The 72,089-nt window shown below is 45.0% G+C and overlaps 1 protein-coding gene across 3 annotated transcripts; it reads right to left on the bottom strand.

The window, feature by feature from the left end:
• Nucleotides 1-32,359: 32,359 nt before the first annotated feature.
• On the bottom strand, nt 32,360-70,555 carry LOC106750285 (attractin). Of its 3 annotated transcripts, none has more exons than XM_014630518.1 (12): nt 69,954-70,555; nt 45,229-45,576; nt 42,173-42,354; nt 40,471-40,865; nt 39,391-39,989; nt 38,579-39,071; nt 38,100-38,514; nt 37,803-37,946; nt 37,264-37,413; nt 36,775-37,162; nt 36,305-36,545; nt 32,360-36,081 (listed from the first exon to the last, which is right to left on the bottom strand). In XM_014630518.1, exons 1-12 carry the CDS (start codon nt 70,313-70,315, stop codon nt 35,836-35,838), a joined length of 3,963 nt encoding a protein of 1,320 aa, XP_014486004.1. In that variant the 5' UTR covers nt 70,316-70,555; the 3' UTR covers nt 32,360-35,835. The 3 variants fall into 3 exon arrangements, with proteins under 3 accessions (XP_014486004.1, XP_014486005.1, XP_014486006.1); XM_014630519.1 differs by having other exon boundaries at nt 36,305-36,524; XM_014630520.1 differs by lacking the exon at nt 37,803-37,946.
• Between the last annotated feature and the right edge of the window lie 1,534 nt (nt 70,556-72,089).

Genomic DNA, 72,089 nt, shown 5'->3' with positions numbered 1-72,089 from the left:
GTTCGACCGTGGTTGAATGCCTGCGGGAATTAAGGAAACGTTAGAGAGAGAGAGAGAGAGAGGACGAGAGAGGGAGAGAATGAGCGTTTGTCGTTCTTAACGATCTCCGCGCGAATCAAATTTAACGATAGCGCCGAATGCATATCGTTGCAGGCTGCGTAAATTCGAGCGAGACATCCGCAAGATTCGCACAACGGAATATCATGAAATTTCAAACACGTTGTCCCCAAGTTAAATTGCGTCCTATGACAAATACGAGCTGAATTATTCATGAATCTGATACACACACACACACACACACACACACACACACACACACAGAATGTCTCTTTGATATTGGCTTTATAATTCGGTGAGGACTATCGACTTGCCACTGATTTATAAAACCCACTCTCGAAAGGAATTAGATTCGACGCGTGGCGCGTTTCGATCGATTGAATTTAACCGTGAAAGATTGAGGCGGAAAAGAGAAACAACACAGAGATTAATCAACATCTAGATAATTAGTAGCGGTCTAGTAATCACCCGATATCGGTGAGTAAAATTAATGAGCAGAGTTCATTACTTTCAATTGATTGTCCCGATACCGCGATATTTTTCTCTTTTTGGTAGTAATTAATAAAACAAGTTATAAAAAGATACCTGTATACGTTTTAAAGAAGGGGTATGAAGTTTGTATCTAACAATTTAAGTTTCATTTTCTGGCGATTTTTTTTCTTTACGTCTGCATTGTTGTTCATATCAGTCATGAAATCGGGGTGAAACGTTGACGAAAATTAAACGAAGACTCATGGACACGTTCGATGGTCAGAAAAAATATATCGAGATAGGAATTCGGGCGTATGTTGTTTTTTCCGGCCATGCTCTCTTACGATTGCCTAATCTAATTTTTAAAAATTAGAAATAACGACTAGATCGCAAGAGCGATTCTAAGTTCTAGTGAACAATCGGTAATGAGCTAGAAAATTTCATCTAGCCCGTGCTAGCCAGCTACTAGCTTCCAACTCAGGCCGACCAGATGCATTTCTACTCGGGAAGTAAAGCTGGTCACCGGAGGAAACATTCTGTTTCGCGGTATGTCGCGGTATATTCGACGGTAATGAAAAGACGAGGCGGTGCAACGTATCGCCTTTATTCAGACTCGCCCCCTTCAGTTATTTCGATACGAAACTCGTCGGGAATCGCGCCATCCTCGGGCCGCTTCGGGGCGGATTCTTTTCGCGGGATGTCGCCGCCTGAAAATGACTGGCACGTGTACATACACGAGGCCAAAAGCGATTCTATTGTTGGATCGAACGTTGGCGTGCTCTGCTCGAGGCAGATGCTTAAATCGAGATTAAATCCAATTAAGTTCGTCATCGGTGTGTCCGCGCAGCGCACACCAGAGCGGATTCCCGATCTCTCTCGTCCCCCCGAGCGCTGAAAGAAAATCGATTACTCGCGCGGAGCGTCCGCGCGAATAATCCGTAGACGCGCGCCGCATAAATAAACAAAATACCGTAACCAGACCAGACGTACGATCTTCACACGTTAGTTTCTTATTAAATTTTCACTTCCGAGCGATCTCGTGCGATGTTCTATTTCATTGCATTCGCATGCTTAAATGAACACGAAACCTGAATATCGATCCTTCACATCCCTGAATATCGATCCTTCACATCCTGCTCCTCCTTCCCCCCCAAAAAAAATCATTATCTAATTGAACGAGCGACTTCGATTTGGGAATTTCAAACGGATTTAAAGTGTTTAGAGAGAAAGAGATGGAAAAAAAAAGAGAAAAAAATTTCTCCTTCAGAATAAAGCGCGGAGATCGATCCTCTCGAAAAAGCGTTCCGAATTTATTATACAATTTTAGAGCGGAAACCTGCCGTGACACATTGAACTCGGGATCGCATTTTTATCGTTGCGTTGAATTGAACGTTCGGCTGGTAGAGTTTACGTTTTCGGCGCAAAATTTGGAAGTTGAAATCCGACGAATCCCGTCCTCTCGCGGGAATCCTCATTCGGGACATTCGGGAAGCACTGGCCGGGAATGAGTTTCACCACGTATTATCCCGTGTAAATTCACAGGAACGAGGCAAATTAGAGGCCGGCACGCGCGCGCGGCGATCGCTCGAGGGATTAGCGCGCTATGCGTGTTTCTTAGTGTTTACGCGTCAGTGCTAAATGGATGTGTGTAACCCGTGGCGCGTTTATTTGGATGCTATGCGGAATTGGCGAAAGCGAGAGACAGAGAAAGAGAGAGAGAGAGAGAGGGAAATGGAGAAAAGAAAAAAGAATGAAAGTCAAAAAAGGAGAGAAGAATAAGCTCAGGCTGACTTTTGCGCGTGATTCACGTGTTCGTGCAACACATCCGAGAGGAAGACGATAGCGTACACGCGAGGCGAAGTCTGCGAAGAACCGAGAAAGACTTTGAACGATGCCTGGCCGGACGTGACCTCGGAATTGATAGCTATTTCGACCAAGTGACCGTTGCGTTCGTTTGTTATCATCAGCTAGGCCGCACCTTCGTTTGCTACGAGCTAATTCAGTAACTAGACCGAATGAATCGTCCCACATAAGGGTTGACAATCCCTGCGGAGATCTCGTACAAAATTACGATACGGCGGATGTCAGGGTTTAATTAAAAAGGCTCACTTTGCGATCGCAGAGTCGCCGGAAGAGAACGATGACGACGACGAGGCGGCGTTTTATCGGCGGCAAATAACTAAATAACGCGCTTCTAATCTAAATAACGCGCGTGCATTCGCGTGTCAATTAATTGGACTGCGCAACAACGGAGTCAAGAGACGAATTCCCTCTGTTGTTAATTACGGCGGAATAAAAGTTAGTGAACGCCGATATACCTTTTGTCACGACGCTCTCTCATTATCGGAAGTTGCGAGAACGACGGCTGGAAATTGCCGGCGGGAATTTCATATTATCTATGGCAGCGCAAAATTCCCAAATTCCCCTCGCATATTGAATAGATGATAGACATGTATTCTTCACCCTCGGCGTGTAATTACTAGTTATTCAAATAAATCCCCCGTTCAAAGCATCTACTCAACACATGTCGAGCACTTCGTACCGTTAATGTCCATCCGCGCGCGGTCTAACGTGCGCCCCGACGTAAGAAAATTAATATACCGGCTTAATTAACTCTCCACGCGGCGACTGTAACTTTGCGAGTCACTCACATGTGTGTCGCGCGACGTGGCTAGCGAATTTTGGCTTTCGAACGAACCGGCCAAAGCGCGGCGTGCGTCGTCCTCAAAAGCTTCTTTCCGCATCGATAATTAATATGCGAATGGCGCGCTACCCTCGAATTTAATTAATTCGGCACTCTCGCGGGATATTTATATGCTTATTTTCCACTGCGCACGCACGGAACGATTAATTTTGCGCAATTTCCTTAGCAGAAGGCAAGAGAGAGAGAGAGAGAGAGAAAGGACGCTCAATTATGCGGTGTCGATATTTGCATATCGTTACTTCAATGCAGAAAAGACAACTCCGCAGTGCACGCGCGTGCTTAATTCAAGAGCAATTTTCCGAAGTAGCGATGCATTTCAGCGCTGCTTTCGCATCGACAATTCGACGACCACCCCGCGTTTGTTTTTGTAGCAAGCGTGCACGCATTTACGCATTTATGATGGATGATTCCAACAATCTCGCGTATAAACGTTACGCGCGGTAGTTAATTCGCACAAGTGAAGAAAGAAAAAAAAAATTGGAGAAAAATCTTAAGAAGCGGAACACGAACGTTCACGGCTTATCGTTCACCTGTGAAAAGTCAAACCCCCTTGAAAGTGTAGCGTGCAATTTTTTGCATGTAATCGACTTCCGTTCAACCTCACCGCACTCGTCGGAATTTTTAATTCCGCAATTAATTACACGCGAGTGCAATTTTGTCGAATGTACAAAATAGGGCATTTAAAGTGTTGCAGATTGTTACAAAGTTGTTACAAAGTAACAAAATTGTTGCAAAGTGTCATCTCTGGAAGTACGCACGGCAAGAAATTTTTTAGACAAAAGTTACTTGATTGAAAACGGGGTAAAAGATGGGGAAATTAGTTTGACTTGGAATGGACGTCACAGGATCATATCGAGGTTATCATGAATCTTTTAGACGGAATTATATGGTTTCTTTAACGTAAATCGATTCCTCTTCGAGTGTTTGACGAGATACTTCATATCATTTAGTACAAATCATCAAGATAAATTGTAGAATATCTCCCGGAAAATATTCATTTTTTATTGATTTTACTCTAACACTTTTACATACATTTTTATACACAAGATGACGGGGAGATCGATATATGTTACAAGAAACCATATGACCCAATTGAAAAAAAACTCATGATATGGCTCTGCTGATCCATCCAAGATCAAGTATATCAAGTATATCAAGTATATCCCTGTATTTTCCCCCTTGCAATCGAATAACTTTTATCTGGAAAAAATATTTTCTGCCGTGGCGCGTACATTCTGAGAAAACAGTTCGTAACCTATTTTTACAACGCGCCGTCTATTTAAGAATTGTATAGTGAGCCGGCTTATCTCTCTTAGCACGATTGACCAGGTAAATCAATACTCTTGGTTTCTGCCGAAAAAAAAAAAAAACGAGAGAGAAAAGGACAAACACACAGCCACACGCACACGGACGCGGTGGCTGCCACCGCCGCTGCCGTCACTGTATATCAGCGTTCCACTCGGATGGACCACGCTAGTTATCTGGTGAATTGGCTGACGTGTCCATTGAGATCGGTCAAATTATAGCGCCTTTCGCTTACGTAACGTTTACGTTTCCGATCGATACCGCCGGGCAGTACCACCGCCGGGTCCGGAAAATTTCTCGCGCGAGGAAACACACGTCGACACGGATATCGCGGAGCTCCACGGAGGGAATCGCATTAAGAGATGAAATTATTCTCTAACGATATCCCGCGTCGTTTTTTTTTCCGTTCCCCGTGTAAATTTGGATCCGTTGCTCCTGGAGGAGAGACAGAGAGCGAGAAAGTGAGGGAGAAAGAGAGGGAGAGAGAAAGAGGGATGCTGCGCGGCTGTTTCGCGAAATCGCTTCCTCTCGGCTCGAATTTGAAAGACTCGGCCGAAGGAACGGTAAATGGGAACCGGCTTAGAGGGAGCCGAGTGTAATTCGGCCGGCTGCTACGTTGCACAGTAATTACGCTCGCGTTCATTTTCCCGGGGAGAGCCAACGAGACTGCATCAGATGATTAAAAGTCACGAGACTTTGTGCAGCTCGCGGGCGCAGTGCGGGGCTGTCTCGTAACAAATTCCATTTTATCTTTTTACGTGGCGTACTACAACACGCGTAGCCGCCGGTAATATCGGCGCCTTGCAACGTACGTCGTCGAAATACCGACACCTCGAGAGACGTACCGTTGCGGCGCGCTTTGTGCGAAGAGCGAAATGCGGCGAATATATTCTCCGGTGTCGCGCAGTTGGTTCGCGCACTTAATAAAACTCCCGACACGCGCGCGCGCGAAACTGCGGTGCTGTAGTTTTAAGAGCGATTGAATCTCCTCGACGGCATCCCTCCGTCAGGCCACTGGGAACGCCTCGATAAATAATTCGCGATTTGAGAGATCCCGTCGAAATGGCGCGCATCCGCTTGAGAAATTATATGAGCGGTGAGAAAGAGAGAGAGAGAGAGAGACTCTTGAATCTCTCATCGGCCATTGACCTTCGATTTCATCGCAAATCTCGGGAGCTTCGTTTTATTCCGGAGAATAAGATTTTGTTTGTCGATGAAGCACGAGCTGAATTGCTGTTCGTTATACGCGAGCGTATAAAATTATACGCAAAACAGAGAGAAATTAATAATATGAAAAAATGGGGCGAAGGAGAGAAAAAAGTAAAAAAAAAGAGGGAGGAAAAAGAGATGAGGGAGACAGGTTGTGAGGACTCACTTAATAATAGCACATCTAAAAGTGAGCAATAGCGTGTAAAATATGCCAACGAAATTATTAAAAGTAACTCCAGCCTTAAATAATCGATTGAATCATTCAAATTTCTCGTATCGAGTTATATGTGTCTCTCCACTCGTAAAAAAGCACACACGTTTTGGGAGACTTCTACGGAATTAATTGCAAACATAATTAAATTCAAGATGTCGGGACAAATAATTATATCCTCCTCAGAATCCTAAATACGAACGGGAGATCTCGAGTGAAAGACGCGATCGATGTCGAAGGTTGGGAACGCAAATAGCGACGTTACACTGTTTGTTTCCGCCGTAATTGCATCTCTTTGCGCAACGCGAATTGCGGAATGCGTTTCATGCGAATTATCGGTGTGTCGCACGTGCCGCGATAAAAATCATTAACGCGTCACATCCGTCATTCGTGACGGCCGCGCGCACTCTTGGATATTCGCACGCAATAAACCGTCCTCCGGGCGCTCTCACGCCTCCGGTAACCTGATTTATTTAGCAAAGCCGCGCGCGCGTGCTTCTTTTCGCGAAACACCATGCCGCAGTGTGTATTGCCCGCGAATAACATGAATAATCCAAGCACGTTTCTGCGCTTAACTCGACTTTATCTTCATACGTAAATCCATAGCCTGTTACCCCCGAGAGAAAAAACGCTATCCGAGACCCTATCTCGTGAGATATCCTCCCCTCGCCCCTCCAGCTCTCCTTTTCACTCCCATTTCCGATTTGAAAAGATACCGCCGCGTAAACAAGAAAGAGCCTTTGAATAAAATCGAACTGGATTCAGCCCGTTCTTGATTCCGCGCTCCTTGTCGCATAATTACGATTCTGCGATCACGGAGATTCATTGAATTAACGTGATGACGAATTTAACTTGCGAACCGTATTTGGTAATGAAAACCGGAAATTGTTCTCGCCGACTAAAGAGCGATTCTTTGGCTCGTTTATGTTACGTTGATTTAACCAATCTTTTTTGTCCGTATATCGCCGATAACATATAGTTTTCAAATGAAGATTATCTTGGATCTTAAAAGGATATAATGTATTATTGGCAAAAATAATATATCGTAATATGATCTTCCTGCTTCTCTCTCTTTCTCTCTCTCTCAATAGGCTAATAGCGGTTGGCAGATTGTGCAAATCGCATTTCGAATACCGGCCAAGTCAACATTGTTGCTTATCGAGCGAATCACACCCTTGACAGCGACGAGCAATTTATTACCGGTTAACGGTCCACGTAAATCGTAAGCAACGGTGACGCAAATGATTGTAAATCTTCAAGAGTGCGCTTTAAAAGCTCGCTCAAAATAGTCGGACGATCATCATCGTCGGCGGTCGATCGTTGAAAACGCGCTGAATTCTTCATTTGAGACGCAACGCGCGAACGATCACCGCCAGGTGGTTCAAAAATGTTGTTTTACCCGTTAAACACCTAATTGACGTTCGATTCTAGTCCGACGATCCGCGGCACCGCCTGCAATTCAAGAATCTCAGTGTCTGTCAACGACTCGCGCTAAACCAGCTGTATTGACAAGGAGTTATTCCTGTTTATGAGTCAACGAGGAAGTCTCTTCTCGCTCGTTTCCGATCGTTCCATCGTCTTCGAATGCATCTCCGAACCGCTGTGATCAATTATTGACGCGAGCGAGCGAGAGACGTCGCGTAGTTTATTCGCGTGCGTTGTCTGCGAGAACGAAATTAATCTCACGGATGGACGCTCGTTCACAAGTCGAGTCGAGAAAATGGGCGAATCCGCAAGTGCCGGAAGTGGCAGCGTTAATTAGCGCCTCGCATTAACGCCATCTCACGTGTCACAGCGACTTCCCGAAATATCTTTCTGGGTCGATACGTAGATATGAAGATATACATGGATCGTCGAATTCCTCGGGTCTCCTCCAGGTCAGAGAGGCGCGGAATTGCACCTCGTGCTGAGTCCCCAGTTTCCGCCTTTTTCGCTGAAACGGAAAGAGCCCCCGCCGTCTCGGGCTATTTAGTATAAAGGCGCGACGGCAGTGGAAACGGGAGAACCAATGAGAGGACATTATTCAGCGATCGATTTAACGATGTCACCGAGCTTTGTGAGGTCTACTACGCCGCGAACCGAGAATACAGCCGGTCTTTTTGTTAACGCTTTCGCCTCTCGCGACGATCCTCCTCCTCCTCCTCCTTCTCCTCCTCCCAGCCGCTCTTCCTAATGTCGACTTAACAGCTTGCGATTTCGCTTACGTATCGGAGACCGTATCCCTCCCCTCCCTCTCGCGAGTGCATCCACAGATTACAAAGTGTTGAATGGTGAGCGAATGATGAAGATTCGGCGATAAATAAGTCACGAGGTGTCTCGAAATACTTTACATGTAGAAAAGTGTTCTGCAGTCTTTTGCACATGAAAATAATAAAGTATTAGAGAATAAGAAAATATTAAAATATTAGAGATCATAAAATAAAATATCAGAGGTATCGATTAAGGATACTAGTTATTCAACATTGGTGCATCGATGCATTCGTAAAATGCAACGAATTTTCTGTAATATTTCTTTATGTTCTCTTATGTTTTTCTTCCGTAAAAAAAGAAAAAGATAAAATATCTCGACAGCAAAATTACGAATTTCTATCAAATTAGGCGATAATTTCGATCATTATCTATGGTAATATTTAATATACGCAACATATATTATTTGCGATAAGGCCATTATCACAGATAATATCTGTCACGGCGCTAACCGATCCTCTTTGAATCCAATACGGGACTTTCCGTGAAATCCGACGATTTCCTAACGCGTCACGTGCGCGCGCATACTTTGGTATGTTTTTTACTCCACAATATCCGAGATCGAAAAGCGATCGCACCGTCGATTTCTGAATTGCACGCGCTTATTTTAGCGACGCTAAAATAATCTTCACAGGCATCCCCGGCGGGCGGCTGCTCTCACGCGCGCGCGGCTTGTCCCGTTCATTAAATCTCGCGCCGTCGCGAGCGAGTGCGCCCGAAAAGGATGGTTTCCAACCGAGCAATCTCTTAGATATACCGGGCAAGGAGAGTGTACCATGTATCGAGCAAAATACTGTGTGAGCCTGTGTACGTACGCGTAAGAGGGAACGAAAGAGAGCGCTGCTCGCGTTTCGCGAATATCGTCCATTGTTTCCCTACGACAATGCGAAACGGAGATGCAGGCGGCATCTCCGCTGTGCTTTCAGATCTCGATCATTAAATTGGGCGGTATTGTACACGTGCGGGTATCAAGAGACAATGAACTCTGGCGCCCTCTTCCTCCCCTCCCCCCTCACCTCTCTCTCTCTCTCTTTTGCTGCCTTTATTTTACTCTGCCTATCCACAAGTAAATAAAATACGTAATATTGCACCGAAATATTTGGTGGGAGAGAATAAAGGTACACTGTTTGAGAGAAATAATAATAAAATGACTGTTTTGCAATTGATTAACGCGCAGCAATTGACTAACGCACGGTTCTGATATTTCATGACTCGCAAAGTCCGCACGTTGCTGACGACGTTCAGTTGACTCGCGAACACGTTGGCTGATTGTAAACCGGCATGACACGGTTGCTTTCAACTTGATTCCTTGCGCTGGGAAAAATCTATCCATTGATATTACTAAGTCTATATTTTAAAATAAAATTTTGAGATATTACCAATAACTGGCAAATATTACACTTTAATTGTTTATATCATATTCATATTACTTTAATTGCATTTTACTCACACATACATATATATAATATTTATCATGTATAATATTTAATTTGATTTCTAAATTAGCGCTGCGTCTTTCGTGAACCTACTTCCGACGTTTCGTAAACATTTCAGTTCACTTCTTCCGAGCGACCTGAACGATTTCAAGTTTTATTAAATGAAAATACCATATTTTTCCCTATTATTTAATTAACCTTTATTTCCCCCGACAAATGCACGTGTAAAAGTTTAATGAAAAATATTAAATATTTCTATCTGCGGTCGCGAAAACGGTCTCTTGGCTCTTTTATTAAGCAAGAAACGTATTTTTAGTGTTAATGAACAATGAGAACTACGCGAGATAGTAACCGAGCGGTCGCTTTGATCCGAATTGAACGTCTTCCTATCGTTCGGCTAAATTACGGCAGCGGCACTCTCGAGAGATGAAAGAGTGCGCGCGCTGCCTGCTGCGCCGCGCGAGTTAAATTCGGCCAACCGCAAATAACGTAACGTCGGTTCGGGGTGTAATATCGCGACGTCTGCCAGCTATCTCAATTTACTATCTCATAAGTTACCGTATTTATTAGCGGCCGGGCGCGAGGGATGATGGCGCGTGTGACGCTCGTGAGAAATTCGGGATAATAACGCGCACGCGTCCCACAAAGGATGCGCGCCGCGAAGTAAGTTAGAGGTCGCGTGGGCGCGTGATACGCACACATACGCGCGCACAATGCGTTTCCCATTGCTCTTCGTTGACGTTCTCTCTTTGACGGAAGGCGGAATTGAGCGAGCGAGCGGGACCGTCGACGTAAACGTACGACGCGGGGCGCGATGGGATTTCGCCGTATTTTTGCATGGCCGCGTCCCGTGAGAGAGAAACTCGAGAATGTAGGCAAGCTGCATGATACTTTATCGGATAAACAGCGGCGAAATTGGCGTACTCGTCGTTGGGAGGAGACAAAACGGAACCCTCCCACCGTTTTCCGGCGGCTCGGCTTCGCGATAGTCTCTAAATCGATTGATACCGCGGGGAATCGACTTCGGACCACTGGCGGATGATCGTGATTTCGTTGTAACGCACCGAGCGAGGGTCGTCGCCGAATTACCGACCTCTTCGAGCGCTGATTCGAAGAAAGGAGGCTGCGATATCGCGGAGGCAGCGTTCTCAGTGACACGATACACTCGTGATAAACATTTTATTTTTTAAATATTTCTTCGCAGTGCAGCCATGAATTTTTATCGCCCACACATTTTCTCCTTAGTACCGTGGAGGGATTCAATTTCCGTCGAGAAATTTTCAGCGAAATGCGATTTAATTTTCGGCCGAACACCGAGTGCAACCACGATGGCGGCTGGCCGCGCGTATTAATACACGCTCGGCTATTATTTGTCCATTAGGTAGCTTCGCGAGAGCTTCCGCCACGAATTTCGCCGGCCGGCAATTCCGTCGGTGAAACTATCGAGTTAAGTTACGACGCCGAACTTGCAGAAACCAATACCGTCGTGCAACGCCGCGAACGGGCCCGTAAAACCCACCGACGGTCGCGTAATTCATTCGATTATGTCGTCAATAAAGGGGCCAATCAACTCAGGGAGACTCTATGAGCGCGGCCGACAATCACTTCCCGAGAGAGCGGCTTAGTTTTAATCCTTCGCCGCTGTTTCGCATTCACCGCGTCCGAGTGGCCGCAGCGCGCGCGGAAACGACGAACACACACCAGCGAAATACTTCGCGTTTCGTAAATCGTAAAAGGAAAAAGAGAAAGAAAAGATGCACGATGACGCGACACACGGCGAGGATAGATCGGCCCCACCAGGTAAAAGCTAATAGCGGTTCGTCGTTTTCGCGTGTAACAACTAAGGACATTCTTTATCCAGTCTTTATCCCAGGGAGACATCTCTTTTTATCATAATCCCCGGACTATTATGTAAATAACCGGGTAGTTCGTAAATAATTCGGATTACGAAGATATATAGAGAGTGAGTGAAAGAAGCGTTCGCGCGCGCGTGCTTCCCCGGATAAATTCGCGCGAAGAGGGGAATATCGTTGCAAAGATGTCCCCATCGGAATATATCGTATCCATTTGTATCAATATATCAGGTGAGAGTAGAGAAAGAGAGAGAGAGAGAGAGAGAGCAGCGTATCGTCGAGCAACATTTTTCCCTTTCGCGTAGGATCATCCCCGAGAAAACGAAACGTGCATTTATTTATTTACACGCGCGTGCGCGCATCGGAAAGACGCCATTTTCTTAAGTTGAATCAGTGAAACAGTATTCTATCGATAATCAATGAGTATTCGTTCATTTTTAACTCTTCCGCTTCTGTCTTTTGTCTAACACTTCGTTGATTTTGGTCAGTGAGAGATTCACTACGAATCACTATGATATTTTATTTGGTTAAAAGATGCCATTTCAAGTAATATTGTTCTTTCTGTCAAGTAACAGTTTTCTTGAATATGAGATAATAAAATTTTCACTCCGACAAATAATCTTTCGTATAGATATATGTTGCTTCTATGAAGAAAAATCTTAGTTTAATAAATAGAAATACTCAATCTAAAGAAACTTTTTTTCTCTGTGTACTTATAACTATGATCACTAATAACTATTAATTGCTTCTCAGTGATAATACACTAATTGCATTTTAGAGAGCGATAAATAATCAATTCTCGAAATATAGCTCACGGGAAGCGGTTTAAGAATCGCACGGCACCTATACCTCTTTCTTTCTCTCTCTCTCTCTCTCTCTCGATGAGAGAGATAGAGAGAAAAAGAGGAATTCGGTCTTTCCTGAATTAAACGGGCCAACCCTTCCATCCCGTTCCGCACCCTCGAGAAACTGATTTCCCGTTACACCGTTTCCCTCTCAGGTGCAGACTACGTGCTATTCGAAAGCGCAATAACGAAACCAATGGAAATGCGAACTCACCCTAGGCTGAAGTTCCCTCCGACGGAGACTACTTCACCGGGAGATCACCGCTCGACCCGATGTTGCGTATCTTCCGGCTGCTCCGACGATGCACTTCCTTCACGCAAGCGAGCAAGTCGATACGCGCGATTCAAAACATCCCCGTGCGTCGTGCGACGGTTTCTCAGTTCCCGAAAGAGAGAGAGAGAGAGAGAGAGAAAGGAAGAAAGAGAGAGAGAGAGAGAGAGAGTGAGACAGACAAGATACGTCTTGTCCGAACTAATAATCCGAGCTCTTCCGTCCCGACAAGCGTCGCTGCGCGTCGGCGTCGGTTACGCCAACAATGTCGCCAAGTCGATTTCCTCCGCAGGAGGTGCACTTAATGCGGGTATTCCCGTTTCGGACAAATGATCGTCGGACAGATTTTTCATCGGCGACTTGACGAATGAACGAAGAGAGAGTTAGAGAGAGAGAGAGAGAGAGGATGTGAGAGACGGAGATTGATACGCACTTCGAACGCCATTATCGACGAATCGCGACGAGACGATGGCGCATTACTCTCGTTCTCGGGGCGGACGTGTGACTCTGCTCGCTTGCGGAATTAGCGTATAATTTCAGCTCCGGTTACACCGGCCGCGTGTCCACGAGATGTAACGTCTCCGTGGAAACCCGACGCGCCCGATCAGTCCGCGGTTTCGCTATCCGATACGCGGCCGCGAAAATCGATCTATGATCCTCACTCCTTCGCCGCGGCCTCCCGTCGTCGCGATTCCGCGTCGTTAATACGCTGCTGTCGTGAAACGACGACAACAACAACAATGGCGCCAACAACGACCGTTAGTCGGTCGGTCGGTCACGCACACCCGGCGCAGTTCGGAACTCTCGAGGTTATCACCTCGAAGGTGCGATAAGCGCGCGTATCGGGAAACAGACACGGATGTTAGATAATGGAGAGCCGGCGGATGATTGAGAACGCCACTCGATATTATCTCGCGGCACGCGACGATCGAACGACGAGAGGAGGAGGAGGACTCACCACCGTATCGGGCCTAACCGCCACATTGCGCTCCGCTTACGAAAAGTATGAGGCGAAGTTCGCGCGGAAGCGCACGGTTCACGCGCCAGATCGCGCCACGAGCGCTCAGCATCGATCGCGCGGCTTCTCGATCGCGCGCGACACTTTGAACCGGCGCCTCGACCGTCCGCGCTGTCTCCGAGGCGGAAAAGCGACGGAGGAGTCGCGGCTCTCAACTGTCTTCCGGGCCGGAGTAGAGAGGAGAGAGAAAGGGTTGCGACAGGGTGCGAAAAAACGTAAGACGAATTCGGGAATTACCGTGAGTTCCTCGCGGGGATCGCCAGCCCCGCGCGCGTTCTCCGGGATTCCTCCGGGATTTTTTGGAGATGGCTCAGAGAGCGGTCGATCGTCCGCTCCCGGGGATCGTCGTCAGCGTCGATCGTTGTCACTATCGTCGCTGATCCCGTGAGCGCGTGTCGAGAAGAGGCCGGAGGTCGCTCGCACGGCAAATTTACATCCGGCCGCGCGCGCCCGACTCGGTCGTTTATCTTGCCGGCGAAAACGGAAGACGGACGGACGACAGCGACGACATATCCGCTCGCAGCGACGGCCGGCGTCGGACTGCCATCCGCTCGCGGCTGTCAAAGGGTTTTATCGACGGCGGGACAAGTCGAGCTCTGCGCGGCACGACGCGCGGTCCCATTGACGGAATTACTGTCAATGAACTTTTCGTTTTACGGCGCGGCAATAAATCACCAGTGTTACTATGAGAGAGAGGGAGAGAGAGAGAGAGAGAGAGAGAGATATGAGAATAAACAATAGGGAAAGAGAGAGAGAGAGAGAGAGAAAGAGGAAGCCATGTCGGGAGTTCGTCGCTCAATATATTTGACGGGTTAATCGAGTTCTCCCTCCCTTTCTCTTTCTCTCTCTTTCTCACACTCTCGATCGACTCACGATCAATGTAAGTTACATGCGGGTATTCCCGAAGAGCTTCCCGCTTCCCGAACGAAGCGCTTTACCGTTTGCCACGTTGATCGCGACGTTTTCGTCGAAAAGAGTTTCGCCGATTTAACGTCGTTAAATCGACACGACGAGCACGCTCGTTCGTGCGGAAACAACCGCATTTCGTTATTCCGTCGCGGAATAATCGACCTCCAACTCTCCGAGTTCTCCGGCGCTTTTCGCTCGAAAAAAATTGTGCAATTTGTCTCCCTATCTCTTTCTCTGTCCTTGTCTTCCTTCAAACAAGTCAATTGATTTAAAATGGAACCAGGTGGATAAACGAGACAATAAGTGTAGCTGTGTGCGATTCTGTAAGAGGGGTCGTCGTTACACTGTCTTAAAGTTTGCAACACGGATGAAAAGGAGACGGGAGGAAGAAATAGAAAGAAGAGAGAGAGAGAGAGAGAGAGAAGAGGGAGAACGTTGTTTAAATTGTAAATTGAGAGGAGCGAGCGTGAGACTGAAATAGGCAAGGGAAGCGGGGAAAACGGGAGTGGAAAGTTACGCAATCGAAGAGAATACGAACCCGATATATACGACGCATGGATACCGTAAACGTAAGGACAAGGAAGTACCGATTAATTAAGCTTCGTGGCTGCAAATGGGTAACCGAAGCTTATCTCCAGGGGGCAAAACTCCGGCGAACTCGTCCGCTTTAATAAAAATTTAATCCGAAGTTTTTAACCCGAGAGTTAGCCCTAGTTAGCGGGACGTTTTATCATGTAAATCCGGAAGTTACGGTAAAGAAGCCCGCGACATGTAATAGAATTCGCACCGGGGGAAAAATCGCAACACGTCGGGCAGGATACGCTTTTAATATTTCACGCTAAGCCGTGCACGAGATCATCGCGCGAGTTTGCGTGAAATAAACATCGGGATATATTAATAATAAGTTCCGCATGGCCGCGCTCTCTCTCTTTCAACGGCGCCAACATTTTCCGAGTTCAACCGTTACGCCGTGTTTGCTTCCCTTCAGTGAGTTACTTTCAATTTTCGGCAGTATTACGTTATTCACATCGAATTAATCCCTCGACCAGCGGAAACGCGATACTGCGTTCACCCTAAATGGCGGGAATGCAATATTTGCATTCTGATATTTCTGGTAGTTCAATATTTGAAAGAAGTCGTCTTCATATTCGTGACATAAAAAAGTGACCTCAAAAACCCGCTAGACACCAAATTCCAATGACATTGCTTAACTTTCGAAAATCCATTTTTTGTCAGCTTCAAGCGCATTTGCGAGACTCAGCTTGCCGGAGAGAGTTAACGGGTTAAAAAATGCTGGACGAGTGCAAAAGTTTAACGCGACTCGGCCGAAGAGCGAGAGAAACGATTGACGACGGGGACGACGTTCGTGTAATCGTTTAATCCACCGGCCGCAATTACCGCGTTCTCGCGGATCATTAAAACACGTCGCTGTCATGCACAATGCACCGTGATTGCGAATCAATGACCGCTGACATTTCTGACTAATTAATTATTTGGCGCACCGCAATCGTTAATTACAACTCGCGCCTTTGTATCTCAATTAAACGCGATTTGTTTTAGACCGGCCGTGTCTATGCAGCTCTGATGAATGACGCTAAGTGTATGAGAGCGTATTAAGTTAATTAAGTACCACAAATTGGGTGGCAATTAATATTTTCAATGATAGTGTCACCGTGAAACACGTATCCACGGTGTGTGTGTGCGCACTTGCGCAACATAATATCGACTACTGGCAGCCAAGCAAGTATTGGGATTGCAAATCACAAAGGAAGCATTAATTAAATTCTTGAGATATCGTGTTACACTATTTGAAACACAATATTCGAATTGCTTATTCACCGACCAATTAATTTATTTTAATTAAACATATTGTACCGAAGGGACGATTCCTGCACAATATATAAATCAATCAATCAATCAATGAGCTAATAAATAAGTTTCGAATAATTTCGCTCACGACAGGCAGGCTAAGACGAAATATTTTCTTGAATTTACAGCGTCACAAATTACACTTTTTGTTCGCAAGTATTGTGCAGACATTGTAATAACGAAAATAATATAAAATGTCTGTGAAAATTATTTTTGATGTGCGTAAACAAATTTATCTTTAATCTTCGTCATCTTGCTCATTATTTAATCCAGATAATATTAAAATGTCTTAATATGTCTGTCAAAAATTTAAGGGACGTCTTTGAGACGTATTTTGGACACACGTTTGAAAAAAGTCATCATATGGTCACCAAAAGTCAGCAAAATGATAAAATTGGCACGTTCTCCAAAAGTTTCAATTAAACGAGATTTTAATTCGCTTATACATTTTTCAGAGTTTATGCAGATGATAAATCGAGGCTTGAGCTACTCAGAAAAAAATTGATCATTATTTGGACGTAACTGCGAAAATGAGGAAAATCGATCAACCCCAAGGTCGCCGTCTTACCCTTCTTCCCCTATGCCATTCCGCGAGATTCATTTGCCCTAAATTCGCGAGTTGTACTGAAACGTGCCGCGTGGAGGCGAATAAGAAATCTCAGACTTAGGCTGGAAGGTGACGCGATCAAAAGTCGCGTGCGTGTAATTTCCGCAATTAACGGAAGTTACCGTGGCAGCCAGAACGGCGGAACAAAATTGATCGCTGTAGTTTAACAAGCGGGATTATTCCGAAGCTGGTCGAGGAGTGCGCTCGCCTGATTCACGATGATCTCGGCAGCGCCATTATTCCGGCTTACGGTGACTTGCTCTGCGTACCACAATGTGAAACCCGTACACGTCCGGAACAGACTGGCGTTGCACCCTCGCGTTTATAGGTCACAGGTCGCGCTATTAAAAACGCGCGTGTTTCGATGCGTTTCATGAAATGGAGAAGTCGATTTAAAAATCGGCCATACGAAATTGATATTTTGTTCGCGCGTCTGCGGCGGCGTGTTTCCTCCCGTCTTTAAAACAATTTCAAGTTTCCATCATCGATTGTTTTACATCGTGTAGTAATTATAAATATCTATCCTACTCTGATTATTATGTTACATATATTGTCTTTTTGAATCTAAACGAAATGAGTCCCGTCTGTTGCTTATCGAGGAGTGAAAATACGCACGTCGGGATACAAATCACGTTGCCTTTACTCGAGCCGCCAAGTATGATTAACGATGTAAGTCGAAAATGAGGCGACACCACCGCAGAACGTGAATGAGAAGAAGACGAAGAGAGAGAGAGAGAGAGAGGGGGAGAGAGTCAGGAGGAGAAATAACAATAATACCGGATTATCTCTCTTGCGTGTGATATGCGTGGGATAATTAAGTTGATGCCTCATTGTTTTAAAATTTAATTCCACTCGCAGCATCGCCGGCAACGGAACAATGGGCTTATTCCGGCTCGAAGAATTACGAACGAGAGAGAATACGATGCGATGCGTGTTGCGTGTAGACATGTGCGCGTGTTATAGGTTTTCGCGGATTTTCGCGATGAAAATGCATCCAACGTACAAAGTTCGCGCGGTTTGCGCACATTGTTCGGCCTCGGACAAAAGGACCCGGACGATATGCGCGTAATATTCCCGCAATTTCAACATCACTTGCGCGGAGATTCGGAACGGCTCTCTCTGAAATTGCACCTCAGTCAGGTGATATTAAATCATTTTTAATGGGGAACGCAATAAATGGAATAATCGGGATATTTCACCCTTTTGCGCGAAAAAAGGGGTGAGAAGAGGGGGAAAACTATGTAAAATGATTTCACTATCAAAGTTGGATGCGAGGTCTGCATGAGTCGAATTAACAGGGGAAAAGTTCGAAAATTGACGTCGACATACCCATTTTCTCAGCTGCAAAGAACTCTCTGGGCAGCAATTCGGGTGCAACGGAGCAACGGTTTTTGATTGCCAGCGGCTATTCGGTTATGTTATTAGCGTCGTTTAACTTTTCATCGCGCTGAAGTTTTTCTTCAGCTATCTGTTTGCGAAAATTGGTAAGGTAACAGGTCAACGGCAAGTGACTTATTTGACAATGCTACTTTGTAGTGTAAGTTCCGAACTTTTTAAATCATTCCGGATCTTGCGCAAATTTTTATTCTCTATGATTGAAACGCGCAAGAAAAGTTAGGGTTGAAAACGTTATCAGGATAAAAAATTAAGTATTTAGAAAAATATTAACTTTTCGGTGGTCTTAGAACTTATATACGCGGAATGAATGGAAAAGTCGAGAATTGTTGCTGATTTGCATCCGTATACAAAAATTTTTTAAATTTCACACTTTCAACGGGGCTTCAGAGCCTAAAAGCAAAATGATATACGTCAGCTTTTCCTCTAATTTTCCATTTTTTTATAACTTCTAATGCGAAAATATTAAAAATCTTGAATCCTCGAAGAACTCGCCGAAGACACGCGATTCTTTCTGGAGAAGGAGAAACAAGGAGTTAATTCCCGATTGAATCAGTGCGAACACCATCGTCTCGGTATCGGGAACACCGTGTAACACCCCGACCAGTTCTTCGTCGCTTTCCTCGTTTCTCCACGGTTTCGTTTCGGGAATGACGTTACCGTCGAACGTCGCGAAACGCGCTTTCGCACGACCACGATGACGGCGAGCACTTCCATTCCGTCGAGCTTTCCTCTTTCTCCCCTCCGCGCGTTCGAGTCTGTATCTCGAATTCTCGAACAAGCGCGTGATAAGCGAGAATGCGAATTTGCTCGTTTTTTATTATTTCCCGGCGGCCGCGCCCGTTTTCTTCTTCGCTTCCGCCGTGCGGGCGAGAACGCCGCGAATGAAAATCCCGACGGCCACCCACGCGACGCGATTAACGCGGTCTATTTCCGCCTTTGCCGGGGCCGAAATTATATTCGCGTTCGTCCCCGATTGGCTGTATCGCCGGGATTTCGCTATTTCCCGTTACGGCGAATAGCGGACGGGAAATACGGCTCGGCGACGGCGGCGAACGAGAGGTAAAGTTTAAAAACGTTCAATTTGCCGCGGCGAGGCTGCCGGCCGAAGTAATTTTAACGCAACCATCCGGCGAGCGAGCGATCCTTACCGCCGATTAAAAAGGGCTTCCGCGCAGTTTCCCCCCGGGAAGTTTCTATGGAAATTAACTTTTTTATAATAGCACGACTTGTATCGTCCTGCCGCGAAAGGATTGAGAAATTAGGCGGGGAATTATTTCCTTTTTCATCGGGGCAATCGGGAAGTTTAATTGGGAATCTTTTTTTTGTTAACGAGATTCCAACGGGATACAAGCTTTCCACCCGCCGATGTTCAACGGTGTCCTCTCTCTCGTCGGCAAGAGCACTTGTTTACTAGGGTTCGGCAAGAAATATCGATATCAAGTAAATATCGATCGGATAAGTGTCGGTATATCGATATTCTCGCATCGATATAAACGTCTTTCGATGCGTCGATATTTCATCGACGTCTTGTTACCGATATTTTCTTTTTTGCGCGAAGTGATGATGAGTCACATGAATTATCTTTATATAATTCATATAATTATATAATATATAATATATAATTCATAATTATTTAAATATACCACCAACTAGTCGTGTTTAATTCGACAATCCGTTAAAAATGTACGGGGAAATGAAAGGAATATATCATACTGTATATATAAAAGGATGCCACCATTTATATCTGCGGTAGAAACTCTGCGCTGTCAGAAAGGATTATTTTCCGGGGCGGGGTTGATATTAACGCAACGGAGAAACCGCATAAAGGAAAATATTACCATCACAATATTGTTTCTGCCTATAAATAAGAATTTACGAGAATTGTAATCCATATTTGTATTTGCATACTAAATAAATAAAACGTGTTGTTTCAAAACGGAAAACATTTACTCCGAAGATTTATCAATAACATTGGCTGAAAAATCGAGCGCCTTTGCACACGTATAAAAAATTAATCGGTACAACACAATGTCGGAAATCGAGGCACAAGATGTTTCAAAGATATCCCTTACATGTGATGAATAATCCTCGTGGCGTGCGCGAAAATAACCCATCCACTCCGGTTAATGAAACCATAGCGAGGTTGCGCAGCGATTTCTTCCTCTTCCTCGCCACAGCCGGTATGTAGAATAAACGATTGACGGCTCTCATTTTTCTCCGCGCCGGTCGGGCGGGAGCGCTTCTTTCTCGCGCGAAAGTAAATTTCGCGCAAAAGCGCCCGATTCGTCGTCCATCCATCACGCTTGCGCGTACGTCAGATCGAAATCTCCGATTTATCTTGTCGGCGAAAAAATTACCCGTCCCCGACCACGCATTTAAATATGCAGGGACACCTTATCCACCGAGATGGCTGTGTGTGCGCGCGTTACATGTCCTTCCGAATTGAATATTCACAGGTTATTATTGTCTATGCCGTCTTTCACTCCCCAGCCGGCTGGAGACGTGCATGAGTCTATTGGCTCACGTTATTTACCGAGTCAGCGTTACATACATCATTATGCATGCTATGTATAGTTGGTTAATATTACACCAACGTCGTTTATTTCCAAGGTGCTGGCAAATCCAGTTTCAAGAGAGAGAAAGAGAGAGAGAGAGAGAGAGCCGGGGAAATCGATATGGCACACGGTGTCTGAAATTCTCGTCTCTCATTGGAATGTACGATATTCACGGAGGGATCAGGCTTGTAAGAGCTTTCTTCGTAGTGAAAGCTGTCTCTATTCCAATTCCTATGACTAATTCTTTCTTTGAATGTAGGGGAAATATTTATCTAACACACTCAGAGAAAAAATTAATCATCGTTAATGTATGCTAATTTTGCCTCAAATTCGATTTGATGCTACTTTGGATCTGAAAAACACGCTTAAGCACTGATGAATTGGAATCCGAAATTTCCGAGTTAATCACCTCAGGTGCTACAACACTACGTCGATTGATATAAACGTCTTTCGCAATTTTGAATATATATATATAGTATAACTATATATAATGTGATAGCCAACCAATTTTGGCTACTCGTGCCAGTAATTCTAGCTTTGATAAAGTTATACCTCGGAGCAAATGTATTTTCTCTCTAATAGCCTCTAATTCCCTTTAATAACTCTTAGCAATGACAGCAAAGTTCGAATTAGCTAATGCGATTTGGTTATTACTAAGGTATCATTTATTTGAGTGCAGAAATTGCATCACCAACAGTCATCATTTCGAACGCCTTCTGTAAATGTCAATTTTCTTCATTTTCACTTAATCATTAACGATGTATTTTATTTTGCGAAGATATCGAAAGCAGGTACAAGTGATCGAGCGGAAATTGAAACCGGAATTTCATTCGACGCGCTCAAAGCTTTTTCGCTCACCTCGCAGCACCGGCTGTGTCATGTCTTCGCGAATATTCCGGACTCGGACGGACCTCGAACGGAACGCAGAATCGCGTTGCTCCATTAATTAGCGCTGCTAATTAAGCGGCGCATAGTCTGGTAACCGCGAAGTCTGACCACATTCGGTAAACTTACGCTCGCGTACAGCACTCGTCTGGTTTTGGCAACGAAGACAATAGCGTGTATTACGTAAACACGTTGCACGCAATATCGCGGGGATGAGATATTTAAGTCGTTCCCGACGCTACCGCATATACATATAAAATATAGAAATAATCATTACTATTTCGCCGTCGGTCGCGAAGTTACGTCGCCAAATGCGAATGCATTCCCGGTAACTTGGGCAATTAAAATCTGGGTCGTTAAAAGCCGAGCTTCTTACCGGCCCGATTCCTACGTACTTCGCTGTAATATCGTCTTAATTTATGATGGGCTGACGATCGCTTCTGCGGTACCTCGTATAATTTTCTCGTGTATTTCTTTTCGTATACATCGTATCTTTGTATATTACCTCTCGTACGGTTAACCTAATTTACAAATTAAGCAGGCAGCTCTTCCTCTCTCTTTCTTTGTCTCTCCTTTTTACTATTTCTCTCTCTTTCTCTCTCCAGTAACGAGATTTGTTAGTGCGAAATCCGCTCGCCTTCTCGGCTTTGCGCAGCAAAGTATGGGAGTCAGAAGTCGCGGGGGTGAGTCGCGACGACGCGATTGCTAATTTAATTAAACTCAAAGGGAGGTGAGTCGCGCGCGCCGTCAATAACGGGAACGGTATCTCGTTCGCCGGCTCTAATTATGAGATTTTCATTATGCGGATTATTATCTCGCCGGCAGCGGCGACCAGAGAAAGAGACAGAGGGAGAGAACCTCGCGATGCTCTTCGCGTCTCGTGAAATGCGGAGCGCCCGGTGTAAGACGGGGCAAAGTTCGCTCCCGAAGGGAGATGAAACTTGCTAAAAGACGCGCGCGAAGACGACCCGGGAAATTCGTACCGAAACGGCAATTATACGAATACGTTTGTCAAGTCTTCTCTTTCCTCTCCTCCTCTCTCTCTCTCTCTCTTTCTCTGTGGGAACCGGCAGATCCCAACAACTTTGAATCAAAACGCTTCGCTGAGACGTCGATCGACGTCGAGCATTATATAAATCAAGATTCGGCGGTAATTTTTTTTCGATGTACTAACGAATGAAATCTTATCGACTTTTCATCAAGCTCAAGCCTTTCCTTGACACGCGTTTCTGCATGGGTGCGTAAGAAAACTGAGGAGAAACCGGCTAATTTCGGCACTGAATCTTATATCACCGACCGATAGCCGACATTCGGTTTTGTCGCGAGTCCATTACCGCCACCGTCTCTCACCTTCTTCGGCGAGCTGGACTTGCCGAAGAAGCCTCCCCGGGCTTCGAGCTTCCACGGTTTAATGATGCATTTAGCCAGAATCTAATCGATAACGTAACACGAGAGAGAGAGAGAAAGAGAGAGAGAGAGAGGCCTCGTCGGGGGATACGATGTATTTATATCAGCGATTAGACAGAAAATTGCGCGCGCGCCGAGTTTCACCTGGCCTGGCGAGAGTTTCAGGTGTGGCGTGGCGCGCGGTCGGGCACGCGATACTCGCGCTGGAGGCCCTGGAAATTATCGGGCGCGCGAGGATTACGTGCGAGACGACGTTTCTCGATAATTCTCGGCCGGTGTTTGCTCGGCAAACAGACTCTCCCAGGACGGTCTTGAGCGACTCGTCCTCGCAAAGGAGGCGGTCGCCGACAACACGGCCGAGACCACATCTCCTGATCAGCGTCGCTAATCGAGGCTGTACGGAGCGACCCCGTCGTCTCGGAAAACGCAGATGCCGCGTGGAAGTCGACGAAGGCGCTTCGAGCAGGATTTCTCTCTCGTCCTTCTGGCTGCTCGAAATAAAGGAACGGAATACGAGATATCTCGCCGTCTTAATAGTCCGCAGCTCGCCGACGTATCCCGGGTGTTTCTCGCCTCGGTAAAGAAAAGGGAAGGGAAAAGAATGGAAGGTATTTTCGGTTCTCTCGCGCAAATTCGCCGTCGCGTCGCGAAAAGACGACGGGCCCCTCTCTTCCCGAATCCTCCTCGAAGAAAACAGGGTTGATTTCCTTAATTGATCGTTCGAGTGCCGAGGAGCATTCTATCGTTCTCTCCTTGCTCCAAATGGGACCTGTGACAAACGTAATTTCGCTCTTCTTTCTTGCATTATAATCTTTATATACATTACTGAGTGAAAATAATTGTTATAATAGGATCGCACAGAATATATGTAAGAGAAAAGTACCAACCGACATATTTGGTTTTTGAAGACGATCTTAAAAAGATCTGACTATAAGAAACCGCCCTGAAACTTTTCAGAAGGCAAACAGAACTCTCATCATTTTTTTTATATATTTTTTTGAAAATATGGAGCTTACTTCGCGCAGGTAGTCCCTCGTAACGGTGGAGTTGGGTATCTCGCATAAGGTAAGAAAAGTAAGCAACGAGACCGGCGGCTTATGTATATCAATTTTATTTAAACAATATCTGCTTTATTTAATTATAATACAATATGTACCATTGTTTCCTCCGGCTTTCACGCTCGCGCGACATTCACAGTGATTTCGTTTTCTCTAACGCGCCTCTAACGTCTAGCACAAAAATACGGGCATGATCTGAAAAGTCTCTCGCTCGCGATCTCTTTCTCACGCATATACACAAACGTGCATATACACAAACGCGCACACGTACAGACACGCTCCTCATTCTCTCCCTATCTCTCACTCGTTACTCGTCCTCGCTCTTAGTTATTCTCTTCGTGCTTTAATCAAGAGATGAGTCTTCCCTAGGAAATATGTCGTTCGCCAAGCTTCTGACATTCCGAGTGTCCCGAATCTCTATCGATCGTCGCGACAGATGTTCCAATGTCATGACCACCCGCGAGTGAACTGATGGAGCGCGATCCGCTCTTGTGAAGACAAAGAAATAAAAAATGAAAGAAGTATACGAAGGAAGGGGAGCACGTAAGGCTCGAATGGATCTATATTAACTTTCGCTCGCGTATGTACACGTATGGGTAATATAAAAACGCGTAAAAATACGTAAACGGAAGTCAACGTAACGGGTCGACGATCGCCGATGAAAAATACCCCGCGAAACTCGAACGCTTCTACACGGGAAGAAGTGCTCTTGCGTACAAATGGAGTCGCCCGAGCAGCGCCGTAATGGGAGAAAAATCTTCACAATTCCGCGGCAATATTACCGAGGCTAATTCACTACATCGTACGTTTCAAACTCGAGCATTAGTCTCCGCAATATCCCAGTTGAAAAGGAAGCGATCCACAGGAAGTTTCCAGCGAGTTGGGGGGAATTGATCATAGCTCACCGGAGCGTTCGGACCGATCGGGAAGATTGTTTTCTGGACGTTCGCTCGCTGCTTTGCAGCGCGTTCGCCAATCGAAAGCTTCCCCCAAGTTTCCCGTACGCCTTGACATGTAATTGTTTGCATAATTCGTAAACGTTTCCCCGAGTTGAGATTTTTGTTCTATCAACATAAGAATGTATTGTATAAGCGTGAATCGCACAAGGATATCGTCATTTGTGTCAGCTTCTTCCGAACGCTCCAAGCAGGCCATAATCAGCTTTCAGCAAGCTACAAGGTCGCTTACGTTAGACTTAGAATACTTTTCCACGCAGTTTACCGGACGTTTGGACGCATGCTTGCCGAACGCTCGCCGAAAACTTCACTTTCAACTGGAATTGCCGTTAAATTAGGGAGATTCAATTCCAATTATGACGACGTTGATCAATTCTATCGATACGACAGCATCTCTTTTTCTCGTCTACATCGTGTAACAATTCACTCGCCGAAAACTGCGAGATCCCGAGAAGCGGTTCTCGCGATTACGACAGGACGAAGAAACGCGCGAAAACTGCATAGCAAACGTGATGACGTAATAATGACGATTGTGACATCGTTAGTACGTCACTTGACATTCTTAATACGTCATCAAATTTTATTATTATCATTATTATTATTATCATGTTTGCTGAGAACGCGTGTATCCCCTCAACTGCGTCGTAAGAACGAACTGAGCGTCCACTCGAGGATCATGAGGTGTCATTCCCAGAGAGAGAGAAAGAAAGAGAGAGAAAGAGAGTGAGGATTCTCCACTCTTCATTCTCAAAAGTATAATTTCCGAAACTGTGGCGGGGCGAGAAACGAAGATGAGACGGAGAATCATAAAAAATATCTACGTCTCGGGGCACATTAATATTCAAGTGGCACGGACCGTTTCGGATTGCTTGTCCACGTCAAGCAGGACCTTGTTCGGATCTTGTCGCGCTCTGAAAGTGCACGCGACCCCGGAAATCGCGTGAAGCACACGCGAAGAGAAGCTCGCAGAAGCCACGTTCGTCGTCTCTTCTTGCAGACTAGATAAACACGCGACCCTGACTGATAAGGCGGCGCATGCAAAACCGCGGTCATTAATGCGATGTATTGCGACGTATTGTATACACGCATTTTTTCGCGTTGCTGTTATCGGCTTCATCATTCACGATCTCGGCTCGATTCTTGATGATGGTTCGACGGTTCATCGCGAATATTGATAGCGCACGAACACGTGTCAAGTATCAAAATTTATACATATTTTATATATATATACTGTTAATTTAAGATCAGTTGTTAATGCAGACCCTGTTGAAAATTTCCAGGCAGATTCCCGCAGAAACCCATAAGAACGCATGTGAATTTATACAGGATAATAAAAATTCATATAGGAATCCACATTGACGCTTCGTAAAAAAGAAGTATCGTCTCGCGCGCGCGCGATATTATAAATTCACGATACACGTCAGATCGGTTGGATATATGGTAAAAATAGAGAGATCTTTTCTGTGAGTAAAAGAGAGAGAGAGAGAGAGAGAAAGAGAGATACAAATTAATACCTGACACGCGGGCGTGTGCACGCGATCGCGAAACTATCGATATGAAGCCACCGCCCCCGGTCGATCACATCGGCGATAACGGTGTCGCTCGATTTTAATCAACGTGCTAATTCACTGGTGCCGCAACGACAGCTAGTGAAAAGACCGGAGCACGCCCCAGGTTGACAACTTTAAAGTAGACTTGATGGATCGCGTTCTAAATGTGCCGCGCACGCGACTCATTCGCGCGAAGGTTCCCGAGGAACATGTATTACCTCCGCGTTCGCGAGGTTGTTCTCCTTTCTTCGACGAGAACACAGTGTGCTCGAGGGAAAATAGAGGGACGACAGCGGGAGAGTGATTTTCGGATGAACACATACAATGCCCCCCCCCCCATATTGAGAAAAGGATTTCTTTAAATTTAAGAAATTTTATTGCGTCCAAATAAATTTCATCATTGGCACGCTCTCCGAAGAAACAATATCCGGAATGTTTATATCGGTCAAGTTGGCGAGGAACTTATCCACGTACATAAAGAAGAGTCGCATTTCGTGTAGAATCTTCCGAAGCAAAGTCATTTTGTTGCGTTTATAACTAATATCAAACGATAATAAAGGAAGGCAAGATCTGGAACGTTGGAAAATTCTCGAAGATTTGCGGGAAACATCCGATCTATTCGTAACAACATCGCTCCAGCACGGATTTTAATAATCATTACGTTCGCCGTTGACCCATTGTTTCATCGTGAAGGAAATATGCTGAACAAAATATTGCACGATATATTCAAAAAACGTTGGTCTAATAATGAAAGGGGAGTGGGGACATTCTGTCGTCAGCGTGCCAAGGAATAACTAAAACAATGAAAAAGATAGATAGATCTTAGACATTGTGTTGCCCGAGATGAATCACGTGACATATTTTCGCGCTAAAAAAGAGCGTCAAACGTCTACCATAAAGGCACCTTTTAAAGGTGCTGTTTGCGTACGACGAAGACTCGTTGCGACGGCTGTAGACGCGTATAAAACGTTGGCACCGGAAGAGAATTTTGACACATTGTTGACTAATCACAAGGAAATTCGTGTTTACTACTAGTCGAGCATTTTTCGCCGGTCAAGAGTCGTCTCGTGTGAAAACGAGGCCGGAAGAAATCAAGATTTGAACAATGCTGACAACAGCTGACATCTACAATGTGTCAAGAACGTCGTCGAAGAAATAATCTCGACAAATTCAGATTTCGATGCCGTTTCGATGCGGCCGACCATATCTCGCTCCTTCTAACGACGGTATCGATGAGAACTATGATGTAATAAGTTGATAGTAACATATATGCGTGCCAATGATAGTCTCAGACTTTACATGGTGCAACATAGGTGATGTGTGACGTAAACGCGAGCTCGACTCTCTCTCTCTTTCTCTCTCTCTCTCTCTCCCTCTCTCTCCCTCCCCTCTGACAGACTTTCATCAAGTAGTTTTTACCTTATGCTTACGCTTGAATAAAAATAAATATTTCCGATCGCGTGTATGTGTGTGAGAATGTGTGGATATGTGTGGCTGTGTATGTGTGTTTGTTTGTGTCCTAGAAAAATGGTTGCAAGCTATGCATAAATGTATATCGCTGGTGTACTTATCTACTTAAATTATTAAGTATTCTTATCGTACGCCTACATAAAACACGTGTCCGACTCTGCGAGAAACACACCGCACGGTGTCACCTTCCCCTCTCCTCCCTCGTCCCGCGAAAATTCGTTTTTCGGCCGCACCTTGGCGGCGCGTCGATCCATCCTCGTTTTCTCGCCCGAGTCTTCGTTTCACATAGGCGGCGCTTAAGAATCCTTAACCGTTAAGATCGGTGACTCGGGTGCCCCCGTAGAAACGAATATATATTTTACACGATGCCCCTCCCTCCAGCTCTAAGATCTACGTCTCTTACGGCTAAAGGCTCTCTAAACATCTCCCTCGCCTGTTAGAAAGACAATAACTTAACGTCTCCTCCCTCGGTCCCTCGCGGGGAAGGACGTCTCTCTCCGGATCTACGCTCCTTCCGCCCCCCTCGTCAACCGAAGGGGTTAAGCCGAAGAGGAGATTCGATTCGACCGCGACGGGATCTCTCGCAATGTGCTCTCTTGTTCGTTCATTCGTTCGTTTTTCCCGTGACTCTCGTCAGGAAATAATAGGCAATTGAAGCCCCGGACGATTCGCAATTCGCGACCGAGAGTTCTATTTGTAACTTCATGCAACGTAGCATTCAAAAAGATTGTGTTTGGATATCGCATATATATATACGAATATATACATTCCTCTATAAATATAACTTTGAAACTCTCGAGATGTTTTCCTACGGATAGGATCACATTTTGAATTCTCTCTCTCTCTCTCTCTCGCGCGCGCGCGCGCGTTACACATCGTCCCAGACGGACTTGACACGCGTCAATTTGACTAATTTTCAGCTGCAATTTTGTTCCAATATTTCCCTCTTCCTCTCTCTTTCTTTCTCTAACCAAGGGCGAGAGACGAACAGCGTTCAATCCCGTCGCGATCGCGAACAACAGTGGTGCACGATTTTCGTTTTCGAGAAAGAGATAAGAAGAGATTGCGGAATCGATGGTTCGCGCGTGTTATCAGTCGCAGAGATCAATCGGCTTTACGCGAGGCCGAGATAGTCTCGAAGTTGGGTCGAAGACGAAGTAGATTGTAAAAGATTTAACGAAGTGGAGGAATATTACATTGGCAGTGTTACGGTGTACGACAAATGCGACAGACAGACAGACAGACAGAAGAGCGGATAAGCGCTAAGAGAGCACGCTCGGGGGTTTCAGCAAGTCGCAAGGGCGGCTCTCGATAACGACGAGTTGAGAGAAGAGCGGCTCTACTCATCATGGAGTGGTTCTTCCAAGGATTTTACTCCTTTTTTCGAGAGCGAGCCGCGGCGATGTCGAAACGCTCGAGGGGCTTAAGAACGGAGCGAGAAAAAACATGAGCGCCGGTGGAGCATCGTCCCGACAATTTCAAAATCAATGCTCGATATATATTTATTTATACGACGTCGGAAAGCAAATTCAAACGATACTCTCTCTCAAGGAGTTTCTATTCTAGAGGGTTAACAAATCGATCTTTTCTTTCTTGCATTGTTTCTCAATCTTTACGATCTTGTGAAAGCGATTTGCTGAAATTTCAACTCTCTTCTTAGATCTTAGCTTTTTTATAGATTTAAAGAACTCGCGAAAGCAATAAGAAACATTTTGTACTTGTGTCAAAATCGATCATATAACCGTATTAATCTAACGTATTGCATTTATGTTATCTCTTAATTGTTTATGTTGTGTCGATGTTCGATTGATCGCTTTTCGCTTATCGCTTTGGGGTCACATTCTTGAGATTATAAAGAATGAAGAAATGCAAGAGAATATATTTTTTGACCCTCCAAAGTGGAACCCTCCTTTCTTCCTTAACGATTGCGTCTTCTTCAACGATGCGAACGTTTTGTTCTAGGCGATCGATATGTGGGAACCTCAGCTGGATTTTCGCTGGATCTCCTCGTTGCACAAGATCTTTGTTTTCCACGCTCGTATAAGAAAAAAAAAAGTACCCGACACGGTGTGCGCGGATTCATCGACAAACGTCGAGATCGTCGGTGACAACAGCACTCGCGGCAACGAAGAGATCAAAAGTACTTATACACCTTCATTCAAATTATAGATAAAAAATGTTTAATATACAATATATATATATATATATATATTGTATATTATATATATTTAACAAAATATATTTTTAATGGAATACATTCGATATTTGGCGCTCATGAAAGAAGAGTTACACAATCGTCTCGCAAATGAAACTGTTGTCCTCAGCTAATTCTCCTCCGCCCCCTCCCCTCCCTCCTTCCTATCCCTCTTCCCCAATATAAAAGAGCTGATTANAGAGAACTCGATAGTTGTGAATAAATCATTGTTGCGCACGTAGAAGGCTAGCTAGCACTTGACATAATCAATCAATTATGATAACATAATTAGAGATAAAATTGTAATTACTGGCCGCGTCTTCTGAAAAATACGCTCTTTCGTCAACGTTTAATTCGACAATAAATAATAATCGGAATTAAACGTTGACGAAAGAGCGTATTTTTCAGAAGACGCGGCCAGTAATTACAATTTTATCTCTAATTATGTTATCATAATTGATTGATTATGTCAAGTGCTAGCTAGCCTTCTACGTGCGCAACAATGATTTATTCACAACTATCGAGTTCTCTTTGGTACGAAAAATATATTTGAGATAGAACGCGTGTATATATTATCGTTTAAAAAGGAGGGATTCTAATATATATATATATATATATATATATATATATTATATATATATCTACATATATACATGTATACGCACATGTATATATATATATATATACTCGTGTGTATATGCATGTATATATGTATGTATGTATACGTCTGACCACGCCTTTACAAATTAACATTTTAAATAATTACGAAGACGAGAGAGAAATGATATGAGTATTAAATGCCAAGACGAAATGCATTACGTCCTTGTCGTACATACTCATTAGCTTAACGTACCAACGCATGTATAAATACGTACATCGCATCCGTAGTAAAAAAAAAAGAAGCTTAATCATAGGAAAAATTACTTAATGTATTATATACATATGTAAATATATTAGATACATATGTATGTGTGTAGACGTATAATAAGAGTCTCTTACAGCGGTCGCCCCCTTCTCGTGTTAGATCGAGAAAGCTTCGAGAAGAAAACAAAAATACCAGGCTGGCTTGTATCTCTCTCTCTCTCTCTCTCTCTCTCTCTCTCTCTCTCTTTCTTTCAGTACAAAGTTTCTTCACTGATTTAACGAATTGAAGTGCTGGAACATTCGCGTACCCTATAAGCGCGTAATATTTCTAGAATATTATATGAATATTATACAATGTTAAAATAATATTCTTATAATATTCTGAGAGTTATGTAATATTTTTTTAATATTATAGGAATGTTTTATCGATGTTATATGTCCACTTCATATAATATTCTTCGTATATTATAAAAATGTTCTTAGTACATTAAAACAAAATAATAGTATAGAAAAATATATATAAATATATATATGTATAATTATATATATGTATAATTTTTTTTAGTATAAAACGTATTTTTATAAAATTCTTTCGACTTTATTTATATAATAAAACAATTGGTATTGCAACACATTTGAAATAAAAAACTACAATTATATATATTATATATAGACATAAAGTTAAATATTTAAAAAATATATAATATTACAATAACATTAAATATCATTAAATAATATTATTTTTTAAATATTATTAGAAGTGGGCATATAACTACCCATTAATATTCCAGAAATATTACTTAATATTACGCGCTTATAGGGTATCACTATTATCATTGAACCCGTCGTCGCTAATGATGTGTGTGTGTGTGTGTGTGTGTGTGTGTGTGTGTGTATTGTGTGTGGTACAAAATTTAGTCTTCGCAGCGCAATGTAGTCTCCTCATTGTTTGTGTGGAGTGGCGAGAAGAAAGGTAAAATTCAATAGAAGAGATGGAAGTACACGAATCAAATCGTCGATACAGTTTAATCAATTCTCTCTCTCTCTCTCTCTCTCTCTCTCTCTCTCTCTCTCTCTCTCTCTCTTCCTCTTTTTCGCGGTACATGTACAAAAAGATAAAAACAATGTCACGTAGAAACGGAATGAAATCGTCAATCGTTACAGACGCAACGGAGCATGCGAATTCGTGTAAATGCGTCGATTAAATGCTCGGACGAACATCGCCATGATAAGTGACGTATGAAATATAAAAAAAATAAAACAATAAAAAGAAACCGTCACTCAGTCCCATCCAATGTAAACGACCCTATTGAAGAAAACCAGGTAGGAACACAGACTTCTGTATATCACCAGGTTACTAACTGCTGCGAAATATATAGCTCCGAAAAATATGTACAAAATCCTACGCATGCGTCGTATAAGTAGTATGACAGTAATGTGACGATTCTGTCTGATTGATTGTAAGCATCGGCCATATTATCCCACCCAGCAAAATATATCTGATGATACAATCAGATGATAGTATCTTAATGTCTGCAATTTTAACTTGTATCCAAGATATATTATTTTCAGATATTTTCAGATATTCAGGAAATATGCGCAGGACATCATTACTCGATATCACGTTTTTTTTTTCTTTGAAAAAGATATCTCCGCAACATTCTCATACAACTATAGCCGATATTGAAATCTCATAGATATCTTCGTGATATCTGAAAAGTATCTATAAGATTTCACATTGACAATCAGATTTCCCAGATGTCTGTGATATATTTTGCTGTGTCGGTTCTATATCTTTTCCATTATATCTTCCATTTATATCTTCATCACTTCTCTTCTATACTACTCTTCACTTACGTCACGTATGTACAGATGCTTATTTCTCGTATATAATACATACTTTTCGGGATCCATTCTTTTTATACAATATACAAGAAAGCTAGCAGTCCAGTAACACATAGAAGTTTGTTAATGGGAACCCATATAAGGAATTTACGTGAGAAATCCACACGGAGTCCCATGGTTGCTCCCAGAGGTTTAGATAAAAAATACCGGGCCTGGGTGACAATTCACATGGACTCCCATACATGGATTTTCGCACTGCGAAAATTCCTATGTGGATATCGAGTATCCTTCATATGGATTCAGATAAGTGCCCTTGGAAATTCCTGTGGGAATCCACAGAAAATCTTCAATAGAGGAGTCCCCGAGTGAAACCGAGACCAAGCTCGTCCCGGGCGCTCTCGCGCTGAAAGCGTCATTCCATCCTCATCGCTCGTTACATTACCGAAGGACAGGAACGATGCTTCGCAGGACGAAAGCGTTTCAGAGCTTAGCCTGCCTTATTGCACCAGCCGTGTTTATAACTTCGTCTTTCGTTCGTTAGGCTAAGTAAAAATGACGGAGCACGACCAACGACAAGCTCGAGTGTTGCTCACCGGTGAGAATCACCGGCGATTATTAATCAGCGGATTCCCCGATCGTGCGACGAGAGTCGCGGCAAGAGTGGAGTTAGAGATAACGAATCTTCGTGAGAGAGCGTTCGCTCGGCCGATTCCGGACGATTATCGCGCGACTTGTCGAGGCGTTCGCCTCGCGCGATCGAAATACGATTCGCGCTTCTGGAAAGGAAGAATGAGAGAACAAAACACGTCGACGGGAAAGGAAATGCTGATTTGGCACAATATCCTAACGCGACAGTCGCGCGAGGACGAACACGCTGTCCGCGTTACCTCTGACCACCCAGACAGCACAGATCTCCTAGGAACGTCCTGAAGATGTCCCGATGTCCTGAAGACGTCCACGGGATGTCCGTGGGATGTCGTGCGCTGTTTGGGTGAACCGAATCCGCACCGTCTGCGATTGCGTTATCTCTCTGTTCGGCTCGATCAATTTGCTTCTTTAGAATATGAACCTTGCACGCACGCACGCACACGCACACACACACACATGTGTCCGCTACAAACGGAACGCGCGAAATAGTGAATTCTCTGTCGAACATACCGATTGTATCGTCCCTTCCGCGAGGGGAAATGTTGTTGTCCCCCTAGTCTAGCGTCCAATTTTGCGCCCAGATGGGAAAACAATATTTCCCCTTTTGCAAAACGATTCATTGCTGGTCGGCGCGCGCACACACACACACACACACACACACACACACACACACACACACACACACACACAGAGCATCACGTATACTCCCATTGGGTCAGGACAAAAATACAGCTTATTTACAGCTTAAGTCGAAGCGGTTGTACTTCTTCGAGTTCAATCACGTGTTCAGTAACGTTAATGTATGGTTTGTTTTTTTTCTTTTTTCCCTTAATAACTCTTATGGCATTTGACAAGCTTTCACCTGCCGCGCGCGTTAAAAATTACGAATTGCGATTATCGCTTTCTCTCTCTCTCTCTTGTTGCCGTCTGGCGTCTGTCGAGTACCTGAGAAAAGGATAAATTGCAAGGTAGAATGTAAGACGAATGAGATTCATGATTCGCGGAAAAATGCGCAGTCGAAACCAGACGGGCCACGTCGACAGGGCTGCTCCGGGCTTGCGAGAGCCGTGACTTTTGACGTTTTCCCGAACGCCCCTCTCGAATTTCTGACGAGACGACGAGTCTACCTGTTATTCTACCGTACCACACAAAAAAAAATTCCTCTGGATTCATAATTTCCCGGTGGAGGCAGCGGATGAAAGCTTCTTCGAACATGCACGAGGCCAGTTTCGTTCGCACGACCGACGCCGCGCGTCGCGTCGTCGCGCAAATTATTCGAGGAAAACGATGGACTCGCGTCTCTAAACCGCCTATATATATATACACAACATTTTACACCGTGTTTCTTTTTTTCTTTTAATTTAAATCGAGGTGGAACTCAAAGGCTTGGCCGAGCAATTACGTCAACGGACGTCCTCCGAGCGCACGTAGGTAGCCTTCCTTATTCACGGCGCCCGAACAGAAAGTCCTTACTTACCGTGATTGACGGACATGGTGAACGCCGGTTGGAGCAGTTCGCTCCTCTCGGCGAGAAGGCGTCCTTTCCTTCTACTCGATAAGGAAAGTCGTATATATGTGTCTATGTATGTGTATGTGTGTGTGTACATATATGTACATCTACTTAGTGTTAAACGCTCTCAGCCGAGTCGCTCCCTCGGTTTAACCGCGCTCAAATTATCCGAATAATTCGATTCGCCGATCAGTCGCGCGCCGACGAACGAGTCTCCTTTCCTCGTAATCGCCGTCCTCGTCGTCGTCGTCCGCACTTCCCCTTCACTCCACCAGAGTTCGAAGACGGAAGGGTCGACCGTTCCGCCGCGTTTTCAAGCGCAGGCAAGATCACAGAAACAACTCTTAAGGCTCACCGTCACGCCCCGGTCGCGATATACACCGCCCCCCCCCTCCCCTCTTCTATCTCTTTCTATCTCTCTCTCTCTCTCTCTCTCTCTCGCTCGCTCGACACAAATTTAACGTGGCGAAAAATTTAATGTCGCTAAATGCAAGTAGAATCCGGGTGCTGGCTGACGGACTTCCTCGTCTTCTTCTGTTCCTTCGTCGTCAGCTCCTGAGACGGCCTGCGTACGGCGCCGAGCGTGACTAGAGCGGAGGCTACAGCTAGACCAGCGCTTTGCCCGGCTGGCGTGTAAGGCTCACCGCCGGTCGGCAATCTGACTAGCAGAGACAGGACCGCCGCTCTGTTACCGCAACAGGGCTCCAACGCGATCGGACTAGGAGCAGTCTGCACGGAGAACGACAATTGTTATTCGATTTCTGCGACACACGCGCGCCTCTCTGCAGCGGACGAAGTGGCAGAAATATGTCCACCATTTACAAATTTAACGGCAATTCGGGGAAAAAGGTGACGAAAGGTGACTCAAGGTGAGTGGATGGTAGGCGCTGAGATTCGTTTGTTTCCTTCGCGAAGAAAGCAGAAAAGCACCGGCGAGGAGAGAGCTTTTTACCTTTTTCTTCTTTCGGCAATTGATCAGATCGGCATCACCGCCGCCTTCCGAGTCTGAACTCTCGACGTCGCGCCTCTCGATCTCAACGAGAACCTGACTGAACGGCCTGCTGGCCATCTGCTCCATCTCTAGGAAGAGTCGTTGTCTTCTCCGATACATGTCGTACTTCTGCTTAATCTTCCAGAGAATGGCGGCCACCAACAGCAGAGCGAGGAAGCACCTGTGCGGTGTCATGTAATCTCTAGTTTACAAGTAAGTACTGGTTGAGGTTCTGCACAACGGAGGAGGCATGGAGAATTCGGAAACAAATAAAGCGTGTGAAGGCCCGAACAGTCCCGTTACTTCCCGAGGGGATTCTCGCTCTTCCTCTCCGCCGGCGAGCGCTCGGGATTTAACGCGACTATTTTTAGGCCCCCGCTTTACTTCGGCCTCGTATCAGCCCAAGTGTTGAGAACCGATGCGGTACTCACGTGCAGAATGTAATGAAAAACTGCTGCAAATTCAGCTTGGAGTACTGCGAGAACGAGATCTGGATCCACAGCGGCGGCTGGAAGTCATACATGTACACGTAGAACGTGGTGAGGGTATTGTTGTCCTCGCCGCCGAAATTGTAGTCCGCCTTGCTGAAGCGGTGCTTGTACATGGTGGTCGTGCAGTTCGCGCCGAGCAGCACCGGCTTCTCCGGGCTGTTCACCTTCTTGATGGTGACGTTCATCTTGGCGAGCACGGAGCACGTGATGGAGAACTCGGCGTCGATGTCGGCCTTCGGTGGCGAATTCTTGAAGTTGATCGCCCGATAGTGACGGTCCTCCTTCTTGCTCAGGTTGAACGTGAACTGGTAGTCGATGGCTAAGTCGTCTAGGAAGAAGGGAAAAATAATGTGGAACGGACGGATAATATTCGACGACAACGCCGACGAGGCCGACGACCAAGAGGCACGATTTCATCGGCCGACTTACAGAAACAAGATCCTTTGTTCGTAGGATCTCCGTGGTAGAGGCCGGACACGTCGCAACGCTCGCAGTGGTCGCCGATGATGCCCTTGGTCGTGCAGAAACATTTGCCGGTCTCACTGGTGCACTGCGTGCCCTGATTGTTGCAGGAGCAAGCTGTAACGATCGCGGCCGTTAATCTTCGACAACTTCGAAGCCTTCCGGAGGACTCGAGTAGACTCCAGATCGTCTCTCCGAGTCTGTTCTTTTTCGAAAAACTTCCTGAACTGGTATATATATATATATTGGTGCGATAAGTCGAGTGAAACGAATACATAGCAGAACCTCTCTGGGGTGAAAGTTTCGGGATGAAAATTCATTGCGGGAAAAGGTCGCTTCAGCTCCGCCCAGGACCGTATATCCAGGGTTCCCTAATTTTGCAGTGATCTCTAATCCTCGCACTGCACGCACACTGGTTCGGGAGGTTCGTCGAAAAAGACCGTTCTACCTCCGGCCATGGTGATCGCAAAGAACGATACTTCGGCAAGACGCGAGTGAGAACGTACGTTGACAGGTCGCTCCGTTGAGCGGACTGCCGTAATAACCGGGGAGACACTTGTCGCAGTGCGGCCCGTAGGTCAAGTTGCCGCACGGCTCGATGCAGACACTGCTGTTTGGAAGACACTTGCTGTGGCCGTTACATTGGCAAGCTGCGGGGATCAAGAAGCGAGAAACGGAAGAAACGGATTAGTACAAGAGAGCGGCGGCGAGTTTGCGTTAACAACGACGACGGCGACATTCGGTGTGCGTGAAGCGCATTCGCGAGGAGGGAGGAGCCGCGATTGGACGGAACGTTCGCTTACTCGGACAATTCGTGAAGTACCAATTATCTCTCGGACACGCGCTGAGGCTCCTGCTGCTGCTGGGGCCGCCGGCCCCGCCAGGCAGGCACTGCCCTTTCCCGGTCTCGGAGCCGTCGTCGCACCAGCCGCAGCCGGGGTCCGCACGGCAGGTCGAGCACGACGAGTAGAAGCTGCACCACTCTCGGCCGGTCTCCGTCGCGCGGCATCGGACGTCTATCGTCGTCCACTCGCGGCACTGCCCGTACGGGAAGCTGGCCGGATACGCGTTCTTGTCCACGCACTTCGCCTCGTTCTGGCACCAGATGCAGTCGGACTCGGTGCAGTTCCGGCACGACGTGTACTCCACGCACGGGTTCCGGCAGTTGTCCATCGTCAGCCGTTGCGCCAGGATCGTGCCGTTCAGCGTTACGCTCACCTGAAACGTTGTTATGTCGCTACTGGCCGACCCGGTAGTGTAAAAGACGAATGTATTCGCCCACCTCTCGGGTCTTCGAGTGCGGCTTGCAACGGTCGGGCCCGTTCGACCAGGACCAGATGCAGCGCGGATTGCTGGAGCACGCGTGGCACGTGTGCAGCTGCAGGCACTCAACGCCGGTGTTGGCGTCGCACTGCTCGAGGTCCTTGATGACGAGCCGGGACGCCGGCGAGTTCGGATGGTCCCGGCACTTCTCGTGCGAACAGCTCTTGCCGCACCACACGCAGTTGTACGAGGTCTGCACGCAGGCGACGCAGTCCATGAAGAGCTTGCAGAGCTCCTCGTGGGACGTCATGCCGCGGGGCGGCATCTCGTCCAGGCATCTCATGTAGATGCCGTCGTGATCGTCGTATTCCTTGTGATTGAGCACGTGCTGCGGTATCTTCGTGATCTGCAGACACCGGCCGTCCCGCTTGTGCCACACGCACTTCACGCCCACCCTGGCGTTCAGGCACTGGTACTGGTTCGTGATGTGCTCGCAATTCCCCGGTGTGTACCTGCGCAAAGTCCCTGTATTCGCGCGCTGTTCACAAGGGTGATACGAACTAACCGTCGATCGACTCAAACCCTCTCCCATTTGTATACCCGCGACCATCAAACATTTTGAAATTAACTTGAATTAAGCACGCAACTTGTCATCTCAGCCCCCCGTTCCTTCATCGTGAATTGAAGCGTGTGTCGAAATTTAATTCCCCGCCCCCAATCCCCTATATTCCTCTATATCTCTTATTCCTCATTCTCTTCCTCACGTCTGTATACCCGAGCCCTTAAGCGCGATAGTGGAAACGTGTTAAGGTGCACCGAGTTGAATCGTACCTCAGCATATCGGACAGCATTTCGCCGTTGAAGCCGCCGAAGATATACATCGACCTCTCGAAGACCGTCGCGCTATGGCCGTACCGTGGCAGGTCGTTCATGTCCCTCGGCATGGTGTACTGATGCCAAGCGTCGCACGTGACGTCGTAGCCGAGCGTGTCGGACGAGTAGCATCGCGCCCCGTGCGAGTGATGCGTGTCGTTGTGCATGTTGCCGCCGAACACCAGCATCAGCCCGCCGGAGACGAAGGCAGCGGTGTGGAAGAATCGCGCGGACGGCGCCGACGTGAGCAGCCGCCACTCGCGGAAGTTCGGGTGGTAGGAGTACAGCCGGCTGGTGAGCACCTGCGTGCTCTGCGACTCCGACACGTAGCCGCCGTACACGTATATGAGATTCGTGAGAGGATCGTAGGCGGAGCTGTGCCCGTAGCCACCTTTCACCGGGAAGCCGATCGTCCGCACGATCTGCCACTCACGCGTACCCAAGTAGTACTCCTGGACGGTGTTTAAGTAACCATACTGGGGCGAATAGCCGAATATCACAACCATCTTCTCCTTCTTGCCGTGGCTCTGCACGAGGGTCGCGGTATGCCCGGCCACCTGTGTGCAAAAACGACCCGTTGAGACGTGATTAAGATCGCTGAGAGTTCGACGAAACACGAGGCAAGCGCATGGAAGTATCTAATCGGAGGGGAAAGTATATGACGAATAAAAATATCGATTCGGTACTAATGAAATATTTCCTTTTCTTCTTCTTGGTTGTGGCAAAGAGCGGTCCGGGTCAAAGCTCCACGGTGCCGTCACACACGTTAACAATAAAAACCGACGGATCAAAGATAAATATTTTTCTATTCTTACGATTCCTTTCCCACAGTATATATCATCGTTGTTCGAAAAACTGGAGAAACACCATTGAGTTTCCAGCAATTAAGAATTGAAGGACAATCGTGACGCGCAAAATCGCGATGAGAGATGACTCGTTGTATTGTCCCTTTCAGAGATCTAAATTGAAACCTCCCGCTGTAACGAAGAATGATATTCCCCGAGGTAAGATAATTGCGGAGCTGAGCCGCCTAGTCACCTTCAGAGGGCCGCATATCGTCTTATTGTGGCAGTTGTCGTGCACGGTGACGTTCTCCCAGACCTTCGCGGACACGTCGAACGCCCAGATTTCATTGGTCACGGTGGAGTTCTGCACAACACCGCCGTACATGAATATCTTGTCGCCGAAGAGCACGCACGAGTGCGCGTAACGCGGCACTGGCGCCTTGCCTTCCACGTGAGGCGTCTCCCAGACGTTGCCGTTGTAATCGTAAACGTAGATCATCTTGGCACGATGAAAGCTCTCGCCGCCGACCACGTACAGCGAGTCCTTCCAGACGATGGAACAGTGACTGGCCGAGCCGTCCGGCAGTAGGTCCTTATACGTAATACTCTCCCAAAACCCACGATCACCCTTTTGACTGCAATCCGCACCTACGAAGATCACGAATCGCCGGCAATTACTTGTCTTGCACATTTTATCGTGGACTCTACGAACAGGACGTCTACTCAAACCCGAAGGAAAAAATTCCCCGTGAATTTAAAAGACGGTGCATGTTTCGAGAAAAGAATTCTGTGCAATAATTCAAGATTCAACAACTGTGGGATTTTAAGTTTTTTTTGCTTCGATCGATTTGATCTACAAGTGCCAAATTAGGGTTAACAGAATAGACGAAAACACCGATAGAAAATAAAAACTCATGGCGAAGGCGTGAAATTTAACAATATCGGGAATGAATATTTTGCAAAATTATCATCAACAATTCGCTGTCAATCCAGACAAGTCGACGGGTGCGAATTAAATCGAATACGTCCTATCTTCCACGCACGTGAATTTTGTTAAACAAATCCATGATGCAATGTTACAGTTGCGATTGTTACCGATACCGCAGCGGTAACAATCGCAAATTCGCGTTAAATTCGATACACGATATCACAATATCCATTCCACGATTACGTAATATCAGATTAATATCATACCAATGGGCATTGAGCTCCCGAAGGTAACAAGCCGCCGAATATTTACGAATTGAGATTGAAGCGTACGGATATATAATTCCCGCGAATTATAACACGCGTGTTCTCGGTACATCTGGACGATAAATATATACCGGTCACTGAGAATTAATTTCTGGGACAATAAAAGCAAAACAAGTAATAATTTCTTGCAAAAGGATAACACACACACACACACACACACACACACACACACACACACACACGCGCGCGCGCGCGTGTAATTTATACATATATATATTACATACATATTACATTCATATATATTATATAATATATATAATATGAATGTAATATATATGTTACATATATGTAACATATATGCAATATATGTGTAACACACACACACACAAAACAAATACGAGAAAATATTTTTTCAATTTCATTTTAACCTTACACTAGTTTTAAAGTGAAATAACTTTTGATCCAGGCTCTGAATTACTGTCAAACTTGATTCTATCGCTTTTAAATGTAACGTAGATCTACTCATTTTCTTCCTATAATTTTTCTAATTATTTTAAGTCACCGGCAATACATTCTCAAAGGTGCCGAGTTATTTATATTCTCGAATAATCCTGCACACGCAGCGATATATATCAGAGAGAGATCGACGTGTCGCTCGTCAAGCATTCGCGAGCTATCGGATCAAGGCCGTCGTCGGAGAATTCGCGCGAAACCGCATAATCCTGTTGTCGACAAGCCGACACAACAAGACACTCGCTCACCTTTGTACCCGTTGAAGCAGTTGCAGTGATGACTCTCGCGATCGCACTCGCCCTGCCCGTGATAATACGAGCAATTATTGGGGCAAACCTGCACGTCGCAGGCTTCGCCGGTCCACGTGGCGTCGCAGGTGCATGTGCCCTCAATGCACACGCCATTTCCGGAGCAGTCGGTGTGGGAATACCTGGTAACAGAACACACGGGCCGTGTATGTTTATACACAAGATACGTTGAACCAATCTTGGCGCGGAACGATAGGTGGCCGGCAGTCACCATGATCGTCATAACGCCGTCGATAGACAAATGTACGCTCTCTCTTGCTCTCAGCGTTGTTTACTCGCTTTTGCTCGCTAGCTCGCTCGCACAATAAACGTCCGTTATGAACGCTCAATCGATATTCCTCCTAATGAGAAAGGACTGTTGATAATAACCGTGATACGCTCTGATTACGCTTTCGGTAATTGAAGAACGGGAATTCCGAGCACGAGAGGCCTCAAGGAGGAGGCTCGTGAAGCTGTCGCAGAAGCCGTTTCTCGGCGGTGGACTCCTCGAGAGAAGAGAATCCGCGGGCAAAAGTATCGCGACAGTATAGTTTTGAAAGCTCGGAGGAAAACCGGGTTTTTTTTTCTAATTCTTCCGCGAATTTCCCGGTTTCTCCATTTTCCTTGCGGCAATAAATGTGACAGGCTTTTTAAATTCAGTCTTAAATACATATTTAAATGCGATAAAACTCTGCACAAAAAAGAGAAGTTAAATTCTTTGTGTACTTTTTTTTAAACACTTAAGTCCAGTTAAGCCTTACTGCAATATGTACATATTTCCAGAATATTGAAATATCCCAGATTCTTTCGTCACGTAAAAACAAATTGTAGAAATAAAGGGAATTTAAATAACAGATTTTTAGGTCGAAAACAGATTAGTCAGTCGACTTATTAGGAATAATATTCAATAATATCTAATCTAAATAAAACATAGAGAGAGAAAGAGAGAGATAAGCTCATGACGGTCATCATCTGTTTTCCCGGGTTCGTGAATAACACGTTTTAGCTTGGTGAACAAACAAAAATTATGGTTGGATAAACATGGGCAAAATTGTGAACAAATGATTCCACTGCAATTTTAATAGAACACTATCTGTTGTTGCGCACATGCCGGTCATTGTCTGTTTTTCTGGCAAACGTGACGACAATAGCTTAAAAATAAAGTCACAGCCCTTCATTTTACGAACATTGTGTCGTCGAAATCTCGTTGTGGCTTCCTATTTTCTTTGGATCTTTCGTTTAATCTTGAAAAAAAGCTAGTTATTAAACACAATTTTTGGCGATCAAACTTTTTTTCTTCGAAAAGGTTCAAAAGTCTAGCAAGAAAAAAATTTTTTTTTTAATTTTTTTTAATTGAGAAAAAATAAAAAGTTTCCAAATAAATGAAGAAAGGTGAGTCGCTCCCATTCCTGTTTTTCTACAACCGAGTTTTTGTCTGCCCCCCCCCCCCCAAACGGACCGCGGAAAATTCAGTTACACACAAAACAGAGTCGTTTTCTCCGCGTGTTAATTACAAAAATCATCGCACCCTCGATCGAACCCAGCAGACGTTTTTTGCACGAATGGTCATGCCCCCTCTTCCCCCACTCTTCCGATTCTCTGACCATAGGTAACGTTTATTAAACGTGACACGGATCAAGCTAAGTACTTCCCGCGCGCAGTGGAAGCTCGATAAAGTTCCTAAGCCGGGAGTGACCCGATTACAAGCTATATTGACGATTGCACTCGCGTCGTTACGCGTTCTCCAGGTTGATATCCCAGGGTTGTTCATCTGGCGGCGCGGAGGCATCGCCGAAATCTCTTTCGTCCCGTCTCGTCCTCCGTTCGGGAGCGATTTATTCTCCCTGGAGGCCGCGTTATTGCTCGCGACGTGTCCACCGCAGAATGTACTTGACTTACATTCGGCATGCCGCGCTCATAAGACACCCGCTGGAAATCCCTTACGCGGCTAGCCAGGCCGACCACGTGTTCTCGGACCGCGTTCCCTCCACTGGCGGAGCCGTTGCGACAGTCGTTCGTTCGTTCGCGACGGCTTTTAAGGTCAGTCGATGTCATGGCCCATCAAGTCGCGTCATTAATATGGATAATTCCACAAAACGTCCCGCTTTTTTCTCCTTATCTCGTGAGTGCTGTCCGGTACAAAGGTATCAACCGTCCGTGACGCCACGGTTATTTATCTGTGCTCTCTGTGTATGTATGTGTGTGTGTGCCTTCGGACCACCACCAGATTAAAATATCCTCAGGTGTCGCATTGTTGTGCCCATGTTTTACGTTAAACGGAGAAAAAGGTTCCTTTGGATCATTAGTTAAATACGTTTAACTTGGATTTATTTAGTACAAACAACGTAACTCAATGTCAAACATCATTTTTTGTTCAAACGAAAATACTGTTATTTCGTTTAATTAAGAATAAATCGTGTTGTGCTTGGTAGAAAAAAATAGTATTATCCATAGGAAATAATATTTCGTTCTCAGTAAAAAAAATTATTATACATTGTTGTTCTAAAAAAACGAGGAAATTCCTTGATACTTTTATGTAACACAGTGTTACTTCTCTCGAATAATTTATTGCTCGTGACACGCACTGCAATGTTTGGATATAAATACAAGAGAGATGCGTTATTTGACGTAAAGAGAGATATTTTATTGCTTGAGAAACCGAACAAACCCGTCTGTCGAATAAAACGATCCTTCGTTTGCTCTCATTTCAAGAGACAAGTTTGTTTCGATCAGAGAAATTTTATTAGATATCCAAAGAAGTCCTTTTACCGTGTAACGAAGACGAGTGTTGGAAGAATGCGCGTACGGTATTCACGTCGAGAACGTTCTGCTCCGTCGTCGGGAAGAACGTGGTCCGATTTTACTTAAGTGATTTTCTCAACGGAAATCGATCGAGCCGAAACGATATCTTTACCGTGCTCGATGAAGCGGAAGACGGAAGAGAGAGAGAGAGAGAGAGAGAGAAAAAGAAAGTGGCGGAAAGAGAGAGAGGGGTAGACCGCGGGCGGCGCACTCACCTGCTCGGACAAGCATTGATTTTATATGTAATGTTGAAGCCGCTCATGTTGTACGCGACATCGGAGTAAAAGTGTAGCAACGCGCTGCCGGATCGCGCTATTACTTCCGGCACGCGGCGTATGTGATAACCGTCCTTGTGCATCAGCCCGGAGAAGACGGCGAGCAACGGCGACTCGATGCTGTCACCGTCGTAGATGTATAGGTGGTCCCAGCCGCATTCCGTCGCGAACTGCTCCACGTGCATGCGTATCTTGGACTTGGACTCGCTCGTGATCAGCCAGGAGCACTTCACGTCCGTCGTATAGTTGCCGAAGCCGTCGTGGATGCTCCCGCTATTCTCCAATAATCTGCCGGAAGGACAAAACACGTTTCTCGGTTTAGGGCAAACTGAAGGAAATCCCACGAAAATTACAGCCATTTTCGGCAACTCACGCCTATATCTTCTTCCGGTTCTAACCAGAAAAATTGTAGCGGCGATACGCACGTGAAATTGTTATCATTAATCTTATGGTAACGTTAAATAAAAAAAAGATTCTCATATAATTCTTTCACTTATGCGCAGAAATGATGTTTAATAAACAAGTTAAATGCTTTCACGCGAAATTAAAGTTACAAGTACCGACAGATATTTTCTCAGTGCGGTACGCGTGTGTGTAGCAAAAAAGGTGCTGCTGTCATATCAATAGGATTGGTCAACAGCGCCGTAATTGATCTTTAATCTCCTTGACTCAACAGCAATATCACTGTTGGAATTATTGAAACAATGTATGTATGTGATACGATAATATTGATACTGAATCGAGAATATTTACTCCAATTACGACGCTGTCGATCAATTTGTAAGTTGAACACTTTGATTCGATCTGATTTTTCACTCGTATATAAAATTATAATTTTGAGAGCTCGAAAAAAATCGGGTTTCCCCATTTTTCCGCGGATTTCTCTGCCCCAAGGAAGAAGAGATAGAAAATATAGAAGAAAAATTCGTTTAGAAAAATTCACAAATATTCGATTAAAATCACGTTCATTTTTTCTGTAGGAAAGATAAGAAACTCGGAAAAATAAGAAAAAAAATCGGTTTTCCTCCTAGTTTTCAAGATTGTAGAAAAAACAGCTCGATTAGTACAACCAAAAATATTCTATTGCCTGAGGGCCAGACGAATACTTGATTGTAGGAACAGAAATATTCCTATAAGAGGTTTCTACTCGGCCAATCGCTTTCAGCTGTCTCAACCAAGCTTTAATGCAGATGAATGTTTACACGAATGTTCCCAGTGGCGTTAACAGAGATATCGTTTCTTGTCATCGAGTTTTCAACTAGTTCGTATTCAATTACAGGAATTAAAGTTTTCTCGCGTGGAGAGAATTCTCCGTCCCGAATGGTCGAGTGATTAGTTTCACTCAAAAATAGTAAATTTGATGCGTTCCACCCCTCACGGAAACAAATTCACTTCAATCAATTGAAATATTCACTCGGAATTTAATTATAAGCTCGAGTGAAACATTCACTCTCGCGATTTCGAGTAGCGATATTTTTAGTGTCGCTTCAAATGAAAATACTGCCACTTTTCATTTGTTTCGAACGAGGCTCCACTCCAAGAAACTTCGAGAGCAATTCTATTGATATAACAACATACTTTTCCTGTATATACTCCCCATTTTCTAGTAAAAAAAACGAATCTCGTTGGTATCCAACCACGAGGTAGAAAATTTGTGTCTAAAATTTGCGTCGTTACTAATCAGTAATGTAACGTTCACTTATCCTAGTGATTAGATAATACTAGATAAATAAGTTAGCTGATGGTCAAACAAACGAAATTACATTTATAAGATGAAAAATTACAATTAGTTGCCAGACAATGAGGTAATGCTCACTTCTGTTTTTCTCTTTTATGGAATAAGGTATCCACAATTTTGATTCGTTGCCTCATTTTTAAATGTCAACGGAGTGTATACAATAGCTAAATTATATGTTTTAGATTAGACAGCGTTATCTGTTTTAACACGGTAAAAAAATTTGGCGTTAAATCTGACGCATTTTACGTGTCTCGAACAGATTAAACAAAGTTACCAAAGTTTTGTGTCAATTTAATACAAGGTGAATATATTAAAAGGTACAAACAAATATGTAAAAGATTAACACAAAATTAATATCCATAATACGCATAATCTCGCTTAGCAGACGAATCGGTCGGCGAACGTTACCTCCCAGTCTTCGTCGACGCGAGTTCGAGCCGAGAACGAACGCCTGTTGCGTCCGCCGCTCGCGACCGCGCTCTCTCCATCCTCGACTCGCGCGTACTGTCGGGAACTCTCGCGTGCGATTGGAATTACCGTTAATACAATTAATGACACCTCCAGGCGCGAACGACTCGGCTTAATTACGAGTCCGGACGAACGATCGCTCGCTCGCATGCATACACAAGTCGACGTGTACACCTCGGGCGGATGCGTCAGATGCGTGACACGGAAGAGCGAGATCAACGGGTCATCGCCGATCAGATAGAGAGAGAGAGAGAGCTTCGGCTAACATCATTAATTGCTTCCTATTTTTTTCAACGACCGCTCGCAAGCCGATAATAACGGCGGAGGCGCGTGGCCGGAAGCCGACGGAATGGAAAACGCTCGGCGTCCTTGGCGGTTCCCGGTTCGGCCAGCCGAGAGAAAGTGCAGTGCTGCATCTTAACGCAGCCGGCCGGCGCAGCCACCTGCATTTCCGTGACGAATACGCGACATCGACATTGGCGCGCGCGCCTCAAATAGATTGAGAGAAAAATATCGTCGCTGAGATTATAGCAATTTTTTCGGTGCTAACTGTAACTCCTTGTTGCAACTACAGTATAGCAATAGCATATTAATAACCTTATAAATTTTTTAGATACATGAGGTGTGTGTGTGTGTGTGTGCGAAAAACGCGCTTGTTTCCTATTTCTATTGATGACAGCTTGTAGGAAAAAATAGACTGAAGGTCTATATGCGAAGTAATAAAGTGTAATTTAACATTCTAAAATGTTTCGCGACTTCGAGAATCCCTGAATTAGGATGAATAAACGTTCCAGTGACGGTGGAATACATTGGAGTCACCCTTCAATTTCGAGTGAAATTGTTCACTCGACGATCCCGAGTGGAAGATTCTGACCTTGCATGAGTAAGAAATCACTTGAATCGAAGTGATTCGATGGTCATTCTGATTTCCAATTCAAATTTCGCTTCAAGAAACGTATAGAGTACGAAGCTTGCTCGAAGTCAATTCTAATTTCTCGATCGTCAATGATATTTCGAAATATCACAGAGAGAGAGAGAGAGAGATGACGCGACGGAGATCACCGCAAAGGGTTTATTAATTCCCCTGACCATATAATTCTTTCATTACGGCCAGGTTCCACTTGACGCTCGTAACGATCGTGAACATCATTCTATCTTTGTTCCTCCTGAATGTTGGACAGAAACGGAACGATGCTCGCGATCGTTACGAGCGTTAAGTGGGACATGGCCTATATATTATGATTATAATCAAATATGAGACACTTTATTATAGATTATTCTCAATATGAAGAGTTCGCTCGATATCAATTTTAACATTTCAACTGTCAACTGGAGATCCCGAAATATCAGAGGTAGACGGGAAGGACTTCGCGAAGAGGCGAAGTTAAATGTCAAAATATTACACTGCGATAAGAACATGGTTCCTAATGACATGTTCACAGGTGCTTCGCTGAAACAACGAAGAACCACGTCGATAGAGCGTGTCCTGCTTTGTCCTTTCTTACCGGAGATATCAGGCGTGCTAAGAGGCGCTCGAATGATCCTGAAACGCGAATATTATAATCGCGAGTACCCCGTGGGTAATCTTAACAAAAGTAACACGACCGGGTGGAAAATATAAGAAAATTTCATCGGGAGAGACGGCGCGCGCGCATGTGAAAAAATATCGATATGTCGCGAGGGATAATGACGCGCCGGCGGCACATCTACGCTTTAATAAGAGGGAGACGCGCGCCGGCCGCGCCTTCAACGCCGCAAACGCCGAAGAGAGAGGAAAAGAGAACGCGGCGTGGAATAATAATATGCTGTGCAAAAAGATCGGCGAAAAATCGCGGAGGCGTCTCAGCTATTATGAATTGTCACAGGCGCGCGCGCGCACGACGATACTACGCCGATACTATAAACCATTACGCAGCCGCAGCCGCATATTTACGTTGCACAACGATACACGTGATAATATTATACGCGCGATTCTCATCATTAGCTCTGTAATCTTATCCCTCGGCTATTTTATCACAAACAATTTTGCGTTACGTAAATGAGTGTTGGGTGTGCGCGCGAAAGAGAGAGAGAGAGAGAGTCGCCCTTTCCTGCGCGGCGAATTAAATCAAAGGCAACGGTGATTACAATCGCGCGCGTCGTGGAAGACAAAATTGTCTCCTAATTGTCGGGGATTAAAAAGAATTTTCGGAATTTCGGAGACGCCATTTCACGCAGATAACAACACGGGATTCGCGCATCTAGGGAAAAAAGTTCCTTTAGATTTAGTATTTCTATTTGTTCGACTAAAAGCAGTTGCAGCCGCGCGCGCGCGGCATCCCAGGTAGAAGAAATTTTTAAGCGATCGTTTCAAAGATATTTATTAAAGATATCTATAAAAAAAATCCCTTTTATAGATGCCTTTAAGATATCTCAAATATTTGAAAACCTTCTCTCTAGCGTTCCACGGTGAAACATAGCGCGGTTAATCGCTCAATTTCTTTCGACAGGCGTGTCGCGGGGAAAACTCGGAGACTACTCGCCGCCCGGTCTCGGATTGGAAATTTCGAAGTAACGGCGAACGCACGAACACGGCACCGGTAGAAACGGCGAGAGATTTACCGCACCTTCGTCGGGAGCGGATTACGCAGCGCGCGTATCGCAACTGTGTTGCGGTTGCAATACGTTGCTGCTGGGACGCGCATCGGTATGAATCGGCCCTACCCGACTCTTCTGTGTTGCCTATACATTACGGTGTCTACATAATAACTAGAAAATTCCACGTGACCCTACCGTCTAATTGGCCTGCTCATATATACAGATTGCAAAAGTCGGAGAAGCCGAAGTTTCGTGCGATTAAATCTGTTTTATTACTAAATAGAATGTCTTTTTATTCACTTAAGATATGTTTACAACACGTATAAATTATCCTGTACTTTATTCCTTGTTCCTTATTCCTTTTATCGCGTCTGAGCGTCAAAGCTCGGAAAAGCCACGGTGGAGGTGCGGTGTAGCAGTCGGCAAATGATAGCCCGTGCAACGCGAGGTTGATTAATCGCGAGGGCGAGACGCGCTTTCAGACACGTTAGACAGTTCTAGGCGCTCGCAAAATGATATATTTCAGATTCTTATCGGGTGTCGGCGGCTCGGTTATCATCGGTATGATGCATGACCGCGCGAAATTACGCGCTTCGCAAGCGCGCGAAACGGCCAGAAGAACGGCTTTGAGTCTCGGCTGGCGCTGTTCCTCGCGGATGTGGAATCACGTTTCTCCATGAATCGACGGATGAGTCACGGACGTCAAGTTCGACGACCGACCGGTTATGACAGATTCTTTTCTTATTCAAGGCGACGCGACGCACGAGGGACTCGACGCGATTTTCAGCGATATTTCGCGAATCCGAGCGTATCTTCGGATGCACTCGCTGCGGGAACGCCGTCCTTGCAATTGCGCAATTACAAAATTGCGCATCGGTGTCAACAACTCGTTATCTCCGGCTCGAGCACTCATGCGGAAGAACGGCACGTGGCACAATAGACATTCACTACGAAATCATTGAAACTGTGTAATTACACGGAAGAGAAAAATGCCGTTGTTGTCAAGCTGACAGTGTCGGTCAACAGTGTCGTAATTGCAGCCAAATTTTCCTGATTCGGAATAACAATGTTACTGAAACTAACGCTCGAATCATTAGAACAACATATGCTACGTTATCGGTTCCACGGTTTGCTATTGAATGCAGATTTATTCGACTTCATCATTTTGTTTCGAAGCTAAATCCATTGTCCAAACTCTGTTCGTACTCAAAGGACTCGAGTTCTATTTAAATAACGGTACTTTTATCGTACTCGGCACGAATCAAGAGGAAAATAAATGTACGAAAGAGGAAGAATTGCAAGAGTGATGTGAGTTCTTTTTCGGACTCAAAATCAATTCCAAGATCGCTACCCGCAGTGGTTGAATTTGCGATGCGAATATTCAACACTGCAGGGGAGAAGATTTGCATTATTCTACGAGTTTTGCCAAGAATACCGATTAATCCGGCGAAAAATCGCGTCTCTTTCCGTCGCGACTATCACGCCATCGTAATTAATGAGTTAGGGGGAACCGACGATTAGATATAGAAAATACTGCGATAGCGGAGAGAGTTATTAATATCGGTTACATCGGTCATTATTAATATATCCTTGCGGCGGCTCGGAGGAGAATGCGATTTAATAGAAATGTAATAAAGGTTCGATCGTGCGCGCGCCGTTGCGCCGATTTGAGGTGAATCCGCGAGATGACTAATTCAACGTCGTCGTCGTCGTCGTTTGTCGTCATTCAGCCGAACATTTCTCGATATCCTGTGCGATCACGCGATCATTCCATGATCGGATTAAGACCCCGTCCGAGAGCGCCGCATTTAGGTGTGTATTTCCAATCTCGCATTGCACCAGATTAAAATAAGACGATTAAACCTGGAAACGGACCATTCAGGAATAATGTGTTGCCATGGGACACACTTCGGGTAATTTTACCGTGAGATGCGCCACGGACTTCTCTACTTGCACACGACGACGACAAATCCGGCCGAGGAAGCTGTCGCGAGCGAAAACCCGAAAAACATGGTTGAAAGGAAAAGGGGGGACGGACCAGGTAGAAAGGAATGAATTATATATAAGCGAACTCGCAGGTATACAGGAGATAGGATTTATAGACTGACTGAGTCTTTCTGATCTGAAGATATCTGGTATTTATAACTCTAATCATCATAGCGAAAGAATTACAGTGAGGAGAACCAGTTTTCCAATAAGTCTACAACGTCAGTAAACGTCGGTTATTTTGGAACATCTTGTGGAGTCAGTAATGATAACTTTACATGCATATTGCTATTATTATTTTTGGTAAAACTACAAGAAGGATACAGTTAACGCCGAAAATAACTGTAATTTCTCTCAGTGTAGACTGAAAAAAAATCCCGTTAAAATTATCATCATTTTCGGCCTCGACTATTCATTCTTCTGGTTTTAATTCAAGGAATAGTAGCAAGGTAAGGTATAAGGATAAATATTCGGCGCGTCAAGCATTATTATCTTCCTATATAATTTAACTCACACTAACACCCAGTCTCTCTTCCTTCAGATGCGAAATATACGAGACAGAGGCAAGGGTTCTCGTTCTCAGGAGAGAACGCGTTCTTGACTTAACGAGGGGCGCATTAATGCGTAAACGTGATTGTAAAATGGAACTCTCATCGTGATTTACGGTGAAATATAATTCGATGCCGACTCGAGACCTCGGGACTGATACGAAGTGCAGGACTCCGCGGGGATGTCACGGCTGTTAAATTGCATCCACCTTTGCCCCGATGCTCCTTAACGACTCTGAGCGGAACGTGTCGGAAATGTGCTCAAGAATGGGAGATAAGCTTGAAAGGTGCCTTTTAATGGCGATGGCAAAACATTGGATTTATATTCGAGGGTGTAGGAAGGAAACATATGAAGTAACAGAAAATTGTGCACGTCGGTTACGTCAAGTTCGACGGCAAGTCACGCGACGCGGAGCGCCTCTATCGTGAGCGATTAAATTTCATGCGATGTCGGATTTCGCAATTACGAGAAAAAATCTAATAACTCTTTAAGCTCGTTCCGGCATCTCGAAATTAAGAAGACAAGTTTGCGCGCGCGCACATGCGCGCAGAAGGTACTTCACCGTCTAACGAGTTTGTTCATCCCACTTTGTGACGCTTTCTGTATTTAAATCGAGACGAAGATACACACTCGCTCCGGTGGGATCGAGCGGGTCGGAGAAGAAGCTACGAATGCGCGGGAGTGCAGCTGTGCAGGAAGAAAATAAAAAGGAAAAGAAAACAGAAGAAGACGAGGCGGACCTAATGAGACGTTTTCTTCGAAGAAATTCTCGTAATTAGAATTTTCTGTCGCTGACGTCAACGAGTCAACAGTTTACCGTAAACGCAACAACGTAATAAAACAAAGCCATTAGTCTGAAGAACGGCCTCGGCGCTCGACCGTTCGCTCATCGTTCAATTTCAAACGCCATTTGGCAATTTCCTACGTTTACGCTTCGCGCCGGGATCATCTTGAAATAAAATTTTATTAGACACACATCTCGATCTCTCGCATCGCTCGCCGGCCAAGAACGGTCTGCCCGTGCAAGAAAGAAAACTGATAATAATAGATTACGATCTGATTATGAAGGAAAAAAACTGATAATAGTAGATTAAACGATTGAGTCGATCTGATTGTTAGCCTGTCGTTTTCTAATTGATCCTGGCGATACGACTTGAAGAATAACGAGCGAAGAAATAGAGTGGAATGTAGCGTTTCACGACGTACACGGCGATGTTTTCCAGAATCTTCTTTGGGGGGAAAAATGAAGCACGATTGCGAGATGAAGGAACAAATCGATGCAAACGTGAACAATAAATTCACGTGTGTATCCATAGCGAAAAAACACCAAAACCGACATACCATTTTGTTTTTGGACTCTAAAGTCTTGTTGAAGATGTAAAATTAAAATGTACGTATAAGCAAACCAAACTTTTTCCCATCAAAATATATGATAGTCTTGTAAAAATTATTATATATTTCCTTACAAGTAACTATTTTTTTTAAGATATCTGAGGATTGACACTTCTAGAAATCAGGTCCCAAAACTGACATATTCATGCGGAAAAAAAAGTTTGGTTATACTAAACAAAGGAAGGGAGCCAGATGCATTTTGATTGAAGGAAACAAAATTTCTGGTCATAAGAACTATATTTGGTTCATAAGAAAATATATATGTATACTATATGTATATATATGTATATTACATATCTATATATGTATATTATATATATCTTGCTCCTTTTCAATACACGAAAAGGAATACCCAAACTTTTTTCTAACTTAAAAAACAGAGGAAAAGCCATCGGCAGCTTCAACTGTATTCTGCGAAATGATATTTCACAGCAAAGTTCAGTTATGTCGATTGAAAGGCTAGTAAACTCAGATATCTCGGCTCGCAGAACAACCTAATTCTAACTTTCCTTACGTAGTAAAAGAGAACGCAGAGATTGGTGCAAGGCCTAAAGTGATTTAAAAGTTCCAAAACTTATAAAACAACAATTATCAAATAAATGACTTATTGCTGATTTGTTATTTTAATTTTCATAAGAAGCTCAACAAAACTTCGGCACAACGAGAAATCAAATAAATTATTAATAACACGACCGAATACGCTTGTAAACGAAAACTATCGGTTCAGCTCTAATTACTGTGTATACGATAAACAAAGTTCATGTCCGACAAAGTTTAGTACTTCACAGCCGAGAAACATGGGTATGTCGGTTTACAGTACCTCTGTCAGTTTTTGCGCTTTTCCTCGAATCCTTCGATTTCGCGCATTCGTTCGAGGCGTAATGAATAACATTTCAAATACTCAAAAAGATCCAACTTTCCGATCATGTTTACGGGAGTTCCATCTTTCTTTCCTTTCTCGTTACTCTCGTTAGTAGACTGAACGTCACGTCCGTCGTTCGTCGACACGTCCGGAGATACGGGCCGACCATTAGTGGGATTTTATTCTCCGCGTGAGGCGCTCAGCATTCACAGAATTTTCGTCAAAGGCTCGATGATTAGTAAGCCGTTCGTCGTCGTCGAATCTGCCTTTTAATCGACTCTAAGTGGATCACTTAAGATCGCGGATCGAAAGACCGCGGACGACGCGAGGGAGTTACGCGCTGAAACTCCGCTCCATGAATGAGGGGGAGGAGGAGAGATCGTCGGCTCACCCGCGTAGATAAACGCCTCGTTAACTCGTCAATTCCAATTTTCATTCTTCACGACGAGAGTCTTGTTCGAAATGACCGTCGTGGAAAGCGCGAAGCAGCAGCAGCCGCCGTTGCCGCGTGCCAGACACCGGGACGGTTCGTTAATCTACGGTCGCGAATTCTACCGGTTCCCGAGCCGGTTTTTATTAGTATATCGACCCGGCGTCGCGGTGCGCGCACGATTTAGTTAGAAACGCCGAACGATCGTGGCGCCGGATAACGCAAAGAGGTCGGCCGGCTCGGAGAGATCGACGTCTCTCTCTCTCTCTCTCTCTCTCTCCTTCTCTCTCTCGCTCTCGAGGCATCGCGCGGCCGAGCACGCCGGGAAAAGAAAGAGGGACAAGTTTCCATTCAAAAATCAGCAAACGTTAACGTTACCGCGCCCGAAACCGGTTTAATTCCGAGCGCACGGATTCAGCTAACGAGCGTATGAGATAAACGGTTTAATTACCGTATCATTCACTTGCATCGAGCAAATGGAACGCGGCGATAAACACACATACTGATAGGAATCATGTTAAAATTATAGTCGTTTTCGGCAACTCAACTATCTCCTCTTCTGGATTTAACCCACGAAATAGTAGCAGTAATATGCATATATAAAGTTATACAGGGTGTCCTAAGATAACCTTATGTGGAGTGCACCGGGAAGATTCTTGACACTGGACGAGTAACTGTTCCGTTTGTTAAAATAGCACTTGAATGATAGTTTTTAAATGAGAACTATTCAAAATTAGCACTTGCATTATAATTAATATAATACACACTTAGTAGCAAAATTGCTCACCTGACTATAATTCTTAAACTTATGCGATTATAGTTACAAATACCAAAAATTTGTTTCTTACTGTGTATCAATTAATAATTCTTTTCTTTTGCACTCTTTTACAGAGCCAGCCTCTCTCAGAGCGATTATGAACGTACATATCCATCCATCTATTTATTTTTCCATCTATCTATTTATCTGTCCTATCTTTGTTCACTCCCGTCGTCGAAGGATTATTGCGCACCTCGAGAGAAACGCTTAATACTTATACACATAGCACGGCTTGAAAAATATCCGTCGTCTAACGGATTTGTACAACAGAAAAGGCTCTCCTTCTCTATCTCTCTCTCATTTTGTCGCCGCAGAATCGCGTGACTTAAATGAGATAGCGTCCGACAAGCGAAACAGGATGCGTGAAGCGACGCTTTGTGAGGAATCTCGCCCACTTGCATTCGAGCGCAACGGGGGAAGGATGGAACATAGAGAGAGAGAGAGAGAGAGAGAGAGAGAGAGAGAAAACGAGAATGATCTCTTCCACTCAAACTTGGAGCGCTCGCATTAACGGCGAGTCGGTTCGTTGTACGAGCAAGCGTAACATGCGTAAACTCGTCAATGGACGGTGGTATTGACACAGCCCTCGAAAGCGACGACGGGCGCATTGTGAAACGAACGAACGAATGGCGGCGTAACTTTTCCGACGTCCGAAGGAAAAAAGGGAATATGAATGACAATCGGCGGTGCCGACGATGATTTAATTTAGCCGCCGCGGTGTCACGGGAATAACGAACTCGCGTTCTCGATAGTGCTCGAAGAATTGCTGATTGTTCGTTGCCTTTTTTTTTCGAGAGAGAGAGAGGCGCATTCCGCGCCGCTTGCATCCGTCCCGCGGCATGAAAATTTCGCGACAAAGAATTAGGGGGAAGGGGAGTAGGTGCGAGAGAGTGAGAGAGAGAGAGAGAGAGAGAGAGAGAGAGAGAGAGCGCAGAGCGAATTTTGTGCGAAATGTGAAATACTTACGGGTAACGTCGCGCCGGTCTTTCCGTCGCGCGCGCGAAGTCCTCGAATTAAACATTCGCAAGTGTCATGTTAAAAATACAGCGGACATTTTCGTTATTTTACACTGCAAATTGTAAAACGTAGAGCGAGAGAGTAAGTTTTCAAGTGCGACAGAGAACGGAGACTCCCTCTCTCCGCTATCGCCGTTGTTCTGTTCCGAACTTTTTCGTTAATTTTTTCCGTCAAGGTAATTGGTCAACGCCCTGTTGAAAATTTCCAGGTGGATTCCCACGGAAATCCAATGGAATTCATGTAGAGTATTAAAAGTCTATGCGGAAATCCACATGGTGTGTGAAAATTCATACAGAAATTTATGTGGACTGTTGCCTAGGACCTGAGTTTTTGGCGCAAATCCCCAGAGACAATCATGGGATTCCATGGATATCCTATGAGGACTCCCACCAGGTTTTTTCAATAGAATGGCGGATTTTTGACGATATTAAGAGCCCCTCTATACAAGTTTATTATTAACTGAAAAAAAAAATGCTTTTCTATAACTTTACTTAACTATTTATGTAATAGATTTCTAATTTTATTGCGTACCAAGATGTCTATCGAAAAAAAATTTCTGATTTTTCAAGCAATTTGTTAAAATTTCCAGGTAAAATAAAAATATTCTTAAATATGCCTTGCAAATAAACATATTTATTGTGCCAAATCCTGAATATTTTTCATTTATAAGTATATAAATCATAAAATAAGATTAAGAAGCACTCGAGTTTCAATAATTAAATTTGAAAAATGAATTAAGAATTAAATCGAAAAATCATGAACTATTTTTTTTTCTATAATTCTTAATGAAGAAAATATTATTAAACGAAATTCAGTCAACCACATAATATTTGTCTATGGACAGTACAATAATCTGGTTTATAGACAAATGTCCATTTAAAATTCCTCGATGTTCAATAAAATTCCTTGAGAATTTCGCAATTTTTCCAGTCATACACAAATACCCTAAAAATTCCACGTTTTTCCGAATAATAAACACCCTGCGTGTAGGTAGTATTTCCATCAATATACAGCTTAACTTCCAACGAATTTCTGAGAAAATGGTTTGACGTAACAACTACTTTAAACGCGAAGTTTTGTTGTTAACAACAGAGTTTCTTGGAAATTCACTCGAAAAGCGCCGGTCCGTCGGTCTTCGTATCGCGTGAGGAAAATCCTGAAATTCTCGTGGTCGCAGTTCAAGGATCTTGTTCGGTGCGACTCGATCGATTTCATTACGGACGGCGGGATCAGGTACGACGACGGCGGGATCGTGTGGACGGAAAGGCTCTCGTCGGGATCACGAGAGCAGGCTTTATGGCCGAGGTGACATTTGGAACGCTTTCCAATTTCGCCGGAGTCCAACCGCCTCCTGAGAGACGTAACAGTTTGCGGTCGCGGCCACGGGTACTGGGCAAAACTCGACCCGCGAACACGATTGACCCCGGAGCGCCTACATGGTGGGTGCGGTGTGTGGCCCCCGGCCAGATTCGCACGTGCCTGCGCGCATTGCACGGAGGTGCGGCGTGAAGGCGCGAAGAAAAATCGATTCGCGCGCGGATTCGGTCGAAGAGATCGCGATTATCAGGCCGGGATTTGCAGTCCCCGATTTTTAATCATTTAAAGACCCTTAAAAATCTTTAAATTTAATAAGATATATTCAAGATCATAAAATATACAGGATGTCGCAGAATCAACGTATGTTCTTAACGTAACAGATCCTACGGGACATTCAAGGCGAAAGTTCAAGTGTGAAAATATCGAGGGAGATCCTTATTCATAGCAACTTTTGAGTTTTTAACAAAATATATATTTTTGTAACTAAAACTCAGAATAAACTTCTATAAAAGTAAAATCCATTTGAAACTTCTCGGTGAAAATAACTTTGTTATCCATTCGAAATTTAATTTATTCGAAATTTAGTTTGCGAAAAACCCAGCTTTTTTTCATTCATTTATATTTCGGGAATTATTTATGCCTCAACATTTTTGTACTTGAAATTGAAGCTAGTTCAAATTTCGCTGTCGTTATTCAAAGCTGGCTGTCAGAGATAAAATGCATTCGCTGCGAGGTACGACTTTATTTAACTGAAATTATCAGCACGAGTAACATTGATTAACTATGCTGGTTGTACCATATATAGATAATACAAAGCACATTTATACATGTTTATGATCTCTCTCTCCCTCCTTAAGTTCATCTTGTAATGCTACAAGGAGCATTTTATTGAATACATATCATAAAATGGACCTAAGACAAACTTAAACACGTACGATTGGATGATGAATACCGTTCTAAGAAAAAAAACGTACTGACGAAACGTATTTAAAGCGTATTTAAAACGTATAAAATGTCCGGTTGCAGGACAGGTATTTCGTGAGACACCGGGTATATCTCGCGAAATAATGTCTCATCGTGCGAGATTTAATGAGCCGGCGCACGCACTGCAATCATCCGCGCTTTCTCGACATATTTCTCCGTCACGTTAGGATGGATTCGGCGCGTCGCTCGGCATTCCCCTCGAGAATGTCTCTCTACGTTCTTTCGGACGAGCGTATCTCACGACGGCACCGTCCCAGTGAAGCCGGAGTATCGCGGAGCGCTTCTCGAACGCTCGTTTTCTAAATATATATCGGCGGAATTTCACTGAACAAAGGTACGCAAAGATAATAAATAAGCGAGCGACATAGATAACGGGTAAACGAAGCGCGATTCGTATCGAAATTGCTTATGTCCATCGTTTTTATCATATTTTTACTCGCAGCGCAATTGTAATTACGACCGACCCCGGTCGGAATACACGCGAAATACACTACCACGAAGTCCCGTTCGCTTTCACGGATTCAGATCGGAAGAAGCCGAACAATCGCAAATTGGACGATTCCGATAAATTGGCGCTCGCTTGGCAGTTAACGAGCAAAATTTTATCCTCCCCGGTCGACTTCGAGCGGACCACGATGAAATGGTAATTGGGCGAGCTTAACAACAAAGGTACGTCGCAGAAGTTGGGATTATTTCAAATACGCGAACTCGGTAAGGGCATCGCACCGTGCGGTAAGCCGATTTCACTGTGACCTTCGGGCTCGTCCCGCTATTAAAAGTTAACATTTGCATTGATTTTGCGCAAAATAGCCGATCAATAGCGAGCATTGCGCCATCGGCGAGGCGATGTTAAATATTAACGACGATATCGATTTGTATTTCAATATGCAGACGGGAACGCGATGCTGTCTCGAGCCGCCGTGTGTATTATTAAAGAAAAGAATTAAGTAGGATGTACCCTTATTGTGCTGCATCGTGCGGCATATGTGCGCATGTACGGAGCGAGGCATGCGAAGCATGACGCATTAATTACTGCCGAAGTATCAATTTCAAAGAGAGAGAGAGGGAGAAAGAGAGAGAGATTCCTCGGACGAAAAGAGAGCGTCTGGAGTTTCAAAGGGGATCTTCATTCAACGGGAGAGGGGTGATAACACAAATCTACCGTGCGTTGCGCCGCACTTGCGCGAAACGATACCCGAGTCGAAATTCTAACGCCACCTTGACGCTTCTAAAGATAATTCGCGCCTACTTAGGTAGTCCCCTTTCGCATTTACAAACGCGACGACAATCCGCAACAACTCGCGCGAGTATCGGGGAAAACCGAGTGGACGACGAATTTCCCTCCGAAATGTCCGCTGCAAAATTCGCTGGCGGACGGACAGCAAGTTTTATTTTTAAGAGAACTCATGATCCTCGTCGTTACTTCCCGAGACGAGAACGACGGCGCAGTAGCGCGTCTCGTGAAAGTAATCCAACGGCCGAAGGTCTTCCTGGGAAACCTCGCTCGCGACTCTTACTCGGAGCGTTTCCTTCGGAGGAGGATCGGTACTTCCCGGAGATATTAATTTGTCGCGCTTGTGAAACGCCCCGCACATGCCTAGTCGCCTATATTTGTACATAAGCCGCTGCACGTGCTCGGACAGAAGCGAGGTTTCATGGAGAGACGGCGCGCCCGCCTCGGCTGGTAGCTTGAGTTATGCATAATGTAATACGCGGTATGAAACAAAACACCTCCTCCGCGATAACAAAATCGATGCGGGGGACACGAGGATACCGAGGGTGGTGGTGGTGGTGGTTGAGGGAGGCAGGTTGCAGAGGCAGGGGAGCGAAGAGATGCTTCACGACGACGACGGAATTGCGAATCTGGAAGAACGTACGCATGCATGCGAACACGAACGGAAAGTATTGTTATTATGAGGGGAATTTTGTCGCAGCGAGGAAAATGAGAAACACAGTCCGGACGGTAAAGTCGGAGATGACACTTTTATTACGAGGTAATCCCGTGATGTCGGAGTGTTCGTTAAGATCGCTTGAGCATACCGTTAAAAATGTGTATACCTCGTTAACCTTTCCGAGAGATACCGACGCGTTACGTATTTAAATACGTTTTTACGCTCGGTTTTTCTCTTTCTATTCTTCGGACTATTGTNTAAAAAAAAAAAAAAAAAAAAAAAACACTCATTGCCAAATTCCACGAGAAAAAGAAAACTCTCGTTATATAATCAGCAGAAAAGCACCAAAACCGACTTTTTTTTAGAAAAAAATCTTCTAAAATCTTGTTAGAAGTGTAAAATTTAAATTTACGTGCGTGGATGTGCAAGTTGACAGCGACATTTCTTTGCTACAATACACGATAGTCTTAGGAAAATTGTTACGTATTTCCTCGTAAATAACTATTTTTAAAATATTTGAGGATTAACACTTCTGGAAACTAAATCCGCAAAACTAACATACTCATATGATACCTGCGGGAAATTAAGAATATATTAACACGAATCTGTTAGTGATTAACCAAAAAAAGAAGTAACGGCATATAAGAATCTAATCGCGGTTCGTATAGAGATAAGTAAATTTTTATTGTGGAAGGAATTAAATATTCATCGTGTATGACGTACCTACATCGATAGTATCGTCGGATAATCGTACGCAGCGAATCAACCTTCCACGAATCAATCCCAGTAATGTAATTCAATTAAACAGAATCCCATAACCCATTCCCTTGATTAACGAATTTTAACATTGGTTCTTTTATCGATTAAAAATAACGTCTCAGTCGGAAGTCGAATCTGCATTGGTAACTTCATTGGATACTTCATCAGGTAAAGATATCCATCACTTGATCAGATAATAAAAATAACAATACAAGATATATGATTTAATCGGTTTATCCGGTGGAAATTTTCCTCAGTGCGCAAACAGATTTTCAGGAAGAAAAAAATCACTTTAGTTATAGAGGATGAGCCGCGTTCATCTCTATTAAGCAGGACCTCCCACCATCGCAAATCGAGTTCGCACTAAACAAAAAATTTAGTGCTATTTATGTGCTAATTAGTTGCCCTAATCACAATTTTATTGTTCCAGCCGTTTAGCAGGAAATAGCGTTTAAAATGAGTGGGGCCAGTTAAGCTCGACCCCCCCATAACGAAAAAATTATTTAGGATGGTCGTACGAAAAAAAACAATTATATGGAAATTTGTTGCTATTTTGTTGCTCTAAGATAGCCGGAAAAAAATTCGGAAATATAACGTTTTACCGAAAATACCATCACGTACCAAAACGTCATACCAGGTACTTCGCAAAAAACATTAGATTTACCCACTTTCTTTTGGCTACCTTAGAAAAACGCAAAACCTAAAGGCGAACCTAAACTCGAAACCTAGCCGTGGAAACCTATGCACAGAACCTCTGTGCAAAACCCATGCAAAGAACCTATGCGTGAAACTTAGCCGCAAACCTAACGGCGAAACCTAACCGAGATACCTAACTGCGAAACAAAACAAAAAATTGCGAACCCCCCCCCCAAAAAAACGCGAAATCTAAAAAAACGAAACACGATGGAAGGGGGGTCCAGCTTAATAGGGGTACCGTGTTCGATTGTCTGTGAGACGGAGGGAGACACACTTGGCGAAAATTTCTTCGCCTTGAACAGAGGGAAATCAAGAACAGAGGCAGAGCCTTCATATTCCACGCACACCGCGCAGATTCTTTCGTTTCGCGCGCGCGTGTACTAACGAGAACGCAAGGGTATTTCGCGGGTAGTGCGGCGGGAAAATCCGATGGGACACGGCGAGAAATTAACGCCGATGATTAAAACGAGTCGATGCGATTCTCGGGCGAGCACACATGCGCGAGCACTCTAATTAAATTCGCGGCTTAATGCGGTTTATTACCGATAGATAATTCCAACGGCGCGCCGCCGGCGTTACAGCAACCGGTGGCGCCGGCTAAATAATATTCGCATGGAAATCGAGGAGCGACGTGGAATAGTTTTAGGATTACGCGATATTTCACGGGGAGTTAACTCTGACTAATGGAGATAGGAAGTTTGTTTCCTATTGTTCGCCGAGTAGATAGCGCGGAGCGTGCATCATCCAGTGTCACGTTCATTTTATGTCCTTCTTTTCCTTCTCTGTTCCCCGCACATGCGTGATAGCATATCACATCAACGGCTGGATATCGCGATAGTAGTCGCGCTGTTTATTGCCGGCCGAGAAAAATGCACGGCAGATAACACGCTCGGATGGAGCTCGGAACGCTTATCGTGTAAGACGGACGTAATTCGAGTATATTACATCACGGAAATAACAATACGATAATTATCCGAACATCTTCCGAATCGTTGCACGTGTCAACACGATGTCCCGGGCGGCGACGAGCGAGTGATATTCGCACGCGCGATATTTATTTCGCGACAAGCAGGGAATTTGAAACTGCCGAAAGAGAACAAAAGAGTTGGCACGTTTTCACATCAATGTGAAGAGTTTACATTTGAAAGGGAGATCTCGGGCTCGAAAAGGAGAAATTTCAATGACCTCTTCGGTATGTGCGCGGAGATACATAAAGGGCGCGACGTTGAACAAACGAGAGAACGCGGTGCGAGAGAACTTTGCAGAGACATAATTAGTAACCGACTGCCGTCGCGACTGGACCCTGAGGGCGAACTAACGAGGAGCTCTCGTTCCCGCGTCTTCCGTCAACGCGACGCGGTTTACAACGCGATCTGCGCACGCTTTGCAGCACGGCGTGTAGTTTACGCGAAATTTCGCCTCGTTGCCGAGCGTCGCATTACGCTCTCTCTCTTTCTCTCTCTCTCTCTCTTTCTTTCTTTCTTTCTCCTGCCTCACGCGCTCTCGTCACGTGCATTGCTGCGCGACCAAATAAAAAGTCGCTCGTTGCAGACGCAGATCGATTAATCGGGGAATCGCGAGTGAAAATTTGCGCGCGCGGACGTTGCAGTCGTTTTCACCGAGCTGCCTCCGCGTGCTCGAAAATACCTGGAGAAGGCTGCGCGCCCGATACCGATGAACGAACAGGGAAAACGGAGGAACCGATCGGAAAAACGACCGTTATTTCCCGTGTCTATCTCGTCGCTCGGGCCGACTTGAAGAGTAACCCGCATAGAAATTTCTCATGATTTTCACAGCGTGGATTCCAATTAGAATACTCAAAGTGTCTTAAAACTGGTTATCCCCCTGCGTTACACCAATTGGGAATTCTATTTTTATCCCAGGCATGGGATGTAGCCTCTTTTCCGCGATGCTGATTGGCTGCTGTGCGATTCGCTTCGTGCGAGTGTCATCGCCAGAGTCGAGGGACAATTTGACCGAATATCAGATTGGAAGATTAATATAATCGAGGTTATATTTTTAATATTACTAATTAATACTGCTATTTGTTGCTGCTTCATAACGTGCTGTGTGACATGTGTGCACGTATGTGTATGCTTGTAAAGCGTAAATACTTAGTGTTTCACGTATTTTGTTCAATCGTAGTGTGAAATGGAAAGCAGAAAAAATCTTTGGGGAAATATCGGGGATAACTAAGTAAAATCTCTTTGTAATTCTAGAGTCGTATATGAAAAAAAAAAAATTAGCACCAATTCATAGCGAGGATATGAGTCTTAAATTGACACTAATCCTTTTTTTTCCTTTTGAATATGTTTAAAGCATTACATTCTAACCTGTATCTGTGTGCGTAGATTACCCAACTAGAATCCATTTTTATTTTGGAAAATCGGACCGGATCCCAAGACATTTTCTATGTAGAAAGAGGACTCAATGATACATGAGAGAACGCGACGACTCTCGTTTCCCTCTGTTCCAACGGAAATACTAATCTACTCTTTCCGACGATTCTGAAACTTTTCGGCTTGATGTCGAAGAATGTCGTCGCGGTTTCGGGACAATTCGATTTACATAATTCGTCGGGTACTCGTGAAATTCGGATGAATCGTCGACGAACGAACAGTCGATTGTTCCCGAAATCATATTCGCGCGACTCGACTCCCGGGATCGTCGGCCCGTCGACAGTTTTAATACGCGGCGGGTGATCTGAAAGGCGCACGGTGATGCATTATTATAAGAAACGCGAGACGGAGGAAGACGATGATGAAGCTCACGGTCTATTCTCACGCCCGTGACGTCCATCAATCACTGCTACCGGCAGCAACACACTCCGAACTAGGATTAACTTTCCAGAGACCGGGCGGAAAATCTCACACGCACGGAAACTCCGACCGCGATCGCGCGGGCTTGACAAACCTGTCGGGTTTCTCTCTCGCGGAAACTTTTTCCCTTTCCTCCCTTTTTTTTTTATGTTTTTCCCTCTCTTTTCCACGGGACATCGCGAAATTCGAAAACCGATATTCACCTAACTCGTCGGGAGCCGTTAAATTCGTCTCTCCCGCCGGAGGAAATGTCGTGCCGCAATTTCCGCGCAACGAGATATTCGCGAACGCAAAGTCGCGCGATATTCAAAGCTAAATTCGGAATATTCCAACGACGCCCGTGGAACGTCAAGAGAAATGATATCTTATAAATTATTAAGAACCCGAGAGCTGCCTCGCGCGTGCACAAACATATACCGCTGTTAAACAATTAAGCGTCTCGTGTTTCGACGATCAAACTTTCATCAAACGGCCGTTTTTTACTCTCCCACGGAATTGTTACTTCACGGTCCTATATTCCTCGTTATTATTATTCGATAAGCGCACTGCTCTCAATAGATCAGAGACCAGACGTCGCGGGATATTTGATATTCTATCGAATATCCCGCAGAGAATCCTAAAATAATCGCAGCGAATATTTACACATACACGTCCGTGTGTGGAGAAGATCAATTATTTATCTGCAAATCTACCCACTTATTTTACAGGTATCTAAACGTCTTTTGAATATGTAAAAACCTTCGGGAATAGTCACCGAGATACGTTCGCGCTGGCAGCGTCTGAGATATTCGATATAAACATTTCTGAGGAAAATCAGAAAATCAGCCGCGGAAAGTTCATTCGCGACATCCTCATTGAATACGGCCTGGTGAATATCCAAGAATACGCGGTGGACGGTCCCACGGACGTTCGTTGCGTATCCAAGAATATCCGCCGGATATCACCGTATGCCGTGGGATACGATCTTGCGTTCCAACGTAGTCACGACGTGGCGACGACTGATCGGACGAGGTTGTACCTTTGGCATTTTCTACGAAGCGAACGGAACATCCGGCGCTCCCAAGGCGTGTCGCGCGCGCGGTGTGAAATTCGTGTGTAAACACGGTAGAGAAAGCACGAAGCATACTTTATCCAATTCGATCTGGAAGATCGAATCTTATCACTCATACATTAATCTCTCCTGTGTTTTCCTTGAGAAGACGCAATGTGAATCGAAACGCGTTCACACGTGTGTTCTTCGGTCGTTTAAAGAAACCAAGAATGTATATTCGTTCCTCAATTTCACCGAATCCCAAAAAGTCCCGAATATAGTTTCGGAGATCCGAAGTCGCTTAGTCGATATTAGTGATCTCGATATCTCTGTGATATCTCACGCATGCAAAACGTTTCGACCGATCGTTCGATTCGTCGGCTAGCTGACCGGTCGATCGGATGAATAGCCAGATAGTCGGTCGCTCAACCAACGCACGAATCTAATTTCGGCTCCTCTATGGAGGCTGTCGGCCTCTCATCTCACGCTTCCAATTGACGTGCTCGGTCAGTGTCACCGCGTCGTGTATAATCAACGACTCTGCGCGCCGGTTTCTCGCGACGATTGCATTTAGATGGCACGACACGAGCCCATGAACGCCGAGCAACGATCGAGAGCCTCTGCGACGCAACGTACCTCCGCAAAACTGACGGATCCGAGCCATCGAAATGAACATCAAACATCGAAACGAACGTCGAACCGCCTCGCGCACGCCGAAATTCTGTAAGTGATCGAACCATCAGATGTGATTCGTCAACGGCTACAGTATCCCCATAAGGAATTTAACCGTGAATTTCCGTTTGTAAGTAATGTAATATATATTATCTGTAATATATTGCTCTATACACGCTGAAACTTAAACTTTTACTGTGTCGAACAGTGTAACACTGTGTCACTGTTGCAGCGCTGCCATCCAGTCACCGGAACAAAAGAAAGTGAAATATTGACTGCTTCTTGGCAGGAAGTGGCAAAAAGTGACCTTTGAGACATCGAAATAGTGATCAAAAGTGACGTTTTTTTTTTGTCATACTCTGAGAATAACTAAAGCTATTTAAGTGATAAGCCAAAAATAGTAACGTTTACTCTTACCTTCTCAGGATTATCTTTGGATAGCATATAAGAGTTCTTTTCATGGTACGGTTTGAAAGTTCATAAGAAGGAAAGACTAAGGGCATGAACAATATACAATAAAAGTACACTTTCGGAGCAGTTTATTAAACGAGACAAGTATATTTTATTAAATAAAAAATGAACTTCAGCCTTGGAAAGATATACAACATCATCTTTCGGTTTCATTGCCTATTGAAATAATACACATCAAATAAAAAGGTAACGCAGAAGGCAGCAGACGAGACAAAAATACACGTAGAACATCTATACTTTATAAAATTTTGACGGCAGCTCTGGAAAAGAAAGTGTCTGTAGTAATCCATTTTGGACGATAGTGAATTTTTTAGTGACTTGCCAAGAAGAAGTGACAAAAAGTGACTTAAGTGACTAGATGGTAGCGCTACTGTTGGAATATGCTGTGTTGAACACAATTTTACATCATATTCTCGCTGTCTCTCTTGCTGGGAAACAGCCAATGTTAATGATAATGACCTGATGTACATATTGCTGCTAATATATATATATATATTTTTTTTTTTCGTTAAAATTAGGTGGAGATATAGCTGAGGCCTAAAATTCAGTGGGATCTCTCTAACGCAGTGCGGGGACGGAAAGTAGTAGGAAAATTGGAGGATTGTCGAAAGCACGAGCGAGGGGAACGCAACTCCCGACAGGGAGATGGATGCGAGACGCTCGCACGCATGCATGCACGCGTGTACTCACGCAGGCGTTTATTTACGTCGCGCAACACGGCGTACGAGGAGGGTGGATCTCTCTCCTCCGTCGCCCGCTCACCCGGAACCCGCGATCGAAGCGACGAGAACGACCTAGAAAGTGGCGAGATCCCGTTGCACTTGACACGGACCGTGCGCGCTCTGACGCGTACGGCAACGCGCGCTGGCGATGCTACACGACGGAAAGAACGGCATTACACACGCGAAAACACGCGCGTGTATGCGTGTATGAAAGAGAGAGATACATGCGTGTGTACACGCAGCTACGTGTGCCTTGATGCTGCGTCCAATGTGGCACACGGCCATCGAATGTCGTCTCTCCCGAGGGTCGAGCATGAATCTTTTCCTCCGGCGTGAACTCGTGGAGAGTGACAACTCTCCGATGTGACAACATACGAAGAGGAAAGATTCTCACGAATTCATGCCAAGGTGCGATCATATAATTTTTCATCAGAGCAGAAACATGAGAAATAAAAATTCCAAGTGCTTTCAGATGAAAAAAAAATCTCATCGTTCGCGAATTCACGCTAGAGCCGCGCAAGATTCATGATTTTCTAGGGAATGCAATCGTGAATCTTTTTCTCTAGTAAGAACTCGAGGAAGATGGAAATTGTTTAATTCGAAAATATTTAGAAACGTTTATTTTTCACGTTTTGAGCCCTAATGAAAAATTATGTGATCGCTGCTGAGGAAAAGATTCATCATCGCCTCGCCTAAACAACGATCATGCAATTTTCCCTTAGGCAAATAGGCGACAAAAAGGGAACAATTTCACGCAAATTCGACGGTTTCATCGACCGTGTAAATTTTCCAGCGTAAATTCGTGAGTGACGAACATTTCCAGATGCTCTCAAGTTTGAGAGGAAATTCTCACTTTTCACGAGCTCACGCTGGAGAAAGGAATTCATGACCGATTCCCCCTCTGAGGAAAACTTACACGACCTCGAAAGAGATCGAGTCAAGTTTGTGCACGCATGAACACGTTTGGCGCGCGTATCGACGCGCGTATTGAAATTGGCGAGTCCGAAGAACGCGCGACGCAGCGAAAAGAGCGCTCTTCGCACACGGCTTCGACAACGAGGCCGATGTAACAAGTAACAAAGCCGCGCACGAGAAAGAGAGAGCGCGAGAGAGAGAGGAAAGAGAATGCCCGAAGCGGAGTCGCCGCCGCGTGGTGCGGCGTGAAAGACCAACGACCGCGAGCGAGCGAGCGAGACAGACAGACAGACAGATCGCTACACCACCCTGAGCGACGTCCACGAGGAGCGACCTTAGACGCGAGGGGAACGATATAAACGGTTACTACGTTCAGAAAACAACGGTTATACAACGGTTGATCAATTCGTCCGCACAATTGGTCCAATTTAGGGATCTAACGGTAAAGACCGGTAATCACTGAATGCTCACTGGTCGTTTGTTTTTTTTTTGTTCCTTTTCTGAACGTAGCCGATCTAACAAGTATAAAATCGATAGAGAGTCTCTCCTTACTTGACTTTCCCGCCGCAGAATTGGCAGTGCGCGCCCTGCCATCCCTCGCGGCACACGCAGGTGCCATTGACACAGTCGCCGTTCAGGCAGCTGTCGGCGTCGCAGCCCGTGTCCGCACTCGGCGACGACGAGGAAGTGGAAGCGGCGGCGCTTACGTGCACCACCCAGCAGCAGACCAGTGCCGCCCACAGTAACGGCCACGGTAGTAGCGCGATCGCGCCATGGCACCGCTCGTGCCGGCAATCTCGCGCCGCGGCAGCAGCCTCGTCGCGGCCGTGCAGCCGTCGTCGCTGCCGCCACTGCCCTTTCCGACGGTACTTGGACTTATATAGGAACAAAAACATCTGCACGACCTCTGCCATTTTGGTAGGCTTCCATGTCAGAGACAATGGCCGACGGCGACGCACCGAGCGGGGACGCGCATACGGCGTACTGTGAGACACCGCCGATGCCGATGCTGACGTTGCTGTTGCTGCCGTCGTCGTCGTCGTCGTCGCCACCGCCGTCGCCGCCGCCGCCGCCGATACCGCTGTTTCTTCTTCTCCCGGCAGACCTTCTACCGCTTCTTCCTCTCTTTTCGCAACCGCTCGCGACCCGCTCCACTCGCGCGACTCGCTCTACTGCCTGCCTGTGCGCTGCGCGCTCGCCGACCCCGAAAGAGAGAGAGAGAGAGGGAGAGAGTGGGGGTCGCCGCCACCGCCGCGCCACGGTGCGTGCGCATACCATGGACTTCCATATACTACCCTAGATCGCCAACGCGTCCGCACGTAACCTGTGCGTATGTACCGGGCGCGTACACGAGGACGAGAGAGAGATGCTGTCCGTGAATTTGCAGTATTTAGCGGCGGCCATATTTGGCTCCGGACGCTGCGAGATGCTGCTCTTCACGGTGGCTGGCTGCGCGAAGTCGCGGAATGCGTCGTTATCGTCAGGCGGGAAGAACATCCTGGGATCCACGCCGACAGCTGCTGGAACGGCTCCGAGAGACGCCGATCCTCTCTCTCTCTCTCTGTTGATATCTAATTACTATTTAATTACTCTTAAGCTGCATTCGTTCGGTTGCTCACGTAGTCTAAGTGTCGTTCCCTCTTCCTTTGGCATGTAAGTGTCGGTCCACAATAGATGTTTTAGGCCTTAAGCCTTAAGAAATTGACCAATCACAACTGATTATTCTTCTGTAATTCGATTGTCTTCTGTAACTCGATTAGCCAATTTTTTAAAGTTCAAGATATATATCTATTGTAGACCGACACTAATTGACAATAAAGATAGAACGACGGCTTGCAGCGCGTAAGCGCTTAAATTTAACGCAGCCTTAAGGGCATACATAACCTTTACGGAATATTTCCAAATCGCGATACCTCGCGTATCACATTGACCCTAAATGAAATATAGCATGACCGTCGGCTTCATGTTAGTGTCGGCGATCTGGAATAATATATGAAAATCTATGCCACTTACATCGAGACGCAGCGACGAAAGGGTGAAAATAGTCGATATAAATCCTCGCAAAGTAGAATCTCTGCGGAGCCGGAGGTAATTGAAAAAGTGGCGGCATTACCGAGCGGCACTTCACCTGTACCGAAGGTAACCCGAACGTTTCACGTCCGTCACCACCGTCATGATTTAAATCTAATCGACGATTAACTCAACGGAATTGACCAGTCGCATTGATCGGTTCAGCTAATTGGCCAGTGGCGACGATTGGTCGATTCCGTTGGATTGATCGTCGATTAGATTTAAACCATGATGGTAGAAGCGAGCGTCGATCCGATTAACTCACTGTTTTATCGACGGTGAAGATTACTGCGTAGAGCTAAGCAGACTTTGTAACTTTCAAAGACAGTATCATTATCGTTAAGTTGTTATTGTTGTTATAAATGGCGGGAGAGCTGCGTAACAATACCGTGACAACACACTCGTTAAAAGAGAATTGGCCGATAAAGGTGGGCAAATCGTCCGTCCTTATCTGACTAAGCGGTCTTACCTGTAAACACAGAACAGAACCAAAAAATCGTGCACATAGCGCGGAACAGAACCAGAAAACTGTGGACACCGGCTTGACCGTTCGTACACGAGTTACATGGACATGGAGGCGCTTCAGAATAAAGTAACAGCTTCATTGCAGCCATGACC

Source organism: Dinoponera quadriceps, unplaced genomic scaffold, assembly GCF_001313825.1.
Source record: "Dinoponera quadriceps isolate SergipeBrazil2010 unplaced genomic scaffold, ASM131382v1 scaffold3676, whole genome shotgun sequence".
Classification (NCBI taxonomy): Eukaryota; Metazoa; Arthropoda; class Insecta; order Hymenoptera; family Formicidae; genus Dinoponera; species Dinoponera quadriceps.
Note: the sequence above shows the minus strand (reverse complement) of the source record. Positions and strands in the feature narration are given on the sequence as shown.

Coding starts and splice junctions, on each gene's coding strand:
- LOC106750285 (XM_014630518.1), bottom strand. CDS start 70,315: ATGGCAGAGGTCGTGCAGATGTTTTTGTTCCTATATAAGTCCAAGTAC. Junction 37,163..37,263: donor GAACAAAGGATCTTGTTTCT/GTAAGTCGGCCG, acceptor CCTTCTTCCTAG/ACGACTTAGCCATCGACTAC. Junction 36,082..36,304: donor ATTGCCGAAAGAAGAAAAAG/GTAAAAAGCTCT, acceptor TTCTCCGTGCAG/ACTGCTCCTAGTCCGATCGC.